Source organism: Andrographis paniculata, unplaced genomic scaffold, assembly GCF_009805555.1.
Source record: "Andrographis paniculata isolate CXL003 unplaced genomic scaffold, ASM980555v1 Contig79END, whole genome shotgun sequence".
NCBI lineage: Eukaryota > Viridiplantae > Streptophyta > Magnoliopsida > Lamiales > Acanthaceae > Andrographis > Andrographis paniculata.
Window position 1 is genome coordinate 2,785,008 of NW_026137616.1, and position 72,089 is coordinate 2,857,096.

General features: G+C 29.8%; 7 protein-coding genes across 13 annotated transcripts in view; 3 read left to right on the forward strand and 4 right to left on the reverse strand.

Moving 5' to 3' along the window:
* The first annotated feature begins 693 nt into the window (after positions 1 to 693).
* Positions 694 to 6,682, forward strand: LOC127240680 (filament-like plant protein 7). 2 transcript variants are annotated; one of them, XM_051259482.1, is made up of 7 exons: positions 694 to 822; positions 1,155 to 1,353; positions 3,004 to 3,148; positions 3,289 to 4,464; positions 4,540 to 5,704; positions 5,779 to 5,836; positions 5,933 to 6,682. In XM_051259482.1, the coding sequence occupies exons 2-7, from the start codon at positions 1,252 to 1,254 to the stop codon at positions 6,413 to 6,415; spliced, it is 3,129 nt and encodes a 1,042-aa protein (XP_051115439.1). In that variant the 5' UTR covers positions 694 to 822; positions 1,155 to 1,251; the 3' UTR covers positions 6,416 to 6,682. The 2 variants fall into 2 exon arrangements, with proteins under 2 accessions (XP_051115439.1, XP_051115438.1); XM_051259481.1 differs by having other exon boundaries at positions 723 to 826.
* Positions 6,683 to 12,333: 5,651 nt separating this feature from the next.
* Positions 12,334 to 17,330, forward strand: LOC127240349 (nicotinate phosphoribosyltransferase 2-like). The gene is made up of 15 exons (XM_051258978.1): positions 12,334 to 12,799; positions 13,204 to 13,351; positions 13,434 to 13,553; positions 13,634 to 13,768; positions 13,864 to 13,925; positions 14,137 to 14,212; positions 14,315 to 14,416; positions 14,513 to 14,629; positions 15,020 to 15,078; positions 15,151 to 15,325; positions 15,481 to 15,615; positions 15,686 to 15,784; positions 16,570 to 16,678; positions 16,770 to 16,882; positions 16,978 to 17,330. Exons 1-15 carry the CDS (start codon positions 12,555 to 12,557, stop codon positions 17,053 to 17,055), a joined length of 1,773 nt encoding a protein of 590 aa, XP_051114935.1. The 5' UTR covers positions 12,334 to 12,554; the 3' UTR covers positions 17,056 to 17,330.
* A 1,721-nt stretch (positions 17,331 to 19,051) lies between these two features.
* Positions 19,052 to 22,875, reverse strand: LOC127240350 (PI-PLC X domain-containing protein At5g67130-like). The gene is made up of 9 exons (XM_051258979.1): positions 22,684 to 22,875; positions 22,496 to 22,576; positions 22,219 to 22,344; positions 21,973 to 22,110; positions 21,259 to 21,357; positions 20,867 to 21,170; positions 20,093 to 20,316; positions 19,927 to 20,013; positions 19,052 to 19,408 (listed from the first exon to the last, which is right to left on the reverse strand). The coding sequence occupies exons 1-9, from the start codon at positions 22,687 to 22,689 to the stop codon at positions 19,229 to 19,231; spliced, it is 1,245 nt and encodes a 414-aa protein (XP_051114936.1). The 5' UTR covers positions 22,690 to 22,875; the 3' UTR covers positions 19,052 to 19,228.
* A 6,171-nt stretch (positions 22,876 to 29,046) lies between these two features.
* LOC127240351 (uncharacterized) lies at positions 29,047 to 31,502 on the reverse strand. Its single transcript, XM_051258981.1, has 5 exons — positions 31,167 to 31,502; positions 30,546 to 30,991; positions 29,669 to 29,984; positions 29,490 to 29,571; positions 29,047 to 29,412 (listed from the first exon to the last, which is right to left on the reverse strand). The coding sequence occupies exons 1-5, from the start codon at positions 31,193 to 31,195 to the stop codon at positions 29,212 to 29,214; spliced, it is 1,074 nt and encodes a 357-aa protein (XP_051114938.1). The 5' UTR covers positions 31,196 to 31,502; the 3' UTR covers positions 29,047 to 29,211.
* Positions 31,503 to 43,247: 11,745 nt separating this feature from the next.
* Positions 43,248 to 44,137, forward strand: LOC127240428 (calmodulin-like protein 30). The gene has a single exon (XM_051259119.1). It carries the CDS (start codon positions 43,331 to 43,333, stop codon positions 43,886 to 43,888), a length of 558 nt encoding a protein of 185 aa, XP_051115076.1. The 5' UTR covers positions 43,248 to 43,330; the 3' UTR covers positions 43,889 to 44,137.
* A 2,464-nt stretch (positions 44,138 to 46,601) lies between these two features.
* LOC127240361 (cyclin-dependent kinase inhibitor 7-like) lies at positions 46,602 to 50,871 on the reverse strand. Of its 4 annotated transcripts, XM_051259003.1 has the most exons (6): positions 50,297 to 50,871; positions 50,120 to 50,184; positions 49,740 to 49,913; positions 49,274 to 49,638; positions 49,103 to 49,188; positions 46,602 to 48,942 (listed from the first exon to the last, which is right to left on the reverse strand). In XM_051259003.1, the coding sequence occupies exons 1-4, from the start codon at positions 50,561 to 50,563 to the stop codon at positions 49,569 to 49,571; spliced, it is 576 nt and encodes a 191-aa protein (XP_051114960.1). In that variant the 5' UTR covers positions 50,564 to 50,871; the 3' UTR covers positions 46,602 to 48,942; positions 49,103 to 49,188; positions 49,274 to 49,568. The 4 variants fall into 4 exon arrangements, with proteins under 4 accessions (XP_051114960.1, XP_051114958.1, XP_051114956.1 ...); XM_051259001.1 differs by lacking the exon at positions 49,103 to 49,188; XM_051258999.1 differs by lacking the exon at positions 49,103 to 49,188 and having other exon boundaries at positions 49,229 to 49,638.
* A 20,025-nt stretch (positions 50,872 to 70,896) lies between these two features.
* Positions 70,897 to 72,089, reverse strand: part of LOC127240761 (uncharacterized) — a 9,180-nt gene continuing 7,987 nt past the window's right edge. For 2 of the 3 annotated variants that reach the window (XM_051259608.1, XM_051259606.1), the window contains 4 exons: positions 71,932 to 72,025; positions 71,592 to 71,774; positions 71,364 to 71,498; positions 70,897 to 71,050 (listed from right to left, as the gene is read on the reverse strand). In XM_051259608.1, coding sequence (XP_051115565.1) covers positions 71,385 to 71,498; positions 71,592 to 71,774; positions 71,932 to 72,025 — 391 coding nt within the window. In that variant the 3' untranslated portion in view covers positions 70,897 to 71,050; positions 71,364 to 71,384. The remainder of the gene's footprint in view (positions 71,051 to 71,363; positions 71,499 to 71,591; positions 71,775 to 71,931; positions 72,026 to 72,089) is intronic. The other variant, XM_051259607.1, reaches the window with a different exon arrangement.

Here is a 72,089-nt window from a genome sequence, read left to right on the forward strand (position 1 = left end):
CTCTCCAAATGGGCAATTTGAAATTTTATGATAGATTAAAAAATAATACTCTCTCTGTTCCACGTACCATGTCGATATTGCCACTTTTATTTTTTGGAAAATGATTACACACTTTTAATATCATTTTAAACTTTTAATTTTTTTAAAAAAATTTTAATTAAACTAAGTTATCTTAATCTTAATTTATAATTATTTATACGATAGAATAATTATTTTACATAATACATTCTTAATTATCTACTAATTACATCATCCTAAAATGTAGTAATATTTTATTCGTTAGTGAAAAGTAATTGTATTTTGATATTTTTGCATTTTAATTTTATATAAAAAGTTATTGTACGTGTAATGGTATATTTATAATTTAAGTAAAAATTAAAAATATTTTAGTATTATTTTTATTAGAAAATGAATACTTTAGAGTGGAATAAACAAAATAGTTAAAAAAAAAATATTTGAGCTGGGATTGGAAGGAATATTATTTTTCTATAAAATAATGAAACAGTAGAAATTCTAAAAACAATTTCAAACAAACACAACCTAAGACCCGCATAGGCATAGGCAGTTTCAAGCTCAAGTACAGTCACGTTCAATCAAAACGGCCCGGGCCGACCCGACCCGGACAACAATTGGATCCCGCTCCCCACTTTACTCTCTCACAGTCTCACTGATCCCGAGACGGAATTGCATATAAAGTCACACTACACAGATTTCACCGTTCCAACGACTGTAATGTATTTGGAAGAGGGAGTACTTGCACTTTGAACTCTGCTCTTCTCCGACCAGTTCTCCGCTTGTTGCGCTCTCTGAGCTCTCAATGAGGTAGGTAATCGAGCTCCATTTCTTCCTTGTATTTTTCAATTATATATTATTGCTTGAGAATCGAGGTAGAAAGGACAATGTAGGCAGCGATTATATTATTTCCGGTTTGTAGTTTCAGATTGCTGAGCTCGTTGTTTGTTCATTTGTATATTTTTAATGTTATTGCATCTAGGAGATCTATTGGCTTGTGAGATTTGTTGACTAGCACGAGTAAAATATCCAGTTTTATGTATGTATGTGAATTGTTTATCATTTCTCTCATTCTAGTCTGGTTGAACGTGAATCTGTGGTTGTTCTGAGATTTCTTTGTTATTTTTTTGTATGTACTGAAGAATGTAGCTGGTATAGATCGACGTTTGATTTTTAAGGCGAAGGCTTGTGAAATCTGATCCAGAGAGGTTGGAATTCTGGAATATATCTCAAAACAGAATGGATCAGAAGTCATGGATTTGGAAAAAGAGATCTACTGAGAAGACCTTAGTAGCTGACAAAGGAAACTATTCGTTTACCAAAAATGAAGAAGTTACTGAGGTTTGGCTAACAGTGGATCTTTTTTTTTCTCTGTCTTTCTTTATTTTATTTTAACTGCCTTATCGTGTCACTTGGGGCTATGGGCCTAAAACTGGTATAATAACTTTTTTTAAATAATGAATTCTGCCTCAGCAATGAATGTGCCATGACTGCTCTGCTCTGTTTTGGCTATTGTTGAGTCACTATGTTAACCATCATGGGCGGAATGCTTTTATTTCAGTCAAGGGGAATGCAGATTTCCCCCAAATGAATGAAAGTCCAGTTGCTTTAATTCCCCTTATCAATCTTCCTTTCCTCCATGTTGAGGAAATTAAATAGTAAATACCAAGGGACCACTGCTATTAATTGACGATAGAGATGTATATTTTGGGTATTCGATTGCGTAAGGAACTAAAATATCATGTGGTAAATCTTGAGGAATTCTTTGTTATTCCGGTGGGCCGTGGTAGCCTTGCTGCTGAGGCACTTCTTCTTGGCAGTTAAAAGCTTTAATATTTTGAGCTTGATCCTGATCATTATGCTGCCAATTACATTTTTCCTTTCTGCTATTGATCAAGAAGTAATTGTCTGTTTCATCGTAGCATTTATTAGTCACTGCTTCATAATGGCATTGGTTAGCGAGCAGTGATGTTGTGAAGATTTATACATTTTGAGGCACTTTTATTTTAGAATTTGGTGATGATTTAAGGCATAGATTCTTTAGAGTTTTCTTGCCTCATTTGGGCACCAGGTGTAAGGGGACCATTTTAAATGCTTCTCTTAAAGCATCTAGCTCCTTCAAGTTGGTGAATTTGGTAACATAGAGATTAATATTGCAGTGTGGGCATATCAGCTTTTGCTGAAAGCAAGATCTATTTGTGATATATATATATATATAATTCAGAATTCCCATTATGATTGCTTTTCATCAATTGATGACATCAATCCTAAATCCTTGGGGTTAGTTAGTTACAGGAGGGTAAGACTGTTAGGACAAGAAAATACAATCATCGAATTTGACCACTAGGTATATTGTTAACAAAATGTCCATTTGTGTGAGGGTTGGACGTGTGACCATGAGGTCATGGGTTCAAACTCCCGATGCCTCAGGTCACCTGCCACACATGGTTTGCCTAGTGTGCACTTTCTTTCGAGTAGTGGCTGCAGGTTCCCACGTCATAAAAACAAAAAGAAAAAACAAAATGTCCAACTGTGGCCAACTCACTCATACCACTATTAGTAAAGTGAATAACTTTATCATATGTACTTGAGCAAAATATCTCTTGCAATTATATTGAATAAAGAATACTATACTTTTTGTCTTGTGAGTAACTTTTTTATTTTTATTTTAGTTCTTTAAATAATTCTATAGGTATAGCCCTTTATAAGCATGTGAATGTCATATAAGATTATTAGAGTGACAATGAATGATGTACAAGACTATCTGCATCTAAAGGACCAAATAGTGAGTGTCACTAAAGTGACTAAAATTATAGTTTTACCTGATCAGTGTTTTTAGCTTCTAATTATTTGCAAAGGTCAGGTACTCATTTCAACTGAAATTATTGTGTTTCTATATTAGTGTAATTTGTTCATTATTGCTGATCACATGCATGTATGCGTGCATGTGCATAACCCGTATCTGCAAAATCTTACTTAATTGGTTTGCAGATTCAGAAACTTCAGAGTGAGAAAGCTGAACTAGAAAGAGAGCTCCAAACACTAGAAGGAAAACTCTCATCGGCCCTCTCTGAGTGTCATGCTAAGGATAGTATTGCAAAGAAGCAGGTGAAAATTGCAGAAGAAGCTATTGCAGGTGACATACAATAGCAATGATATCAAACATATCTTTGTATCAGTTTTCACTGCAAACTCTGATATTCCACCGAAGTTCTCAAATTCTTTCAATTTGACATTTCATTATGATAACATTCTAGTTTCTGTATATGCATGTAGGATGGGAAAAAGCAGAGGCACAAACAAGATCTTTGAAACAAGAACTTGAGAAGGTTTTGCAGCAGAAAGCTTCTTCTGAAGAAAGAATACACCACTTGGATGCAGCGTTGAAGGAATGCATGCAGCAACTACGTTTTGTTCGGGAAGAGCAGGAGAAAAGAGTTCATGGTGCTGTGATCAAGACATCAGAGGCATTTGAGAAAGTGAGGATTGCTTTAGATGACAAGTTAGCCGAGTCGGGAAAAAGGCTTGCCAAATTAAGTGCTGAAAATACACAGCTCATTAAAGCCCTCTCAGGGAAGGACAAGGTGATAGAAGATTTAAGCAATTACAGAACCCGTTTGGAGGTTGATTTTAAAGCCCTTATGTCAAGAGTAGAAGCCACTGAAAAAGAAAACGCTTCTCTGAAATATGAAGTTTGTGTTCTTGAAAAGGAGCTCGACATTCGGAATGAGGAGAGAGAATTCAATCGCCGAACAGCTGAGGTAGCTCAGAAGCAACACCTGGAGAATGTGAGGAAAATTGGAAAGTTGGAATTGGAATGCCAGAGGCTGCGTCTTCTTGTCAGGAACCGGCTGCCTGGCCCTGCCACTTTGGCCAAGATGAAGAGTGAAGTGGAGGTGCTTGGAAAGCATCAAGTAGAAACGAAGAGAATAAAATCAAATCCCTATTCAACCAGTTCTATGGAATCTTGCGTAAAAGTGGTTCATGACCCTCCAACCAAGAGTATCAAAATCCCGGCTCCGAAGACATGCAAACTAGAAGATAAAAACAGGACCCTCAAAGTTGGTCTTAACAAGATATCCAGTGAACCCCAATCTACGTATTTATATTCGTACCCCGGATTATCACAAACTGAAGGGAAGGCTGAAGAATTCCTGAAGGGCCAGAATATTGAAGAACCAGTCAGACATTTACAACACTTGCAGGACCACTCTGTCGTTGCTTCATCTGAAATGTGCAGTGAGGACAAAGCCATCTGTGCTGAGTCCTGGGCTTCTGGTTTGATATCAGAGCTAGAGCATTTTAAAAACGAGAAACAACTGGGAAATTCATCGTACACAAGTATGGGAAATTCTGAGATAAATCTCATGGATGACTTTGCTGAGATGGAAAAGGCTGCAGTAGTCTCTGTCTCTTATCCATCCAGAAGCTCCCATCATTCTTCCGAGATAGGTAACGAAATTTTCAATAATTCAGTTAGATCATCCTATTTGCATTCTTCATCTGTGCCTTGTATGTTGTCTTCAGTTAATGATGGACTATCAGAACCGTCGATCCTGGACCAGGAAATTCCGCCCGAGCATGTAGTAGCCAATAGAATAGCTCCGGGGTGTCTGAGTGACATGGTGAAAATACTTTTAGACCACTCCCAAGTATCGCGGAGAAATCCTCATGAAGTATTAGATGATATGAAACTTGCTTTGGCGCACAATATTGAAGACAAATTTGCATTTTGTGGCAATGGAAATTCTCATCAGGTAGATCCATCCTGCACCGGAAATGGGCTTGCTGCTATTACAATGTCACCAAGCAAGTCGGTAAATTTGGATGCATTGGAAACGAAGAAGAGTGGCCAGAAACTACCTTCAATTGTGAACACATCAATAAACAAAATTATCGAGCTACTCGAAGGATTAAATATAGAATCTCGAGACAATGGAGCCGAAGAATCTTTCTCAGGGAAGGAAGACAGCCCCTTGTCTTACAAGAATTCAGAAAACTCAGCAGGTTACGTTGTTCGAGTGTTTCAGTGGAAAATTGCCGAGCTCTCACCCATTTTGCAGCAACTCATTTCAACTTGCAATAAATTGTTGAACGGAACAGCTGATCTAGAACAGTTTACTCAGCAAGTGGCTTCCAATTTAGAATGGGTAATAAACCACTGCTTTTCCATTCAGGATGTGTCCAGCATGAAGGATGCAATGAGGAGCTATTTCGACTGGGATGAGTCAACGAGTGATGCCGAAGTTGAATGTGGATCTGCACTTCCTTGTCTGAGCAGCTACAACAGGATTTATTCATGCAATGAAGCACTTCACCTTGCTAAAGGCAAATCCTGGAACGATGATCAGGAAAACAATGAATCGTATTTGGTAGATTTAGAAGGGAGGCTTCAATCAGAAATTGCGAAGGGCGAAGGCTTCGAGACTCAACTTCAAGAATATAAAGAAACGGTTGAGAATCTTCGCACAGAGATGGAAACTATGAAGCAAACAAAGGGAGAAAGCGGAAATCTGTCTGAGAAACAAAAAATGATGAAAGAAGACCTCGAGGCCCAGCTTATGGATATCAATAATGAATGGAGAAAGGCATGCCAAACGATTTTATGTTTGGAAGATAAGCTGGAAAATAAGAATAACTTGTGTATGACACTGGAACAAACATGTCGGGAGCTACAGACGAAAATAGAAAGGTAGACTTTCATACTGTTTTCTCATTTCCATGCTCATACCTCCGGATTTTGATTGAAAATTTATGTAATTTCAGCATGACAAACATCGAGGCTCCAGATCACAGAGAGCAATGGGAAACACAGCTCGAAAATGTAAGTTTAAGAATACTCATCTGAAGAAATTAAGTAAAGAAGGGCGAAAAATTGTATGCATGCATCTTGTGATTATTCATCAACATTATCGTGTAGGATTGGGAGATTACTACCGCTTCAGAAAAATTAGCGAAATGCCAAGAAACCATTCTGAATCTTGGGAAGCAGTTGAAAGCACTAGCTTCACCCAGTGATGCGGCTCTTTTTGATAAGGTCTTGTCTAAACCAGACGATTCTGTTGGTACCAGCCCGTCATCGAGTCAGAGAAACACTAGCCAACGATCGTCATTACTGGACAAAATGCTCGCTGAGGACAGCAAAAAAATTACTACTTCTCCTATTTCCAATGCAGATATTAAGAAAACTAACATTTGCACCTCTTCTGCTGTCGCCAATGCAGCAGTCAAGATCTGTGACAAATTCGCGACAACTAATGGAATTAACCGCAAAGGTGAACGCGGAAAGGCGGCTGCTTCCATGGACATTGTCCCTCGCAGGAAAAGACGAGGCTGGAGCATCTTCAGGAGGCTATTCTGGCGACGAAAGAAAGGTAACACTGACAAAACACCATTGTATTAAATTAAGCTGCAATTGATGATGATGATGGTCGATGCATGCTCCTTTGTGTGTCTTAATATCTGTGAATCTATGTGTTCTGCTTTGGTCTATTTAGAGTATATAAAGAGCTAGCATCATCATTCTTTTTTGAGCGTTTTCTGTGAATACAAACTACAACATATGCCCTTAGTTAGCTCTGTCGAATGATGCAAAAATTTTGGGGAATATGACTTTGATGGGCATGGATTAGCTGCTGGTCCATAATGCTGACTTAAACAGATCACGATCAGCATATGCTATACAGGTAATCAATTTATATTTATACATAAATTAGCATATTTATAATACATCATATGTTATACTTCTACTGATCTTTTGATATTAATTATTATATCAAAATATAGTAAAAATTAAGAAAAATTGCAAAAATATTTTTAGTTTCTTATAATACTAATAGAAGAATATTTATAAAAAAAATTATACAAATAGAAATATATTTTTAATGTTAAGTACAATGACACAAGAATAAATGTGACCCTTAGAGGTTAACGGAGGGAGTATTATATTTGAGTATACGTTGTAAATTATGTGTATGACCAGTGGCAGATTTAAGATTTTGAATTTGGTGGGTCGATAAATTATTATAATTAAATTAAAATAAAAATAAATAAATATATCAACAAAAATTTACATCAGAAAAATACGAAATTTGAAATTAACAATCACTTATACATCAAAATAGTTATAAATGTTCACAACGAGATCTTATATTTTGGTATCGGCCGACAATAGCATCTATATTAACTTTCGTAAACACATCTCTTTCTAAAAAAAGTAACAAAAAAATTATTTAATAATTACTCTTCCAAAGTATTTTGTAATTTTTTCTTGATGATAATTATAGTTGAAAATAATCTTTCCAGATTTGCAATTGCTATTTTCCTTATTTTAACAAGTTCCATGGATAGAGCCTTCGTTTAAATTTTTCAAATCTCAAAATATTTCATCATATTAAACATCAATAATAAAATTACCTAATAATGATTCGAAAATTATCAATTTTGCTTCTGATACTTCTGTAAAATATAATTATGCAAGTAGTTGTAATATCTTTTCATTAAAAGAAGAAATTCGATTGGAAAGAAAGAAAAAAATATATATATCAATAATTATTTTAATAGGTCATGACATATATTGATCCAATCAAATTAGCATCATACTGACTTGGTCGGATGAGCACAGCACCGGCGACCGACTTTGATCTCTTCTTTGACACTTTAGTGATGATCTGCATTATGTTATATTGACTTTATGTAATTATAATCAACATAGAAAATAGTACTATATTAAATTTGAGTAGGACATAACAAAAATGGGTACAAAATTTTCATATACCGTATCATCATCACACCTATTTTATATAAATTTCATTATAATTTTGGAAATTATAAATATATCCCATTTTGAAAAGTTTTTGAGAGAATATAATAAATTAGAAGCATACAAACACACTGTTAGCACAATATATATTTCATAGAAAATATCATATTCAAAAGCTATTATATTGGATTGAAAATTTAATGGATGTGTTTGTTTGGGATTTGGATTTTGAGTTGGGATTTGAATAGTAAAAATTTTGAATTTGAATAGTTGTATAATGTGATATAAATAGGTGTTGATGTGATGTTTTGAATGTAAAATTGATTTTTAGCGTAATATAAAAAATAAAAAATAAGTGTTTGATTTGATATTTTTGGAAGAAAAAAATGGGATGAACAGTGGATTTAAAATTCAATCCCCAAACAAACACACAAGTATGCGTCCGACTTTACTAACAAAAATACTAACCAACCAAACAAACACAAAATAAATATTGGATTGATATTTAGGGTATGTTTAGTTATTAACTGATAGTTGTTATCTGATGGTTTAACTAACTGATTATGTTTGTATTAAAGTATTTTGGTAAAACAATAATTTGATATTAGTTATTTATACGTAAAATGATAATTAAGAATATTTTATATTTTATTTTCAAAATATTTAGTTGAGTTTTTTTTGGGAAGATTTTTTTAGAATTTTATTATTAATTTTAAAAATTAGAAAATTTTTATTAAGATATATATTTTTATTATTTTTAAAATATTTTGTAAAGAATTAATGCAAGTTTATCGAAAAATATATATATTTTTTATTAAAAATAGTATAAATATAAAAGAACAATTATCATTAGTATATGTATTTTTATTAGATTAAATTTTAATTAATATATATTTACATTAAATTTATAATTTTAAATAACTATATTCATTTTTAATTAAAATATTATGTGATAAAAATACTATATAAATGAATCAATAGTATTAATATTTTTATTCTAAAAAAAATTATAAATAAGATACTTGACATATAAAAAAATAATTACTTTAAATTTATAAATATGAATTTATAAGTTATTAGTAAAAAATATATTCAAATAATTAATAAATAGTGTAATAAAAAAAAATATATTAATATATGTTGAAATATAAGGAATAAAAATAATTAAAATAAAAAAGCTAATATAAAAATGAGTTTTTTTAGATCCAATAAAGTAATTGAAAACGTTAATTTACTGAACACCATAAATGTATTCTTCCATCTAGCTTTATTGAGCCTAATACACTCAATTTAAAAATCATTTGGGTATAGTTTATTAACGAGTTAAATCAAACAATTTTTCATATTTAACAAATTAAGCTTTCAAATAGAACGAAATGTATAACAATTTTATACGCATATAATTAGGCATATTACAAAAGTATAATCAATAAATGTGCATACATACAATCATCTAAGACTTAATTAAAAATGACAAATTTCACTCTTATCAAAATAACATATCTTGTTTATGGACGCAACATATAAAATTACAAAAAAAAAGTAAGAACACTAACTTAAAAGAATTTGTTTTATTGAAATTTGATATTGATTTAAATTTTATATAAATAGTATTTTGATATAATATTTTATATTTTTTTTATTAAAAATCATAAAAGAATAAATAATATGAATTTTTATTTGAAATTTGTGATTGCCTTATCGATCGATCCAAAGATTTATTTACCCAATATATAAAATTGTGGGTTTTCTTTCTTTTTTTTTTTTTTTTTTTTTTTTTTTTTAATGTTATACAAATGAATTTGCAATGGAGTTAGTTTAAAAGTTTGTTTGACTATAATTTAAAATTGATTTAAAATTAGTTGTTGATTTGATCTTTATTTAATATGATTTTAATATGATATTTTATTAAATAAAATGATACTCCCTCCCTCCGTTCCAAAAGATTTGTCTTTGTTTTTCCATTTTTTTCGTTCCAAAATAATTGTATTGTTTCCTTATTTAATAGCCGTGGTCCCCACTTTATAATAAAAAAAAGGTATTTTAGTCATTTATATTCTATTTTATACCCAATTGAATACTATTATTTCTTAATTCTGATACCAACTTTCAACGAGACACTTCTTTAGGACGGATGAAGTATATTTTTATTGAAAGCGAAATGAATAAAAGAATAACAAACCCTACAAAATTGATGGAAATAGGTACGTGTATGTCAAACCACAATTTATGTTCCTTTGAAGTTTTGCATTCATTTTTATTTATTTATTTTTTTTTTATGCAATATAACTGAATTGTTCCATTTAGCTTAACCACAGAGTTATAGGTATTATATAATTAATAAATAATTAAAAAAATATATTATTTAAAATAATTATGATTTAATATAAATAAGTATAAATTAAGATTAATGACTAAATAGTTTAATTAAAATCAAAAAAATTATAAATTATAAATTTTAAAATTTGATTAAAATGTATAATTATATTTTTAAAAAATAACAAATTATATGAAATTGAGAGAGTATTTTTTCTATAAAAAATTATACTATTATTATTATTAATTTCTTTTATAAATATTTATTAAAAAATTATTATTCGTATAGCTAATCAACGTATATTATATATTATCATAATATATTTATAATATAATATATATTATATTATAACTCAACATATAATATTTTATAATAAAATATATATTGTGTTATGTAAAAATATATAAAATACTTTCTCCGTCCCAACTCCAAGTACTTTTTTACCGTTTTTGTCCGTCACATTCCAAAGTATTTCTTTTTTATTTTAGTAAAAATAATCATACACCAATATCAAAATACCATTGACTTTTACCTAAATTACAAACATACTATTATACATACAATTACTTTTTACTTAAAGTCAAAGGGCAAAAATGTCAAAACATCTCATACACTTCCACTAACTAATAAAATATTACTCCTTCCGTCCCAATACAATAGTTATATTTACCATTTTTTTCCGTCCCAAAACAATATTATCATTTTCATAAATAATCATATCACTATACAACTACCATTACTTTTTCATTATTATTACACAATTGCCACTACTTTTTACATTAATACACTCACAAAGGCAAAAAAAGTCTTTTACTCGTATTTTTTACTCACTACCAATATAATATCAATATTTCTTAAATTTCGTGCCAAAGACAACTCAAACTATAGTTTTGAGACGGGGGAATATTATTCATTAATTTACTGCAAAGCCCCAAAGGGCTCCGGGACGAAGGGAGTATATCTTTACATAATTAAGATATTGACTCGATCAAATCAGTATCAATACTCATTTGAAGGGTAATATAAAAAATAATGGTTTGGTTCCCTTTTAATAATAGGTTGGTATTATGTAAAATTATTTTTTCTAAAATTGAACAAGAATAATTTGAAATGTGATATACGAAAATGGTAAAAAAATATATTTTGAATTGGGACAAAAAGATTATATTTTTATTAATATTTAAATTGTGCCGATAATTACATGTTTTTATTTAACACTTCATGTATTATTTGTATTTATACGTTGTGCTCTAATTGTCCTTGTCCTATGCACTGACATATAAATTATATACTCCTTCCATCTAACCTTTTGTGTCCGATTTAATGTAGATACAATAATTTAAATAAAATATAATTAATCGTAATTAAAAAGTATATTAATAAAAATAATTAATATATTAATAAAACTAAGTACAAATTAAGATAACTAAATAATATAATAAGATTAAAATATTATAAATTATAAAATTTAAAATATAACTAAAGTGTATAATTATATTTTCTAAAATAAAAAAGACAAATAAAATGGAACATATAAAAATAAAAATAGTTGACAAAAACTATGAGATGTAAAAGTATTATTTGTCCTTATATCACGTGTTGTTAGTTTGAATTGTATTTATATTGTGTTAATATTGAATAAACAATATATTTCATAGCCAAATACAATATATATTTTTGATAATATTCATATTTTTTTAATAAAAACATTTACTATTATTATTTTTTTTACATCTAAAGTTAATAAAAAATATTTTATAATACATTCATAATTTCAAATAATTAATAACAAAAATTTTATAATTTTAAAAATTAAAAAAGTACAATTAAAAATTTTAAAAATTAAAATATAAATATTCTTCATTTTTATTTTATATAAACAATGAATATAAATTAATTATTTCACTGAATACTTTAATACCAACGCTTAATAAATTTTTTTAAAAAAAGTACAAATATACAAACCTCACTGGTCCACGCCGCCTCCAAGCGAGTATTTGTAGTTCCATTGGGCTCCCGGGTGCGGAACGCCTGAACCAATTGGAGCAGCACGTCTCGTCCCCGCTCGGCCTGTGGTATCTTACGTGGGATCTCGACTCCAGGGAGTTCCCAAGAATTATCTTGTCCCTCACGTAGTTGGAAGGCCATTAAAATTTCCAAACTGGCATCAAAATTTCCATTTTCCATTATTATTACTACTATTATTATTATTATTATTAATCTTCCACCCCACCCCACCCCACCCACACATATGCATACATTTCATTCCTTAGTCCAGTGAATCTATTGAATGGATTCCCCCTATATATTCTCCTCCCCTCGTTTTTAACGGCTATTACATCCCCGGACCTTCTCGATTCGCAAAATTGCTATTGCTATTGTTATTGTTATTCCAGGAAGGAACGGACGGACGGAGATTTCATCGTTCTTCGGGTATAGAATTTTGGGGGTAAATTTCAGAAAATGGCTGCGCCGGTGACGAACGGGCAGCAGGTTAATTATAAAGGCGGCACGGCGGCGAATGGGCCGCAGGTGAACAAGAAAGGGGCGGGGGCGGGGGCGGGGGCGGGGGCGGGGGCGGGGGCGGGGGCGGCGGTCGGCATCGATGGGCCGACCAATCCCATGGTGACGTCCCTCCTCACGGATCTTTACCAGTTCACCATGGCGTATGCGTACTGGAAAGCCGGGAAGCACAAGGAACGTGCTGTGTAAGATACCTTTTTACGATTTAGAATTTTGTATTTCCGTTCATCAAATTTGGGAACGGTTAACGCTTCTACGCTGTGAATTTTATGTTCTGCTTTATGTTTGAGCTGTAATCGTAATCGATTGTTTTAGAAGTGGAGACAGAGTTTGATTGTCGAAGCTTTTTTCTGAATGGTTATGGAGGAATGTTAGATTTGGTATATGTTCGATTTTTGTCGTTTCTAAGTACTCTTTTAAGAAGACAATAGAATTGTTTGCTAGTGATTCGATCCAACTTTGATCAGCTTAGGTCATATCTGCTTCAAATGATAGGATCAATGCATTATGACTTTTTGTTGGATATGAATTTGTGCTTAATTTAGGGTTGAAGGTCTTTTTTATTTACAATGTTATGTTTGTCTTTCAGATTTGACTTGTATTTTCGGCGAAATCCTTTTGGTGGTGAGTACACTGTTTTCGCCGGGTTGGAAGAGTGTGTAAAGTTGATCGCGAATTTTAGATTTACTGAGGATGATATTGCCTTCATCAAGGCGACTTTGCCTTCCTCGTGCGAGGTAAGTGTCGAATCACTTGTTAAAAGAGAGAGTATTCTTTGAACTGATTGGCTAATTGTGAACAGTTAATGTATATCTCTAGGTTGGCTTTTTTGACTATCTTCGCGGCATAGATTGTTCAGATTTGGAGATACATGCTATTTCTGAGGGATTTGTCGTTTTTCCAAAGATACCATTGATGAGGATCGAGGGCCCTGTAGCCGTGAGCACTTTCTCATTAATTGTCTTACCTTTCTGTGTTAGTTATTACAATACATTACAGAATTTTGTTTGTCGTACAAGGTGGTTCAATTGCTCGAGACCCCGCTTGTTAATCTCATAAACTTTGCATCATTAGTTGCGACAAATGCAGCGCGACATCGGTTTGTTGCTGGGAAATCCAAACTTCTTCTTGAATTTGGGTTGCGAAGGGCACAGGTAGTGTAATATGATTTTCTTTCCCCCATTCCATTTTTTCCATACTAATTGTAAATACACAATATCGAATAATTGTTTGTCTTGTGGTTGTGCAGGGCCCTGACGGGGGCATAGGAGCATCAAAATATTGCTATATGGGTGGATTCGATGCAACAAGGTGATCATAGAAAGAGTTTTATTCCTTACATTCCAATCCATGTATCTTCGAAAAGGCGAAGCAAAAAATATTTGAAGAATTAGAATGGATTGTAGTCAACATACATCTTCTGATCGACATAAAAATCATAGGTGTCTAGAAATATATCCGAAAGATCTCAGTAAGCATTAAACATAAAACCGCTATTCTAATTGCTTGGGGGTGTTTTCAGCAATGTGGCTGCCGGGAAACTATTTGGAATACCGCTTCGGGGGACGCATTCTCATGCCTACGTCAGCTCATTTTTGGTACACACTCTGTTCTAATTTCACTCATTTTCCGCATTTTGTTTGTTCCAAGTTATATGGTTTCATGTAGCGTATACATTACTTAGTCAAATGATTTTTCAGAGCCCTGATGAGATCACGGAGAAGTTGCTGAGAAGCTGTGATGGCTCGCGTGTTTGTGAGGATTTTGTGAGCTTGGTTCGGACCTGGTTGAGAAAGTTAAAAGTGTGATGAACATTGTTCTTTCGATAGCTATATATATATATGTGCTATGGCGCGCATGCTCTAATTCATTTAAGTTTATATTTTGCTCCTCTGCAGTTGTCTCATTCGTTGGGAGGGCTTTTTGGTGAAACAAATCCAAGTGAGTTAGCTGCTTTTGCCTCGTATGCTCTGGCATTTCCATCGAACTTTCTGGCCCTTGTTGATACTTACGACGTAAGTGAAATATTAATCATCTGTTACTGTACTCATGTCTTGGATGAAGACGCTTTACTTCTTCTGAACTTATAATCGAGCGAAATAGCATGTTTGGCTCCATAACAAGATTTGATTTCAATTTAAGTTTGTTCCACTTTTCTTTTTCATTTTCATCCTATCATTTATGTGAGCTTCTCGATTACCATCAATATGGGAATGGATCTTTCCTATACGATAAGATATGATTGTTTTCTTGATAATTATTTCACACTCATTGATTAATGAAGTGACTGACAAGTTTTTGTCCACATATGGATAGTTTAACTTTAAACACAAACATATCATCATGCAAAAAAAATGTTAACGGATAGTCAGTTTTGACGTGGCTTTTATAATTCATACAAACAGGTTATGCGAAGTGGTATTCCTAATTTTTGCGCAGTGGCCCTGGCTCTGAATGAATTTGGGTATGTCCTATAGTTTGATTATTTCATATTTCGACAGACAACCAGTTAACATATATTGGTTTTGTTTTGCAGCTATAAAGCTGGAGGCGTTCGACTGGACTCGGGTGACATTGCATACTTGTCATGCGAGACGCGGAAGTTCTTTCAGGCTGTTGAGAAGGAGTTTAAAGTGCCGGATTTTGGGAAGACAGCCATTACAGCGAGCAACGACCTCAATGAAGAAACTCTGGAAATTTTGAATAAGCAGGTAACTTATACTATCATGTCTATATTACGGCAAAACACTTGCAAAATTTCTTACTGAATCATGATTAACAAAACACTGAACATTGATGAAGCTTGTAAGATGTTTTTAATAAGCTCTCGCAAATAATATATATTTCGTTCTTCCTGATTTGGTAGGGTCATGAAATTGATGCATTTGGAATAGGAACTCATTTGGTCACTTGTTATGCTCAACCCGCCCTTGGTGTTGTCTTCAAATTGGTCGAAATAAATAATCAGCCTCGTATCAAGCTATCTGAAGATGTTTCGAAGGTTCGGATAATCCTCTTGGCATCTCAATGTGGTTTTAATTGGAAGGACATGCATTATGTGTTAGTTTCAGGTTTCCATTCCATGCAAAAAGAGATGTTATCGACTCTACGGGAAGGAAGGCTACCCTCTTGTAGACCTTATGACGGGGGAGAATGAATCGCCCCCTAAGGTATTGTCTAGTTTATAGCTTTTTATATAATTTATTGTTGGGTTGACAAATGATTTAATGTGATTTATTGAAGATGAGGTGATATATTGCACCATTGGTTCCGAATTTAGAATAACCTGTGGAATATTTTCGATTCGTGGATTCGTTCGTTGTATGTTTGCTGTCAAAATTACACCTTTTTAATCCAACCAGAAGTATCGATTTCTATTTTTGTCTTACATCACAATGCTATAATAAAAATTTTCGCATTTTGTGTCGCACAAAGCAGCAACTGTGCTGAAAGCTAGGGGTGGACAAAAAAATCAAACTGAACTGTCGAACGGCTGAATCGAATCAAATTTTTGATTAACCGACCAAATTCGGTTCGAATACAAATACGGCATATTTGATATTTGTTCGATTCGATTCGGTTTTTAGTTTCGGTTTTTTATATTTTTTCGGTTCGGTTAACCGAACCGAATATTTATATAGTTATATTATGATATCTTAAAATTTATATTAACAAGTTATATTCGGTTCGGAATATTTGCAAATATTTTTATTTAATTAGAATTTTAATTAGTTTTTTATTCGGATTCGGTTCGAATTATTTGCAAATATTTTCGGTTAACCGAAAATTTTGATTCAGATACGATTCGCGATTTCGAGTATTTATTTATTTCAGTTCAAATACCAAGTACTTGCCTATTTGCAAATCTCCGAACCGTACCCACCCATACTGAAAACATTTATCACATCTTTTCTACAAACATGCTCTGTTAACTTTCCAGTTGTTTTTTAAACAGGCGGGCCAACGGATATTATGTCGCCATCCGTTCAGCGAGTCCAAAAGAGCTTACGTGATACCACAACGCGTGGAGGAACTTATGAAGTGTTATTGGCCGGGAAGCTCCAGTAATTTACAAGCAATAAATTCAAGTCACAGTTATATGTGTCCAACCCGTTCATTTTTTAATCTTTTTTGTTCGATCTTTTTGTTCTGAAGGAAAACCGAGGGAAGATCTACCGCCCCTTAATCAGATCAGAGAACAATGCATCCAACAACTGGACCAGATGCGAACCGACCACATGAGAAGATTGAACCCCACGCCGTACAAGGTAACATTGTGCCCCTAAAACCGAGCTAATAATCGCTTCTCCTCGACTTGTGAAAAGGCTGAAAATTTTGTTCGAATGTGTTTCTTCCCCGGCAGGTCAGCGTAAGCGCGAAGCTCTACGAATTCATTCATTTCTTGTGGCTGAATGAAGCTCCTGTGGGAGAGTTGCAGTGAAGATAGAATGAAGATGACAGACAATTTAAGATGTGATGATCAGATCAAATGGTACACAGAATCTTCATACAGCAGCAACAACTTCTTTGTAGGTAATATATATATATATATATATTGTATGTGTAGATGATGTTTTAGTGTTGATTTAAAGGAGGGACATTTTCAGTTTCTTGGATTTTATGATCCCTTCTGTTGTAGAGAAATTAATTAATCTGTGGTTCTTTATACTGAATAGGGATTATGTTTATATAAAATTAAATCTAATTTTATCTATTTATTTATTTATTTTGGTCTATCCCAAAACAAATTATTCAGCTAATTATACTGTCTTTCTAACATTACAAATGTTTTTACAATCTATAATATATTATACAAATTTCATTACTTTTATACTACACGATACTAATAAAGTTATTTTAGTTATTTTTATTTTATTTTTACTTATCAATATAATATTAATATATATAATTGCGTACAAAAAATAAATGGATATTTATTTATAGAAGGGATGGAGTATTTTGTTTGGTTTTGCTTTTTTATTTTGTTTAAAATATTATTTTAACTAATGTTATATGTGAAAAGGTTAGTGGTGTTTTACTGAAAATTTTAGAGTTAGTATTTGATATGATGTTTTATGAGAAAAAATGTATATTTGATTTGATGATTTTTGAAAAATAAATAATACTCCCTCCGTTCCAAACACCATGCAACATTTCTTTCTTTTTTTTTTTTTATTCCCAAACATCCTGCAATATTTCCTAAATAGGAAATAATTAATTATATTTAATCGCTACTCCACACTTTATCCCCTCGTATCATCCAAATAAAAAAATAAAATATATATTTCTCTCTTCATCACATCACCTAATTTCTAAATTATTCTACTTAATACTACTCACATAGTAACTCGTGTTAAAAATAAATATTACACCTTGTTTGAATAGGAGCTAGCACCAAATTAAAAGAAAATAGGTAATGTAAACAAAGCATAGATTTTTATTTGAAATAAAAACAAACCAATCATATTTGGGTGAAAAATGTTAGGTATTGTAGCGTGCACTAAATATTTATTAGTACAAAACAAACACTTTTGTTATCATTCTATTAAATACTCCATGTTCCAAATAAGGTGCAATATTTGTTTTTTGCACAAGTTTTTAGATAGGTAGTATTAATTATGATAATTTAAAAATTAAATAATGTGATAGAAAGAGAAATATATATTTTATTTTTTATTTGGATGATGTGAGAGGATAAAGTGTGGCTCATTTAGACCCGAGGGAATACTAAATAATTATTTTTACAACTTTTATAAGTTTAAAACTTTCAAAAGTTATAGATAAACTCAATATAAAAATTTACAAAATTAATAGTTCGCCTAATGTGATTTATTTTATCGAATTTAGTTTGTAAAATATTAAATTTGATCAAAAATTTAATGAGAATGTACACATCAAATAGATTCCCATGCTATAAAAAAATAAAATGCTAAAATAAAATAATGCAAAATTCCACTGACCAGTAAGACAGACCTTTCTACCAAGTTGGTCATATACAGTTGAGACGTCCTTCAAACCATCACATCCTATGAATTTAATCAAAGTCAATGTATATCATATATACTGTATCTTTCTTTTTCTTTTTCTTTTATTTTTATTTTTATTTTTATTTGTTTGTTACTCCATTCATTCCATTTGCTACGTCTATTTTTTTTTTTTTTTTTATTTTTTGTCTATGAATAAAAATATTTTTATAAGGCGACTTTTCTATTTTCTCTAAATTTTATTTCAAAATCTTCTTTAAATAATTTATTTTAAATAATTACATAATTTAATTTTGATTTATTTACATATTAACCCCAAATCTATGTTTTTATAAATTTCAAATACAATATTGATAGTTTTTTTTAAAGAAAATAAAATTATTTAATTTAATTCTAAAGTAATATAATAATAATTAAAAAAAAAAATTGAGTCCAATAAAAAATCCTCCGAAATATTTCTACAAAAACACAAAAATGTTTAATATGATGCTTTATCCGAAACATAAAAAATATAATGTAATGTAATATAATGCAATCCTCCAAAAATGAAACATAACATTCCGAGGTCGGATCATCGCACAAATCACTCATCAAAATACACGAATACGCAATAAAAAAAAAATAATAAAATTATAACTGCAGAATAACCGTCAAAACCGTTAAAATGACAAACCAATGAGTTTGGAGAGGTCTACTAATCGGCGAGCTGCTGTCCGGCCCTTGAGCTACCGCCGTCGTAGATGATCCGGCCGGCGGCGGTGGCGAAAGCGCAGGTGCATTGCACGTATACGACGACGAATTTCCATTTTCCTGCCGGACAAGTTTTCCATAAATACCATCGTTTTACTAAGTTATAACGAGACGATTGTAATAAGAGAATTGGTGATATCAATGAGAGAGGTTTCGAGTTTTGGTCTCGCACTGTATTATTAGGACAAGCCCCAAAAAACATTGTCCTCGGATCAACATATCATATAAAGGTAATTGACATATATTAATATGCGTTGTTATTTGATCAGATCAGCATATCATATAAAGATAATCAATATATATTAATCTCTCCGTCCGCCTTAAGGGTCAAATTTACCTTTTGCGTTATTGTGCTTAATATTAAAAATATCTTTATATTTGTATAATTTTTTGTACCAATATTAGTATTATAAGACACTAGTGGAAATATTTTTGCAATATGTTTTGATATAATAATTAATATTCAAAGATCAACAAACAAAAAATAAATAAAACCCTTAGAGCCGGACGAAGAGAGTAAAAAATAAATGTTTGATTCGATGCTTTTGAAAAGTTAAATGTGTTAAGAGTCGACATACCTTGCAATAGGCGATGCTACGGCAGTTGCACGTCGACTGTCCGTTTGCTTCATCGACAGCTTCGGGGGCGCCCCCTCCGTCGCTCCTCTAGAAACAACACTTGTCTTAATCTCACATAAATCTAAGTACGACGAAGAACATGTCGGAGTTAAGACATCCGCGCTACCTGGTAAAAATCGACTGCAATGAAATTCGGCCAGCGGTTTCCGTCGACTGAATGACAAGTCTTCAACATACTAATCAAACCGCCGGAGTTGTCGACACAAGAATCCGATATATTCGGATTCGTCCGAAAGTAATTCATAAGCACCAAGGATCGCGAAGTTGTGTTCATCGAGGATGACTCAGATCGATTGGGGCAAGAATTGGACACCATCCCACCATTCCCATCTGCAAATCGGACATTTCTATCACTCGGAAAAATAGTGCATTTGATCCAATTATCGATCATCAAAGCCTTCGAGCTTGTTAAAATATTTTACGAAAACTCAAAAATTGCATTATTATTCGTCATCAAAATGAGGACCTATATAGACACTATGAAACAGATTCGATAGGCTCTAATTAAAACAATTTAACCTATGGATAAATCAAATCGTAATCTAAATCTACCAAATCTAAAATAAACCAATCAAAACTAATCTAAACAAATACTTCCTCTGTCCATCTCTAAGGTCACATTTACTTTTGCGTCATTGTACTTAATATTAAAAATATCTTTATATTTGTATATATATATATATATTTTTTTTACAAATATCCTTCTATTAGGTATTTTTGCAATTTTTTCTTAATTTGTATTACATTTTCATATAATAATGAATATTCAAAGATTAACACGTAAATGAGACCCCTATAGCAGGACAAAAGTAATATTAAACTAAATCTAAATATAAAATATCTCAACAGAGCGAGTCGTGGTAATAAAAGAATGACTTACACTGATTCTCCACGACGAAATTCCACTGGTAAGCGATCCCTTCGGACGCCTCTTTAGCCTTTTTAGAAGTAAATACGATCAAGCGTTGGTTTTTTTCGACCATGTCATCGACCGTTGGCCAATCTTCGCCATTTTTGGGCATCCGGGACAGAGGAAACCAGAACTTGTTCAATTTAGAGGCGTTGAACACTCGACTCAGACCGTGGGGCGACGAGACATAATCCTCAATGAAAATGGTGATGATTTCAGACGGATTTTCTTCGAGAAAATCGTGGATTTCTTTCAAGACATTAGTCGCAGGTTGCTGCAAATCAGAAAGTTAGTAGTAGAAAGAACAATATATGATACTTAGAGAAAGAGTCCTCTGCTGCAATTCTAGTCATTGTTCTTACAAAGGCTGTAATATTGAAGCACTTGCCCTCGAAGGAATGACACAACCAAATGTCGTTGTTGAAGTCATACATGTCGAGCATAAGCCCCCGAACGCCGTTCTACAAGACGGAGACATTCGTTATGGAAAATAAAACATGGAACAAACGGTGCAAAAATATTTTATGGAAACTGAAAAATTGTATTACATTGATATCATAATAAGAGACCTATATATAGACAACATAAAACATATTCGATTTTAAATCTATATACTAAATTTAAAACTGAATATCTAAAATATTTCAAAAACGGGACAAAATTTTGTCTCAAGTAGCCTCCGATCGATAATTTCGGCCTTGATCTTGTTCTTCAACAATGGTAGCTAGTTTTTGATGATATAATCTACATTAAATTTCAATTTGCATTTAATTACTACAAAGTTTGATGGAAGATTCGATTCATACTTGAGATGCAAGAAATTAGGGACACCTAGCTAGAAAAATTGAATTACTAATGCTTCGTGATTACTTATTGAATCATTTTACCTAACTAACAATAAGATACTTTAAAGCCAACCAACTGCCCCCACCTAATCATGGTTATTTTTTTCTAAGTACTGACATAACACTACTTACTACTACTGTGATTAAATTGCAGTTTTTCCAGACAAGGGAAAATTAAAACAGTCATACATTTGTTTGTAAAAATCGATCGAATTTAATGTATGTACGTACTTTGAGCTGATCGGAGACGGAATCTTCCTGATTTGTCTGAGTGATGAGCGGCGAACCGGTTCCCGAAGTCCGACCGGTCCGGGCGAAGGAGTTGTGCGTCGTCAGCCATGAATACTTATTGAACGGCAAACCTTTCACCTTTCCCAGAATTAATAAATTAATTAATTCATTCATTTAAATACGCACATAAATACGTGTATATATATATATAAATATACACTCCTAGATCATATTATAAGCGTGTACCGTAGAGGTGGGAATTATCGGCTGTATGCGAGTGCACCGTTGTCTGGTGTTCCCGTTCGCCGGACAAGTCGCGCACGCCAATCCGCCGTCGCAACTGTCGCCGGAATTCGAACACGTTTCGCCAATCTTACATAAGCATGAAGAGACAGTGTAATTAATATAATAAACAATCCAGAGAAAATGGAAAATCAAATGAATCAACAGAAATTACGATTTTCGGACAGGCACGAGCAGGTAAAAAGGATTAATTAATTAATTAATTAATTTAATTAATTACCTGGAGAGAAGAAGAATAAGCAGAAGAGGCGAGGAGGACGGCGGCGATTAAGAACAGCTCAACGTACGGCAAATCGAAACCCTACAGAAGCAGAAAAGGACGAACACTGATTATATTCACGAGGATTGATCAACGAACAGCGAAATCGGATCCAAATCCGACAAAGGTGGAAGAATTTATTCAAGTGCCTGCATCGGAAAACTGTCGGAATAGTAGAGAGAGAGAGAGAGAGGAGAGAGAGAGAGAGAGATGTCTGGGCCCTTTGAAGGTCTCTGTCGGTCTGCGTTTGTGCGTATCGTATCTCAGAGTTAATGAAATCTCGTTTGTTTATTCACTGAGGTTTCGATTTCATCTATGCCTAAATCCAAAATCTTCTTCTGTATTTTGGGGTCTAAATTAATTAGGACAACCCAATTAAATATATATATAAAAAAAAAAGAAAAAAAATATATGTATATATATATTTAGAGAGAGAGAGAGAGAGGGGTAGATATAGAGAGAGAAAGAAAGAAAAGACCAGCAGACTATTTATTTATTTATTTATTTTCAAAAAAAGCGAGCGCGTGCTTTTACTTTTCCCTTTTTAATTTTTTACTACTAACAAAATTGGAATTTGTAGCTCACCATAAATAAGTGTAAATAAAATTTTGATTAGAGGTATGTGTATACCATTTTTTTTCTTCTATTTAGTTATTAATAATAGTTTTAATTCAAAATATTGTCATTTTTATTCATATATAATTTGTAGAAACATGTTAAATTAATAAGTAAAAAAATAATAAAATAACTGTAAAAAATATGCAATCATTTGAGGATGAAGGTAATAATTTTAAAAGCATATCATTGAATTTTATATTCAAAAGTTGTTATATGGTTACTTATACCAATTTTTCTTTTTTTTTTTTTTCAACATCCTATTCAAAATAGTTGGCAATATTTAATTCTTTAAAACTGTTTTTTATTTTTTATTTTTTTGTCTCGTAAGTGTACCATATTGTCATTTTAGTTCCGTAAGTGGAATTTGTCGCAAACTAGTTCTATTAGTGAAATTTTTTTGTTGTTTTAGTCCTCCGGCACAGGAGACGCCTGCATGACTCGTCGGAAGCCACGTGTCTGCCAGGTGTCCTGCCAAGTTAGCGACGCCTGGCGGACAAGTAGATTTTATTTATTTATTTATTTTTAATTTTTTTTCAATTGGACCAAATAAAAAGAATTAAAAAGACAAATAAAATTAAAAAAAATTAAAAAAATAAAATAAAATCCACGTGTCTACCAGGTGTCGCTGACCTGGCGGACACATAGCCTCCGGTGAGCCACACAGGCGTCTCCGGCGCCAGATGACTAAAACAACGAAAATTTTTTACTTACGTGACTAGTTTGTGACAAACTCCAGTTATGAGATTAAAATGATAAGAGGTCAGTTACGGACTAAAAAAAACACTTTACCCTAATTTATATATACACACAATGACTCCAATCTTTTATTGGAGCTATAGGTAGACTTTGGAAATTTATTTCAATGAATAGGAACTTTCATACGATTTTAAAAAAATATTATAATAATAATAATAATAATAATAATAATAATAATAATAATATACTGTTTACGTTTAATATAGTGAAATTTGTTTGGATGAGTTTTGAAAAACAAAGCAACATATTTACCATTATTTTATTTTTTTAATAGATTGTAAATATATATCGTTATTTAAAATACTATATCTTAATCAATATTTTCACTTAATCCCTTCTTACTGTTTAAAATAATAAAAAAAATACTAATTAATTTTTATTAATGTAAGAATAATATTAATTGAAAATTTAGCATTGACTTATAAAATAGTGTTAACGATAAAATTGACCGAATCAATCTATAAACCCACACCAATATTTGAATATTATATGGCATAAATATATAAAAGTCACAATCAATTAATTGAACAATCTCAGGTTTGAATTAAGTTGCCGAGTTGAATTAAAAAACAAACACCTGCATTAATATTGTTTCAATTCATGCATGTTCTTCTGAAAAAATAAATAAATAAATAAATAAAAAATTAAAAATTAAAAATATTTATATTATATTAATATAAATAATGTGCTATTTAGATTATTATTGGTGCTATTTTCCTAAATCGAAACAACAATCGAACCGTTGACAGTGATTGTTATGGTACTGATTTAGAAAAATTACCGTCATGCTAATTTATTCAAACAACATAGCTCAAGACTCTTAAATAGCATATGCAGTGGCCCACCCCAACTCCACTTTTACCCTATTTTATTGAACTTTTTTTTAAAAGAATAATATATATATAATATATAGAAAATATTTAAAATAAATAAAATAATAATAAAAACATCAACGTGTTGATTTATTTTTTTTAATAAGAAAGTGCATTAGTTTTTTTTCCCCAAAATATAATATATCAATAGTTACTAATAAAAAAAATTATTATTATTTTTTTATTATTTGGACTATATTTGAGGTAATAATTAATATTTAATATTAGTATGCAAAAAATAAATATAAACTTATTAAGTACTGAACACATGCTCTGTAAAATAGGAGCATGCGTCTATATTTAAAATGTGTGTTTATTGGACTCTTGATTAATATTTTTGAACTCTTAATTGATGTTTTCTAAATTTTTGAATTTATGTTATTTCAAGAAATCACTACAGTGTTATGTGTTCTATAAAATTATGTCTATGTATTCTTTGTTTTTGTTTTATATTAACGTAAATGATATGCTATTTTAAATTTTTGATTGATGTTTTTAGACATTTACCGATACTATTTGAAAAATTCAGCACATAGAACTAGTACAATTTCTTAACATGAGATTTTTGGGGGTTTTGAAGCTTTAGAAATTGTAAAAAAATAGTATTTGGTTTTGATATTTTATAATAAAAAAATAATATTAAAAAAACACTTGAGTATTATGTTTATAAGCTGATATTGTATTCTTTTACTCTTTTATAGATGTATAGCAAAATTATCAAATTAATTTTATTTATTATTGACAATTAGATATTAATTTTAATCAACATTGTGCTGAAGTTTTAGACATTTAAGTGAAAAGATTGCTATTAATTAAAACTTAAAAATAAATTTGTCACTTTTAGGAAGAAAAAAATAAATTATTAGCAGAAGTAGAGAAAAGTGAACTTAGAACTTTCATTTATTTTAGATGCCTAAATTACATTATACTTACCATTTTAAAACCTAGTTAAAAATTATATGTAGGGGTTAGCAAAATTTCGAAATTCGAAAATCCAATTCGAACCAAACCGAATTTTAAAATTTGGTTCGGATTTTTCGGATTCTCGGATTGGATCGGACGAATTTTTAACAAATTTCGGGTTTTCGGTTTAGATCGAATCGGATCGGTATACTTAAAATCCAAAGCAATCCGAAATTCGAAATATAATATTTTAATATATTTTTTTATTATACATATTTAATATTTTATTAGAAAATATTATATTTTAATATAAAAAACTCAAATTTATTAATTATATTTTAATATATTTAATTTTAATATATTATATATATTTAATATTATAAAATAATAATAAAATATAAAAGAAATTTAAAAATTAAAAAAATAAGAAAAATATTTAGAATTTCGGATTTTTCGGTTTGGTTCGAATTTTTTTAGTTCGAATTTCGGTTATTTCGGTTCGGATTGATATTTTCAAAAATTTTGAATTTTCGGAACCGAAAATCCGAATACTCACCCCTAATTATATGGCTTTGTTTAGACATCAATTTTGATGTTTGAAATTATTCTAACATTTTTAAAAAATGCTACTTTAAATATATTTTCATTTTTTATTAATAGTGTTTTTAACTAAATTATATTTTGCTTCTTACAAGAAAACAAAATAATTAATCATGTTATTATAGTCACATTCGTAAATACAAAACCAATGGATTCCATGTTATAATAAATGAATTAAACTACATTTGTAGACAAAAAAAAAAAAAAAAAAAAAGAAGAATATTTATACTTAAATTTCTGAAAAATAAAATAATTAGATCACAAAAATATAATAATCCCTCCGTCTACTGAAAGGATGTCATTTTTCATTTTTGTCCGTCCCAAAACAAAATTACCATTTCCTAATTTAGTAATTGTACTATCTACCTTACATAATAAATACTTTTCCAATTTACACTATATTATACAAATGTATTACGTTTATATTACACAATACTAATAGGGGTATTTTCGTCTTTTTCACTACAACATTATTATAATACTAATATTAAAAAATCTACGTACAAAAAGTAAACGACAACCTTGCACCAGGACATAGGGAGTATTAATCATAGAAGAGTACAATCATACTCCCTCCGTCCAAGCAAAAAATATACATTTATTTTTGGCGCGAAGTTTAAGAAATAATTGTATCTTAATTATAGTGGGGAGGTAAAAGTAGTGTAATGACATTTTTGTTCTTACTTGTTTGGTATAAAAGTAATGATGTGATGTAAAATAGAGGTATTTATGGAAAAAATGAAATATTTAATGAAATTATTACTTTGTAATAATTGGACGTCCCAAAATAGAAATATGTATTCTTTACAAGGAGAAAGCATTATTTAAAGAGTATAAAAATTACTTTTAAAGAGCACAATAACAATTTAAAAATACAATAATATAATAACAATTTAAAAAACAATAATATAATAACAATTTTTTTAAATAAATTATACTTGATTTCTTACAATGAATCAAAAGAATTAATTATATATACTCCCTTCGTCCCATAACAAAGTATCTATTTTTCCATTTTAGTCCGTCCTATAACAAAGTATCAATTTCCTTTTTTAGTAGTTGTACTATCTATCTAACATTACAAATACCCTTATAACTTACAATATATTACACAAATGTCATTACCTTTATATCACACATACTAACAAAGTTATTTTAGTCATTTCTATTTTATTCCTACTATATCCCAATATAATACTAATATTTCTAAAACTACGTGAAAAATAAATAGATACTTCTTTTTGGAACGAATGGAGTATATTTTTAACTATATTCGTAAATACAAAAAGCATGGATGTAATGTTCTAATAAGTTATGATCAATTGATTAAACCATATTGGTGACAAAAATATTAATACAGAAATTTTTGAAAAATATTTATATTACAATAAAACAATATTAATTATGAAAGAATACAATAATATTATTTGAAAAAAAATATAAATTACTTCAAATGAACACAAATATTAATTTAAAAAAAAACACACACACAATAAAATAACAATAATAAGAATGAAAGTGTACACACCTACATGGAATTAAATGTCCAATTGACAAATCAAGATTTATAATTAACTAATCAAACCATATCGTCTGCTCTTAGTTCGATTTTTCATTGCATGTCATCTAATTTGTGATATACAAATTTATACAAATCCGAGAGTGCAATAAATAATTCTTTGGCCTCAAATCCTCAATTTTTAACTATTTGGTATTCATGCATTCTTCGGAAAAAATACATTTTTTTTTTCATAAAAATCTTATCAAACATTATTTTAATACCAAACTGAAGCCAAATTTTTTACCAAACCAATCAAAATAAACACATGTTGAGTATATCTCACCTTGGAAAATGTGTGGGATCTCCCCTAATATATAAGGTGAAGGGCCACTCCACCTATCACCAATTGATTTTAAGTTGGATGCCCGGATCATTTCTTAACAACACACAATTATAAGAAGGTGATAATGGTAAAATAAAATCAACTCTAGAGAGTAATATTTTAGAGTTTTTTTTTTTTTTTTCTTAAAATGATTATATAATTATCCCTATTTTTTAAAAAAATAAAAAATAAAGAAAATTATATTAAATGAAAATAACCCAATAAATGGGTTAGAAATTACACCAGAATTTAATTAATTATGCTTAAAAAGAAATATCATATTTGGTTGTGCCGTTAAATGAAAATTGTTGTAAAAACAGAACATTGTATTCCCCAATAGATGTATTTTTTATATTGACTATAGAGAATTGATAATATATATGTATGTATAAATAATATTTTATGTTAAATTATTGATCTTTATGAATAAATAAAATATGTAGTATTATATATATTGTACTAATACATTATAGATTATAATTTTTTAGTAATATTCATTAAAAATTATGTCATAAAAAAAAATTAAAAAAAAAAAAAAAATTGAATGAAAGAACTGACACATAATAACAAGAATCCAAGATGTCCCTGGGCCTGTACGAACCGGACCGTGCTTGACCCAAAACGATTTATCAAATAAAATTTTATTTAGTATTTTTTAGAAATATATGGTAAAATTAAAAAAAAAAAATAATATATTTAATGTTAAAATTTTTAATTATCAATAATTTTGTTTCATAATTATATTTATTTAAATTAATATAATTTATTTTTTAATAAAAAAAAATTAAGATTTTAATTGGCCTGGTCCTACACGATTGAAACTGCATCGAACTGACTCTTGAGAGTAAAAAAATAGGTATAAAACTTGTAGCAAAACGAATAGTAAAAAATGAAATAAAAATAATTACATAGCATCCCATTGTAGTATTTCTGTACACAAACTATAAATTGCAATCTCTCCTTGTGACCAAAAAACACAAATATATAAATATGTATATATATATATATATATCAAAGGAAAAAAAATTCAGGATGATACAAGACATTAATTTTTACCGCGATGGACGAAGCAATGGCGAACAGAATACTCGACGTTGGAACAAAACGAAAGTCGCGGGATTCTTGAAGACGAAGAACGGTCTTTTTCAGACAACACATTCCTCATGGTCTCCGCCTTCATCTCCGCAGTTTTGAGCTTGCTCATGATCTTCTTCATCGAGGCCAATCTCTTCTTCTCCAATTTCAGCTAATCAAAAAATTCGAGTTACAAATTATCGAATATTATTCGAAAGATGAGTAGGCGACGACGACAACAAAACCAACCTCGAGTTTCTGAATAGCTTCTTCAGCTTTGCTTTTCTGCAGATTCTCCCAAGCACTTATCTTGGCTTCTTCTTTTTGCAACCTTATTTTATCGAAGAAAATAACATAAAACTTACATTGTATGTCAGAAAAAAAATTTAATGGTTATGAGTGTATATGATTGATGATCAAAGGGATACTTAGATGAAGTTTTTGATGCATTTTGTCGAAATGGCGAATGGATTTTGTCTATGTACTCCAATTTGTTCTCTTCCTCGATGGGCTTTCCGGGATCTTGTTTCTTGGATTGTTCGAGGGCGCCTTTATCGACTTGGACATCCAAGACTTTGTCTCTTACAACATCGGCATCGGTGTGAATTGAGGATACTAAGGTTGAGAAAGATAAACTCTTTTTTAAGCGAGCGCTTCCTTTGTAGCTCATTTTGATCGAAGTAGTTCCATTGTAGTTTGATGCTTCTTCCCCTTCGAAGAACCTATCTTCGATTTTCTCCTCATCTGGTCATTTATTTTAACAATTCTACATTAATAGTTGAAAAAATATCTAAATTGACAGCACATTGTGCGCTAACCATACCATATTATTACAAACAAAATATCATTTATATTAGCAAAATACAAATATAACACATAACTAACGATGTGATATAATCTCACACATCATATGCAACAATTAATTTTAGTCAATAACATATTTTTATCCAATACATGTCTTAAAATATGAAAAAATAACACATGATTTTTTTTATGCAACATGTCCAATGTAAAATAAAAACATGTATTATTTGTATATTTTATCTCATATCACCACCATAATCATTCATATAAATTTTATAGTAAATTTTCTGATCTTGGTGATAACAAAAGTAATATTTTGAGTTCTAGTTGATCCAAAATACTAAAGTATCTTATAAGTTATCATACACATGGACAAATTACAGTTGTAAAATATCGGTGGCGATGAATAAAAAAAATTTCAAGCATGTAAAATTAAAATAAATTACGATAACATTCATTTCTCTGTTTCTCGTATAAATAGTACTAAAAAAAAGTTGGTACCTTTAGAGTTTTTCACAAAAATCTTGCCAACACCACCCGACCCATTGTTTCCGACATCCGAGGAATCCTCGGAAGCTCGGTGCAATTCATCCATGAAACTCCCGGGGTCCCGGCCTTCGAGAACAGGGGTGGATGGAGAGCAGTTTGTTGAGTGCACAACTCCCGAACCACCCAAAGGCCCGCTCTTAGACATCACTTTCCTCCGGGGAAGACCAACCGGAGTCCTGACGGTACGGTCGCCGGAAACCGGGCTAGTGATCCATCTCTCGGCGTCGTCCCATTTGGAAGGTGGAGTCTTTCCATTACTCAAGGGGATCAATGCAGAGTGCCTCCTCACGGTCCAGGACTTCAGATCGTTGTTGATGCATTCTGGAGATCCGGGACTAGTGTGGGCACCAGAATGTAGGCCTGGACCAAACTTCTTGCTCATGGCTTTTACTTGAGGGCTGTATTGATTTGTAGCACATTGTTTCAATAAATTTTTTTAATTTGAATTAATTTGGACATCCAAAAATTATTCAATAAAAAATCAGAAAGATAACAAACAAACAGACAAACAAAAGAATCATATATACATAACTGCAAATCGAAAAAAAAACAGAAAGGGGAAGGAATCAAGACCTCATAAACTCAACCATGGAAGTCCCCATTGATTTCCTGCTCAGACCTTCTTTAGTTCTTCTTCTTCTTCTTCTTAATTCAGGCAAAAAGAAAAGAGGAATACGAGGAAGAAGGAGGCGAATGGAAGGGGAGAAACTGTCTGAATCATGAATGGTGTAAGAAATTAGAAAATGAAAATTTCAGAATACTTTATCCTTAAGGAAACCTCTAATTCATTAAAAGAGCTTGAAAATGGCGAAGAAGAGAGAGAGAGAGAGATAGATAGAGAAAGGAAGTCTGGAATGGAATAGATGGTGTATTTGACGAATTCGTCACCTGAAAATTGCCGCTGCGCAGAGACGACGACTTCAGTTCACATTTTGGATTATTATTATTATTATTATGATTATTACTATGCTTACACAACAAACTAATAATGGCCGGTGGACACGTGTGCGGTTACGATGCCCAAATCGAATCGATTACAGCCGTCGGATTAAGGGCTTGGAGGGAAGGGAGTCATTTTGATTGGTCGATGGTGGATCGGCGCGCTGCACCGGAGTGTAGAGTATTGGTGCTGAGCAGGAAGCTGAGCTGGCAGCTGCCTTGAAGTGGGACCCACGGATTTTATAATTTCGTCTGTGGTGGTAGGATATTGAAATTGGGGGCAAAGTTGTAAATGTACCAAAATATTTCGGGTTTGTTTACCTGTAAAATTTTGGAATTTTAATTTTAAATTAAAATAATTATTTAATTTGATATAAATATATATATATTGATATAATATTTTAAACATAAAATTTAATTTTAATATAATATAATAAATAAAAAATAAAAATAGTAAAACCAAAAATCCAATCTAAATCCACCCTTCAAATGTTTTTTGCGTGCGGTCTAGAGACTCCAGGCTAGAGTAGTCGGGTCCCTCGGCTCGGGTCAGGTTAGATTAGGCCGGTTGGGTTTGGGTCCGATGAAAGTCATGTAGCTCGGCCAGCTTGGAACCTGTAACGCTAGCAAGCTTTAGCCACGTCAGCTACAGTTTTTTATTATTAAATTCAATTGTTTGTTTATTTATTTGAATTTTTAAATAGTAGTAAAAGTTATATTAAAATAATTATTTCACCTGATATGAACAAATATTAATGTAATATTTTAGACGTAAAAAATAATTTTTAATATAAAATAAAAAATTAATTTAATATTATTTTAAAAAATATAAATGGTACGTATGAAAATCTTACAAACAAATGGTGCGTTTACTTGTGAGATTTTGCTCTTAATTTTATTATTCTAATTTTTTTTCTTTAAAAACATCAAATTAAACACTCTATTTTTATTTATTTTATTACACTAAAATATAATTTTACATTCAAAATATCACATCAACACATATTTATATTAAATTAAATAATCATTTCAATTTAAAATTTTACTATTCAAAATCAAAATTCAAAATTAAAATCTCATAAGTAAAATAAATTTAAAAACTAGGGTTTTACTTTTTCTTATATAATTTTATAATTTTTAAAAAGTATGTTCATTTTTATATAAAATATCTACATTATTTTATATAAACAGAAATAATCTTAATGGATATTTTTTAATTAGAATATATTATTTTATATATATATATTGAATCACAACACTATGTCATCTAAAAAAAAAATTCAAATTGTGTTTATTTTAATAATAATAAAAAAACATCATTATTTAATTAATAAAATTTTTAATAAAAATATATTATTTTCTTTCATAAACTATCTTATTAAAATTATTTAAATAAAAATTTAAATTAATATTTTATTTCAAATCAATTTTAAACCACTACCAAATAAATCACATATAAAAAAACACATTCTTTGTATAGGTTCCTTAATAAATACTTCTTCGTCCCACATAAATTGTTTAAATTTTTCATTTCGATCGTCTTGCATAATTTATCATATTTCTGATAAAATAATTATACACTTTATACGGATCTTAAATTTTATAATTTTAGTAAAATTATATATTTCAATTTGTTCATTAAGCATTTTAAATCAACATCAATATTATTCACTATGCATAATTTTCAATAAAAATATACTTCTTCCGTCTTATATCTATATATCCATTTGTTTTTTTACGGAATTTTAGAAATATTAGTATTATATTATGATATAATAAAAATAAAGATAAAATAACTAAACTAACCTTAAAGATAAAAAAACTAAACTAACATTTTCAGTATTGTATGATATAAATGTAATGACATTTGTATAATATATTGTAAATTAGAAGAGTATTTGTAATATTAGGTAGATGATAGATATGAATACTTTATTATAGGGCATACCAAAATGAAAAAATGGATAGATTGTTAAGGGACGGAGATAATATTATTTTTTCTTACAAAATATCATATTAAAATATTATTACAAAAACTCAAAAAATCTTCAATTTTAAATTAATTTTAAACCACAACGAATAAACTTAACCTGTCTACAGGTAAACACAATTTAGATAGAATGGAGACAGTACTATTAAAAAAAAATAAATCTAATTTCATTGTTAATTCTTTTTCTAAAATAGTTTTCTACTTCTTAGAGTAATTTTTAATTGTAAATTTTCATGTATAAAATAAAATAAAATAATTATTATTTAACAATTTTTGTTTTAAGATTTGAATCAAATATAATGTAATATTATATATATACTACATGTGTTACGAAATTTTAATTTTGGTGGAAAATAATGAAATTGTCTTATTAATCATCAAAATAAGAAGTCTATATACATGTACAAAATTGACTTTATAGACTAATCCAATTTATGTATAAGACCAAATCTAAATATAAATTTATTAAATTTAAAACCGAATATCTAAAATATCTCAATATTATAAAAATATAAATATATTGACTTAAAATTTGATAGTTCCAATTCAATTTTATTATCTTTATGTAGGGTGGTAAATCGAGTTGGCTTGATTTTTTTCGTGTCGGGGCCAATCCGACAATATTTTGGGTCGGACAGGAACAATCCGATTTCAAATTGAGTCTGAAAACTTAAGTCCGAGCACGATTCGATTTCACATCGGACCCTATGTTTGAGCGTTTTATTTTTTCTCAATTCTAAAATAGTAAGAGTGAAAATTGAAGCCATAATTTTATATTTACAACACACAAACTAAATTATTAGATTATATTTTTATTTTTAACATAAACTTACTAGTTAATATATTTATAAAATTATTTTTTAAAAATATATTTAATTTAAAAATTGTGCCGGACCAAGCAATGGCCCTATTCATACTCATGCTAGGCCAAGCATATTTTTTAGACCGAAGCACGATTTTTTTTTTTGGGTATTGAATTCGAATAAAATTTCAGATCGTGCCTATTTTTCCAATTTTATTTTAAGGGATAAATATTTTTTAGGTGTATATTTTTTGTTATCTAAGAAAACAAATTTTTTTCACTAACTCAATGTACTTTGTTTTTTAAATAAATTAAAAAAAATAATATTTTATTACTTAATAAAAGAATGTAAGATGAATTTTAACATTTTTATAAGATACAAATAAAATGAATATTTTTTTAAAAAAAAAACGTAAAGATCTTATAATATTTACATATGGTTATTTTCACTATAATTTAAAAATAATATTTTTTAATGAAACAAACGAAAATAATAAAAAAAGTACATTAAGTTGAGATTGAAAGAATATAAAATTTACCTTATCTCCAATATATAGCAGTTGAAAAACTTATTTGATATTGAAATATTATTATATGTATTGATATGACACCTAATACTAACATAAATTAATTACATAACAATTTTTTAATATAAAATAGTAACATAATTTAATTTTTAAATAAAAATATTATATATTTGATAAATAAAAAAATTATATCTACATTTTGTGACATCGACTAGTCCATGCCGACACCAATTGTAGCGTGCCAACATATGTGGCAATATTCCAATTGCATATAACATTTTGAACTATTGCGGATTAAATGCAAGACTTATGCATACTTTAGTTAAATAATAAAACTATTACATATTCGACTAATAAAATATTTATCCTTATTTTTAATTTGGAGTGTCTTCAAACCTCTGTAAATTTTCTTTAATTATATACTCTCTCCGTCCCATAACAGGTATTCATTTATTTTTTGCGCGTTGATATTTGAATATTAATTATTATATTAAATTGTATTACAAATAAAAAGAAAATAACAAAAATATTTCTATTGGTGTCTTATAATATTAATATAATGACATTTGTATAAAAAAATTATACAAATATAAGGATATTTTCAATGTTAAATACAATAACGCAAAAGACAAATGAATACTTTGTTATGGGACGAATGAAGTATTTTTTTTCCCAATTTACTCCCATGTATACTTTTAAAAAAGTTCTAAACAAAAAAATAAGAGTAAAAATAGTTGAAAAGATTATTCTTTTCGAGCCAAACAAGTTGTAAATTAATTTGCGAATTTTGAGATATGAAGAAATTAAAACTACAAATCTAATAACACTGAGATCAGGTTTCATAATTGAAATCAAATCCGAGCGTTACGTATATGCGATTTTCTTGAAGCGAATTCGATTTGCCACCGATCACCGCTCAAAATATAATAAATTAAACGGAATAACGGACCATGCGAACCAATTTAGAAAACTTTTGAATAGAAAATTTTAAAGGAATTTTGAAGAGAGATGAATTTTTTGAGAATTGATCTTGGCTTTGTTCAAAAATAAGGGAGAAAGAAATTTATATATATTTTTATATACTTTCATATTTTGGTATTAATTTGTATTAATTAAATAAAAATATAACAAATTAATCCCCATCAATTTGCTACACGTTGCAACTATCAATCTATAATTTATAGGGCGTCAATTTATGTTTTTGGGTCGTGTTCGTGTCGGGTTGAGCCATGAAGATAATAAAAAAACTGTCAATCCGAACTCGAAATTTGACCTGAAACTCTAAACCCGAACACGACACGAATTCTTTTAGGTCGGTTCAGGTTGACCTGAATTAGTTTCAGGTCACCCGAAACTCGAACAAACCCGATACGAAACAGACCCAAAAATTAAAAAAAAAATTAAATTAGCCTAAAAAATATCATTTTTATTTTAATTTTTATATTATTTTATATTTAAAATAATATAAATATTATAAATTAAAATAATAATAATAAATATTTCAGGTCAACCCGAAATTCAAAACCTAACCTGATTTTAATATTTCAGGTTATCAGGTCAACCCGAAACACGACCCGAACACGACACGAATTTTATTCGTTTCAGGTTCGGATCGACCCGATTTTATTCAAACCCGAATACCCAAACCCGAACCTGAAAAATTTCAGGTCGAACAGGTTCGATTTTTCAGGTCGGGATTATTTTGACACCCCTAATAATTTAGAATCTGTTTCAAATGCTGGTTTGGGGGGAAAACAATGTACAAACACAGTGCACAGTGTTGCAACTATCAACCTATAATTTTTTTTTTTAAATATTATATTTATTTAATAATTATAGAGTAAAAAATTATATACAATATATGTCATTTTGTAAAGAATAAATTTTTCTATAATACGAATAAAAAAAATTAAATATATATATTGGGTATAATATAATTTGATAATCAAATCATACAATATTAATTTTATCAATTAAATTTAATACATATTTATATTACTTTATTCATTATCCATCAAATCAATACATATCAAAACTCCCCAAATCCCAACCAAATCCAAACACAAAAGAAACAATAAAATTCAAATTCATCCCAAAATTCAAATAAAAACTAAACCCAAACTCAAATCCCCCGAACCCGTCTAAAAAACACACCCTTAATTTTTGCAAGTAAAATTATATTAATCAAATAAATACAAAATTTAAAATTAATTGGATTTAAGCTATTGGATTTAACCTAGGAGCCTCCAAAATCCAAGGCCCAACACCCAAATATTGATATTTAATATATATAAAACCAAGTAAAGCCCAAATTAAACTAGGCCCAATCAATTCAATCTCCAATTCAATTCAATTTTTTTTTTAATTTTTATTTATTATTTTTTTTACTCTTAATGCGTAAACAAATAGTGCCTCCGTTTCAGATACCGTGTCTGCTACACTCGGTATTTTAGAAGAGGTGTAATTAGTAGATAATTAAGAATGTATTAGTGAAAATAATTATCCTATAATATAAATATTTATAAATTAAGATTAAGATAACTAATTAGTTTAATTAAAATTAAAAAAAAAAATTTAAAAATTTAAAATGAGATTAAAGTGTTTAATCATTTTTCAAAAAAGAAAAGTGACATGGTACGTGGAACGGACAGAAACGGCAACGTGGACATAGTATCGGGACGGAGGGAGTATAAGAAATGATGATATTTTATACATCTGTAATCCTTTTTCTCTTTTACTTTTTTTTTTCTCTTTCACCAATTCTAACAAAAACATATCATTACATATACAAAATTTATAGGTTACAAAATATACCATTATCTAATTGCTTCCTGCCATAATTCTATATGTTTGTTTGGGAGATTGAATTTTAAAGACACTATTTATTTTATTTTTTATTTTTTTATATTATATTAAAAATCAATTTTACATTCAAAATACCACATCAACACTTATTTATATCACATCATACAATTACTCAAATTCAAAATATTTACTATTCAAATCTCAACTCAAAATTCAAACCCCAAGCAAAAAATCCCTGTAAAGCAAGGTTTTTCAGAGTGAAATAAACCAAATTTGCAAATAAGTCGTTTATTATATGTAGGGAGGCCAACCAATTCATATACCCATTGTCCTCGTTAATTGTGCGTTTGACAATTAGCTGATAGCTTTTAGCTGTTAGCTGATTCAATTAGCGGTTTGTATTAAAGTGTTTGGTAAAACAACTGTTTGACATTAGCTGTTTATACATAAAATGATTATTAAGGACATTGATATGTTATTTTTTAAAATATTTAATTTTGTTCATTTTAGTTTGAAATTTGTGAGAATTTTTGTTATTAATTATTGAAAATTATAAAAATATTATAAAATATTTATTTTTATTTTTATTATTTAGATTTGAAAAAATTAATTTTATTAAAAAATAATAATTTTTTTCTTGAAATTATGTAAAGTATAAAATAATAAATCTTTCGTATATATAATTTTATTATGTTAATTATTGTTTTAATATATATATAAATAAATTAATAACCTTTATTTTTCTTGTTGGATTTAGTTTTAAAAATTTATATATTTTACAAATAAAATAATTTATATTTAATAATTAATATAGTAATTATTTTAAATTTACAAAAATAAACTATTAAAAATAATTAATAAATATTGCTATAGAAATATAATTATATGTATAAAATAAATAATTAAGTTTTAAGCGTAAATAAGGAATAACCAAAATTAAAATGAAAAAGCTCTTTCAAAACGCTAGGTAGATGAGCTTTTCAGAAATTAGTTTTTTGGGTCCAAAAAGCTATTTCAAAAAGCTAATTTACCAAACATCTAAATTAACTTTTTGACAGGTCAAACAATTAAAAGTTGTTCAATAAGCTAAAAGCTCTTCAAAAAGCTGTTTCTCGAACACTCTCTAAATTTATTTATTTATTTATTTTTTACTAATGAGATTTCATAGGTGAATGAAGTGTATTAAGAGATTATGACAAATTTATTATTTATCATTTATATATAAAATAGTTCAATGTTTATAATTTACATAAATCTGTGTGTTTAAGAATTTGGTTTTGGATTTTGATTTTGATTAATATATTTTTGAACTGAAATAGTTGTTTGATGTAATATAAATATATATTGATGTGATGTTTTAAATGTAAAAATTAATTTTAGTATAATAAAATAAATGAAAAATAAGTATTTAATTTGATGTTTTGAAAAAAAATAAAATAGTAAAACCATATTTAAAAACTTACAAGTAAACACACCTGTCACAACCACGACAATCAAATCATATGAAATATATATATATTGATAACGTGAGAGTCTATAACTAGGGATGACAATAGATCCGAATACACCATACTCGGACCCGACCTATATATTTGGGATCAGGTCAAATTATACGGGTATCGGGTCCGGGTCCGGGTCCGGGTCCGGGTCGGGTATGTGTGTACCCTTATCGGGTCCAATGGTGGACTCTACCCGGACTCGGACCCGATTATATATTACTAATATATTAATTATATATATAATTAATTTTTCATAATATAAATTATATTAGAAATATATTTTTAATTTTATTTATTTATTATTTTATTATAATATTTTTGAATAAAATATATAAATTTAATATATGTCAGGTTCGGGTCCAATTTTAAGTTAAATTTAAAGAATTAAAAAAAAAGAATTCGGATCTGTCGGGTCGATCGGGTCTTGTTGGGTATATTCGGGTCGGGTCCGGGTATAATTGGGTCCAATTCGGGTCTCTGGTCTAACCATGTGTATTCGGGTCGGATCTCGAGTCCGGCTGAACCTGACGCATTGTCATTCCTATCCATAGCTGCTATCCTTAGGATACGCTCTGCATAAATTTTCGATCAAACTTAATAGCCTGCAAACTAATTCGACAAGATAAATTACACTTAAGTGAATCGTGTGTGACAAATAAAACTTGAAGACATCGGAATTTGAACCTGAATTCATGTAAGAATATATATATTTGATTGTAGGGGAAGAAATATGTGTTTGTTTATCCAATATATATATATATATATTTTTGAATGTATTATTCTCTATAAATATTATAAAAAAATATAGTATATGAATAATATCTATATTAAAAACAAGTAATAATTCATTATAAAATATTATTTTTTATATTATTCACATATTTTTTTTCATGCCTTATATAATAAGATGTATTATATAAATAAATAGTATTTTAAAAGTTTTGGGCCTTATTTTGGATTAGGCTTCCATTTATTATTTTAACGCAATGAATAGTATATGAATATTTATTGATTAAGATACTATCGAAAACAAAGTTAAAAGTATTTTATTACTCCCTTAGTTCCCAATAAATTCTTCATGTTACTGAAGATATACGAATTTAGATAAAAATAATTATATATTAAAATTAATTTATATATTAAGGATGTGTTTAGTTAGTGGAATAAAATTATACACTTCCGTCCCATAACAAAGTATTATAACATTACAAATACCCTTACAACTTACAATATATTACACAAATGTCATTACCTTTATATCACACATACTGATAAGATTATTTTAGTCATTTCTATTTTATTCTTACTATATCCTAATATAATACTAATATTTCTAAAACTACGTACAAAAAACAAATGAATATCTAGTTATGGGACCGAGGGAGTAATACTTAGTATTATTTTTAATTTTTGATGAATTATATCATTTCAAATATATAAATTCGGAATTAATTAGTGACGTATCTATACTTTGTGTGTTTGTTTGGAGGTTTGGATTTTGGATTGGGATTTGAATAGTAAAAATTTTGAATTTGAATAGTTGTACGATGTGATATAAATAGGTATTGATGTGATGTTTTGAATGTAAAATTGATTTTTAGTATTATATAAAAAATGAAAAATAGGTGTTTGATTTGATGTTTTTGGGGGAAAAAAATTGGATGAATAATTAGATTTAAATCCAATCCTCCAAACAAACACACCCATGAATAGATTAATATTCTTTCTATAAATATTAATACATCTACATAATTGAAAGAATCTGTGTATTTTTACAGTTTGATTTTTATTTTTCTTTTTCCAAAAATATTTTAGATGCAATATTTTATAAGATGAAATAATAATTTTTATTGCTAGTTATTATGAATTGTAAAAATATTTTAAGAATTGTAATTATGACATTGGGTTAAATAGTTTTTATTATTTTTTAAATATTATGTGAGATTAATAATATGTTTGTATGAAATATATTTTTTTAATTAAAAATAATGTAAAATACAAATGAATAAAACCTATTACTATATATCTATTAAATTAAAGAAACATTTAAAGAAGACGAAAGAATCTTATCACAATTTATCTTCTTCTACTCATTCGAAGGGTGTGTTTGTTTTGGGGTTTGGATTTTTACTTTGAGATTTGAATATTAAAAATTTTGAATTAAAATAATTGTATAATATAATATAAATAAGTATTAATTTGATGCGTTGAATGTAAAATTAATTTTTAGTATAATATATATATATATAAAATTAATGTAATATTTTTAAGAATTTTTTTTTTTGATAAATAGTAAATTCACAAAGTCCTCCAAAAAGAACACAAAAGTTGGCACAATTAAAAGTATCATCAACTTGCATTTGACAGTGACTTAAAAGAATCAGAACAACGCGTACGTGCATGCATGCTGATCCAATCACGCGGCGCGAGTCGATATATTCATCGATGCGACTCGTTTGGTATATATGTATGTATATATATATATTAACAAATCCTAAATACTCCATTTCGTTCCATATCTATATATCTATTTACTTTTTACACGGAGTTTTAAAAATATTAGTATTATATTGGGATAAAGTAAAAATAAAGGTAAAAAAACTAAATAAATCCTATTAGTATTGTATGATATAAAGGTAATGACATTTGTGTAATATATTGTAAATTAAAAGGGTATTTGTAATGTTAAGTAGATAGTACAATTACGAAAAAAAGGAAATGAATACTTTGTTATGAGACGGACCAAAATGAAAAAATGGATAGATTGTTAAATGACGAAGGGAGTATTAGGGTGTTGACCGAGTTAAATTTGAATATTTGATCCAATTAACTTATATAATAGAAATAAACAATGCATCTTTATATATAATATGGCATAACGTTGTGCTATAAAAACATATGGGGTATAATTTATACTTTTACTGTCCCAACTTAACGTATTTTTTTTATATATTTATTTTTGTACCATTTGGTATGCTGTGATATATATATATATTTAGTATTTTCAATCTTATTGTGTTGAAATTAATAATTTATTGTATTTTATATATAAAATTATATTATGTATTGTCATAACATGTATTGTATATTGTATTTTTACATACTTTGAAATATATGTTATTGCCTTATTATATATGTGCTCATTGAAATAAGTCAATCACCTAACACATAAATTGAACCAAGAATAAAAAATTCTCTTGATAAGAAATCACATATTTATAAAAGGCTCCACATTGTCTAAATAGTATAAAGCCGTATAAATCTAGGTACCATAATATTAAGATTTGCATATACTCTATCCGTCTCATAATTAGATATTCATTTGCTTTTTGCACGTAGTTTTAGAAATATTAGTATTATATTTGGATGTAGTAGGAATAAAGTAGAAATGACTAAAATAACCTTATTAGTATGTGTGATATAAAGGTAATGACATTTGTGTAATATATTGTAAGTTGTAAGGGTATTTGCAATGTTAGGTAGATAGTACACTTACTAAAAAAATGGATATTTTGTAATGAGACAGACTAAAATAAAAAAAATGAATAATTTGTTATGAGAGGAAATGAGTATATATATATATATATATCGCTTGGAAGATGCATTTTTGGCTCGTATGGGATTCCATTTTTGAAAATTGGAATAAGATCTTTAGACATGTTCGATTGTTGTCATTGTCTATCTATATAAAAATAGTCACCTTAATTTAGTTTACTAATATATATATGCGCGTAAATATTTCTTCAATCTAAAAAGTTAATTAAATTAAAAAGCATCTTTTCAATACCGCGTTAGTAGCTTTACACCCCATGATGATAATTGATAACCAATTGTAATATTTTGAAATTTCGGATTTTTTTAGAAACTTTAAAAAGTTTTTTTTTAAAAAAAAGTATTTAATATGATATAAATATGTATTGAATGCATTATATAAACAAAAATAGATTTTTTAAATTAATATTTTATCTTAAAAAATAACTATTCAATGTAATTCTTTAACATAAAAAATTTATTAATGAATAATACAAAAACAAAATCGAAACATAAGTAAACCAAGCCCTAATTTTCACTACCTATATATATACACATCAAGAACTCAAACATATATACATTCACAACACATCTTCTCATTTCTTACAAGCAAACAATTAATCAAATATCTCAAAAACCAAACCATGTCGAAAACAAGCTTTCTTAGCTTCCATGGGATGACACCAAAGAAGTCGTCATCCTCCTCCTCCTCTTTCAAACCATCATCTCCTCTCCCCGAAAACCAACTCCAAAGCGTCGAAACCTATCATCCCACGACCGAAGAAATCAAGAAAATCTTCAACAAATTCGACATCGATGGAGATGGAAAGATTTCATTGGGAGAATACAAAGAAGCCCTAAAAGTCCTCGACTCGGCCGCGGCCAAAGTTGATCATGAAGCCGTGCAAGAAGCATTTGGCGCGGTGGATGTGGACGGGGATGGGTTCATAGACTTGGGGGAGTTTAGTGTGGCGTATAGCGGCGATGGAGGGGTTACAAGGAGGGAGATCCAATCGGCGTTTAGGGTTTTTGACACAGACGGAAATGGAAAAATAAGCGCGGAGGAGTTGATGGGGGTGTTGAGAAGGATGGGGGAGGGGTGTAGCTTGGAAGTGTGTAGGAAGATGATCAAAGGGGTGGATAAAGATGGGGATGATTTGATTGATATTCATGAGTTCATCACTATGATGAACCTTGTTTGATTTTATATATATGATCAAGAATTAATATTTTGTTATGCTTGTTTTTTTTTTTTTTTTTTTTTTTAATTTTATTATTATTTTCTTGGCTTTGATTTCTTGGAACAATTAAGGGATATATATATATATATATATATATGTATGTGTGTGTGTGTGATTTTGTTTGATGTGTTTCATGCTTTTATCATGGAAGTGTTAATTGTTTGGTGATTTCTCTTTCTCTTTGGAGATTAAAAATGATGGGATTTGTTTGATGTCTATAATATATATATATATATTTAAATATTTTTAAAATAATAATTTCAATATAAATAAATAAAAAATAAATATTTATTTATATTAGTATAAATTAATTTTATAAAAGAAATTAATTTTTTTGAATGAATATAAATATATTTGTTTATTTAAGAGATACAAATATAAAATTGTAAGTGAATTTTATATGATTTAATATTTAGAAAATCATTTTTTATTTTTTTTATATTATAATAAAATATAAATTACATTAGAAACATTAAATCAATATTTATTTATATCATATAAAATAATTAGTCAACAATTCAATTTTTATTATAAAAAACTCAAACCTAAAAATCAAATTCACAAACAAGAACAATTGATCAAAAGATTATTGGAACAACTTAATCATACACTATATTTATTTTATTCATATATATATTTTGAAAATATTTCGATATCTTAATTATTTTTATATTAATTTAAAATTAAATGTACTTAATTTAAAATTTTAAATTGACAATATAATTTATATAACATTTTAAATTAAAATATATTTTATCTTAATATACATATATATTGTCATATTAGTAGTTGCATGCTAATATCAATATATTCTTAAGTTTTACATATATAAATTAAAATTAGATTATAGCACTTAATCAAATTCTTGATGTATATGCAGGACTTGTTAATTTGCAAAGATAGATTTTTTAATATATTCTCTATTAATTTATATTAATCAATAAAATATTACTCCAAAGACGTCTAATACTATTGTCATATTTTTTTTTAAACACAAATTTTACTTTTTTACTCTTCATTTATTTATTACCTAAAAAATCGTGCAAATATACTTTAGGACAATTATAAATGGAACGAGGGAGTAATATTTTTTAATTTACAATAAAAAAAATAATATACATTTAAGTAGGACAAATAATATATTAGATGCAATATTTATTAGATAAAGAAATTAACTAATAATAATAAAATTGAAAAGTGCGAAAATATTAATTCCATATGTTATGTAAATTATTTTTACATGGCAACACTGTAAAATTAAAATAAATAACTTTACATTAATTTTGTTGATACTTTAAAAAAGAGTTTACTTTCTTTGAATTTATTATTGGGATCTCAAGATTCCATTTATTATAATACATACATAATCCTGTGTCAGAGATCTTTGGTAATTATTCAAATTACTCTACCTTTTCTTTTATATATTTTAAAAATAATAATAATATAAATTCATAACATACACTGGTTTGCATTATTGGATTTTTTTTTTTTATAAAGACAAAATAGTTATTAAATTAACTAGTGTTTTATGTGAAACAAAAAAATTGATATATAGAATACTTTTATATAATTTAATATAAAAAATAAAAAAAATTGAGAAAAATTACAAACATAATGGAATTCGATCACTCATTTTCATATATATATATATATATATATACATAGCATTCACATGCCACTATATTTTTTAATTGGTGATTCAAATTAAAGCTATTTCTGGGCACCTTTATTGTTGATGACATTATACTTTCAATAATAATAATAATAAATAGGGTATACTGGTTTTTTTAGTCCCGTAACTGGACCCCTTATCATTTTAGTCTCGTAAGTGGAGCATGTCGCAAACTAGTCCCATAAGTGAAAAATTTTCGTTGTTTTAGTCCTCCGGCGCCAGAGACGCTCGCGTGGCTCGCCGGAGGTGACGTGTCTGCCAGGTGTCGCTGACGGGCGGACACATGGATTTTTATTTTTATTTTTTTCATTTTTTATTATTTTTTAAAAAATTTATTTTTAATTTATTTTTAATTTTATTTGTATTTTTTTATTTTTTTATTTGGTCCAATTAAAAAAAAAAAAAGAAAAAGTAAATCCACGTGTCCGCAGCGACACCTGGCGGACACGTCACCTCCGGCGAGCCACGCAGGCGTCTCTGGATCCGGAGGACTAAAACAACGAAAAACTTTCACTTAAGGAACTAGTTTGCGACAGACTTCACTTACGGACTAAAACGATAAAAAGGTCATTTCCTGACTAAAAAAACAGTTTACCCTAATTAATAATAATAATAATAATAATAATAATATTAAATTATTATTATTATTATTATTATTATTACTATAATTTGAAAGATTGTGTAATTTTTGTAAATGTTTAACAAATAAGATAGTGGTATAGTGGAAAATTTAATTAAAAGAAAAGTATATTTAATTATTACATGAACGAGGGACCGAGTTACTAAATTATGAATAAGGATCGTTGATTAATTAATGAATATTAATTTGAAGTTGTAGAAAGTAATAAGAAATTTAACTACTGACACCAAACACAACATTCTTTTGAGCCAACTTGGTTTATGCCAATAAAAGTTAAATCGTGGTGTTACTTAATAATTTATTTATTTTTTTAACAAAATAAATAAATACACTTGCAAAACATATTTCTACTTTTAAGGCCCTTTTTTTTTTTTTTTTTTTTTTTAATTTCATGGGATTGGTGAAATTTACTTAACATGATATGAAGCTTCCTTTTTACATATATATAATATGTAGGCATGTGCAAAGATCAATAATGATACAAGTTATAATATTAAACTATTTACATATAACGACACAGATTCGTAATACTCCCCGTTCCATTGAAAGATTGTCATTTTTTACTTTCGTCCGTCCCAAAACAAAGTTATCATTTTCTATTTAATAATTGTACTATCTACTTAACACAATAAATACTATTCCAATTTACACTATATTATACAAATGCCATTATTTTTATATTATATTAATAGGAGCATTTTTATTTTTTTTATTATAATTTATTATAATACTAATATTTAAAAATCTACGTGCAAAAAGGTAAACAAACAACTTTGGAATGATACATATTATATTACACAGCCTCGTACCCCGCAATTGCTGACAACAATTTATATGCAATAAATAATATGCTTTCTATTATTATTATTATTATTATTATTATTATTATTATTATCACAATAGTGCGTGAGACCTGAATTTAAAGAGTTAAATATGGCATCAATTTTCATTGTATTTTAGCAAGTAAAAAATAGACACTGCATTAATTACTAATGAAAATTCGATAATAAAAAGAAATAAAGAGGGTGAAGATATAAATATGGAAAGTATTATGATGCTGAATTTGAAAAATCAGCATTTATATCAGCACATGTAAAATACAGAAATAATACATATCTTTATTACATACATTATATATTTTTGTAATAAAGATATTTGTTGTTTATTTATAATTATGTGTGTTGTATAAGAACATATTATGTGTTAAAATTAATAGATGTATGTGTTGTGTGAGAACATATTATGTGCTATTAATTCATGTGATATATTTATATTAAAGCACACGGTGTATTGTTTAGCACATTGCTGAATTTTACATTCAGCCTGCCGCCTATAAATATATATTATACATACATATTATATACTCTCTCCATCCTATAATTAGGTATCCGTTTGTTTTTTTCACAGATTTTTAAAAATATTAGTATTATATTGGAATTTAGTAGGAATAAAGTAGAAATTACTAAAATAACTAAAATAATTAGTATTGTGTGATATAAAGGTAATAATATTTGTGTAATATATTGTAAGTTGTGAGGTTATTTGTAATGTTAGATAGAAAGTACAGTTATTTAAAAAAAAAAAAAAGAAAATTGATACTTTATTATGAAACAGACTAAAATAAAAAAATGAATAATTTGTTATAAGACATGAGGAAATATATATGGATACGTAGGGGAGTATGTATGGATATGTAAGTATGTGTAATCAAGTAATAATATGATATATATATATATATATATATATATGGAATCTTGGTAGACTAGTTAAGGTGTGGTGCAGCATGTGCTTCAGCTTCACCTTTAGGAGTGAGTTGGCCACTCTTTTCTCTAACACCATATCTTCCTAATCCTATTCCCTATACCTACCTGCTATCTATATATGTGTATATGCTAATCATCATTATCACTCACTCTCACACACATGTGATCCCCAAACAAACGTTCCTTTCCAAATCCCAAAAATCCCATATTTTATTATTATTATTATCATGTATCTCTGCCTTTTTATCCACTCAGTAACTCCATAAAATAAAGATTTCAAGAACATAATACTAATAATAAATGTCACTTTCTAATTTGCTGCAAAGGAATCTGGATTAGTTGGAGAGAAAGTCGTATTTACACTACAACCCCATGTAGAGGCAAAAGAGAGTAGGCCACTAAGAGGAAAGAAACTTTTGGACCACCCCTCCCCACCTTTTCCTGTTCCCCCTTTCATTTCTCTCAACAAAATTAAATAATTTTAAATCAAAAAAATAAAATAAAAAGGAGGCATCATTCACTAACTCCCAAATCAGCAAATTCCATCCTCCTTTTGTCAACAAATGCATGCAATGCAATAGCAATTAATGTGGTGAATGAAAGAACACAGATATCATATCTGTGACTTCAAGTACCAGCCAATGCAGGTAAGTGGGTGTTAAATTTAAGAGAAAAGACCCCAAACAAAAAAAAAACCCAAAAAAAAAAAAGGGAAATTAATCAGATCAGAGAGACTTACACGAACTCATCACTATGATGATATATATATCCCACAGCCAGCCACATGGGGTCACCATAGATCAGCTTTAATTCCCAATCTCCAGCACGTGTCCGTAGCTTCCACGGCAAGGACTGATTGATCTGGAGGAGTGGTGGCTGTTGTTGTTCTTGTTCTTGTACTGTTCCACTGTTTGCCCACCTTCTGCTTTCCCCACTGTCACTGAAAGGCACATTTTTATAATAAATAAACAATAAAGTACTTGTACTACTCCTGAGGTAAATTAGTGGAAAGGGAAAGAGGGTAAAATTAAATGCAGGGGAAGCCATGGGAATACTGTGAAATGGCAAGAAAATGGTATACGATAGTTACAGTTACTTACTGCTTAGATAGAAAGAAACTATATATATATATGATTGGCAATGACACAAGCATATCAGAGAATAATGCTGCAGCACAGAATATTGACTGCAAATCATGATAAATAAGTAAAATCAAGAAAGCATACTAGAAAGGGTAGTAGGATCATTAAGAAATGAGCTTTTATTATTACTGCTTGGTTCTTCAATCCTTTGTTGGATAGTTCTTCTTCTCTGCAGTCACACTAAGTGGAAGAATCAGCATACAGAAATAGATAGAAACAGCGAGCTGTACATCTTAGGCTAAAGCAAGGACTAAACCTAGAGTGGAAATTTCAAGAAATAAATGGAGCTTGAGGTTTGAATCAGTGGAACAGGCCACGTGAAAAATCTACTTGATACTGGTGAGCTTCCAGTAAGAAACAATAATTAGGTAGCTAGGGATTGCTGATTTGTTAGCGCTTTGCTTTCTTCTTCATTGTGACTGCTCTACTTTAATATCTGAACCCACTCGAAGCGTCCCTCCAATGGCTGATCCTTCACTATGTCGTAGTTATACCTACATTATGAGAAATTGCAATTCAGGATAGCTGAATTTTGATATTTACTCGTTGAGTAAATTTAAATCAATCGATGATGCTTGAAAGAAGTTAAAATTACTTGTCGATGAATTGTTTCTTAAGGTTCGCTTCAGCCACGGTGAAGAATTCTTCGAGTTCAGCTTCGGATGGAAATCTCTCAATTCGACGGTGAGATTTGGGCTCGCATGGTCCAGCCGTTGACTCCAACTCGCCTGAATCAGCTTGAACTTCGCTAGACGGCGTCGTCTCTCTTCTGAAAGTATGATAAACCTTTACAATAATGCGTTGTGCAGGAAATATATAATTTAATGGTGGTGTTGAAGTAATTTGAGAAAACAACAAAAGTGGTGCTGTGTGGAAAATTTTACTATTCCATTTGCTGGTGATTGATTCCAAATTGTGATTTGAAGAGATGTGTCGGCGATGAACTAACCACATTATTCATTTAGAATACTTTACCTCTTTCTGCAATCCAAGGATTCGCCGGCCGATGTTGCGCGGAACTTCGGAATCATCTCGGCGTCCTGAAAGGAATTATAGATACGAACACCTTATCAATTCCGCCATGTGCGACCTCCATGAAAGTTAAATAACAAGGAAATGATAAAATTCTCTTTAAAACTGCCGATTCCATACCTCCAGATCTAGAAAGTTTAAGCTCCTCTTGGAAAGTCCACTCGATCCGTTACTCGAACTACAAGATGCCATAACGTGGTCGGAACTAACGCTCTCGCACGTCGAGTCTCCAGAATTTGTCGGCGAAGCTGAATTCCCCGTCGAAACCACGTCTAAACGTCGCCGCGTCTTGATCTGAAAAGAGGATGTGTCCGTCTGCAATTCTCCTAATAACCTAATTTTTCTCTTCCTCCCCACCGCTGCCGCCGTCTCCCCCGCATCTTCCATAACCGCTCCCTCTCCTAGCTAAATCCCTCGCACTTCGCCAAACACCTTCTCACAATAATAATAATTTCCACGATCCTTAACGTATCCCTACAACCTCTCTCTTCTTACCCCATCTCCGCAACGAAAAAACCCTTTTACACCTCCAAAGTAGTGCAATTTCGCATAATTCTCACTTGTGCACGCACGAGTACCATGCCATGGCGGAGGATCGCGGAATCACCTTCTTCCTGCCGCACTTTTTTCCAATTAAACAAGCTTTATAGAGAGAGAGAAAGCGTGGTGGTGGCAACGATGATGAATTGATGATGATGATGATGGAGATGCTTATGGGCATAGAATTCCGTTCAACAGTTCAGATTGGGTTTCCACTTTCTTATTTTTGGCGTGACTCTCACCTCCGTTAACGGTGACGGAATTCCGGGAGGCTTCCGTTACACAGATCTACAGCGCAGACGCTAACTTTCCGTCGAAGCCGACGGCTGCCCAATCCACTCGCGACACGTGTGACTGCTCTCAACTGATTTCATTTTCTAGTGCGTCGCCCACCGCTTCAATTTTCTAATTAATTGATTGCTTTATTTCCGTTACACTTCTTTTTTCTTTTTTTTTTTTATATAGAAATAAATATTTATTATTCTCACCATCCTAGATAAGATGGATTTATTAGTGTAAATACGTAGAATATAATTAGTAAATAATTAAAAAATATACAGTAAAAATAATTATAAATTAAAAATTTAATAATTAAATAGTTTAATTTAAATTAAAAAATTTAATTAAATTTTAAGATATGATTGAAATGTATAATTAATTTTTTTAAAAAAAGATAAATTATATGAGACAAAAAAAAAATAAAAAAATAGGAACAAATTATGTAGAGATGAGAGAGTATAATATTTTAAATAAAAGTTACTTTTATATGAAATTTTTAATAGAATGTTATTGAATAAAAATAAGGAGAAATACATGAGTAAATAAACTAACAAAATGGTATAACCGTCTAGTCTAACATTGTTTTAAATTCAAAATGAAGCATTTAAATATTGTTGATGCTGTTTTCGATCAACAATAAAAAGTAAAATCCGAAATAAATTCGAATTTAGCTGCAATAATATATGGAATCGAAGATTTTTAAATATCGTATGAAATATAAGAAAAATAAAAGCAAACTTATACTGAAAAGAAAATAAAGATGATCTCCAAAGCGAATTTTTACTGAAATTGATGCTGATTGAAGATCTTTTTCCGAATGCGAACTGCTTGTTATATGTTTTCTAAATCAGTTATCGGATCGTGTGCGCAGTCGGTTGTAACTGACGGAAAATCCCCTCGTGGTTGCAACCGTTTGAAGAACCGTCTTCGGTTTGATATTTCGTGCTACTGACTGACCAGCCAACCAGACGAGGAGACTGATCAACCGACCAATCAAGCGACTGATCGACTGACCCATCAAGCAACTGATCGACCAACCCATCAAGCGACTGATCGACCGACCCGTTTCTTCAATGGGCGTCCGAAGGCCTACTTTCTTTTTGGGTTCATGTGTGAGCCTAAATGTTAGAATCCAGTTATAGGTCACATAAAATCCTAAAATATTTTAATATATAACAAATGTAATTGAAATATTCCTCGGCGTGTTTGACTATTTCAAATTCAAATTATTAATATTTTAAGGGTGTGTTTGTTTGGGGATTTGGATTTTGGATTGGGATTTGAATAGTAAAAATTTTGAATTTAAATAGTTGTATGATGTGATATAAATAGGCGTGTTGATGTGATGTTTTGAATGTAAAATTGATTTTTAGTATTATATAAAAAATAAAAAATAGGTGTTTGATTTGATTTTTTAGGGAGAAAAATAGGATGAATAATGGAAATCCAAACAAATCCCTCAAACAAACACACTCTAAGTTTCAATAAATATATGAGTATAATATCAAATAAAATAAATATATAAATAATTTTTTTTTATAAAATATCATATAAAAAAAAATTTCAAACAAAGATTCAAATAAAAACCTCAATTTCAAATAAAACCAAACAAACTCATTGATTTGTTCAATTTAAATTATTTTTTAATTTAAATAATTATTATATGGGGAGTTATGGGCTGTGTACTTATATATAATTTGATTTAAATTTTTTTGCAATTGCATTTTTTGTAAAATATACAATTTTTTTTTTTCAAAAACAGATATAGTAACATTACTGTTGATTTTTATTATTAATTATTATATCAAAATGTAGCATAAATTAATTTTTTTTTTTTATAAAAGTACGTCAATCAGTGTCTTATAATACTAATAGAATAACACTTGTATAAAAAATTATACAAATATAATAATATTTTTAATATTAAATATAATGACATAAAATATAGATGTAATCTTAGAGATATACGGATAAAGTATTAAAAGAAAATAGTACTACAATATTAGATACGCTCTTCATTCATCAAATTTAAGAACATTTTATTTATAATTTACAAAAGAAAAATGTCATTAAATTTTATGAATGGAATATTAATTTTAAGGTTAACAATGTTTTAAATTTCCAAAATACATGTATTTAGAAAAATCCAGAATATAATAGGACCACAAATTAATATTCTCTCCTTCCTACATAATTTGTCTTTATTTTCTATTTTTATTCGTCCCACGTAATTTGTCATTTTCTATTTTTGAAAATATAATTATGCATTTTAATCATATTTTAAATTTTAAATTTTATAATTTTCTCAATTTTAATTAAATATTTTCTTATCTTAATTTAAATTTATAATTATTTTTACTAATACACTTTTTAATTATCTACTAATTATATTTTACTTAAATTCTTGTATTTACAATAATAAGCCCAAAATATTTAAGACTGAGGAAGTAACAAAAGTTACGTATTGTGGGTGTATGCGCGTGGGTGTGTAAATATATATGACATAGTTACTCTGCCAACATGCATAATAACCATAAAACAAAAAGGTATTAGGTTTGGTCGGGGGTTTACCCAGTGCGTACTTTCTGGTAGCGGCTGCAGATTTTCACATCATAAAAAAAAAAAAATAAATAAATAAATAAAACAAAAAGGTGCATTATAAGAATTAGCTGAAGAGTTTTTACATTATATATATATATAATTACTTAATTTAAATTGATATAATATATAATATACAATTTGTTTGTTAAGTCTTTTGATTAATTTTATATATATATATATGGATGAGGTATAGAGATAGATTAATATCATATAATAAAATAATTATACAATTATAATATATTTTTAATTTTTACTTACATTATAAATATATAATGTAAAAATATCAAAAGATAGTAAAAATATCAAAAAATTTTATATATTCTCATTATCCAATAAAATAATATTTCATCCGTCCGCCTCTAAGGTCACATTTATCTTTTATATTATTTTATTTAATATTAAAAATATTCTTATATTTGTATAATTTTTTTTGTATAAATGTTTTTCTTATTAGTATTATAAGACACTAATGGAAATATATTTTTTTCTTAATTTGTACTATGTTTTGATATAATAATTAATATTAAAAAATTCAACACGTAAAAAGTAAATGAAACTTTAGAGTCGTACGAAGGTAATATTATTTTTTAATTTATTATAAAATTAAAAAAAAAATATGTGCATTTTTTGGACTGGGCTATTTAATTTTAAAATATATATACATTTAGGGTGTGTTTGTTTGGGGGTTTGAATTTTGAGTTGGGATTTGAATAGTAAAAATTTTGAATTTGAATAGTTCTATGATGTGATATAAATAGGTGTTGATGTGATGTTTTGAATGTAAAATTGATTTTTAGTATAATATAAAAAATAAAAAATATGTGTTTGATTTAATATTTTTGGAAGAAAAAATAGGATAAACACTGAAAATTTAATTCAATCCCCCACACGATTGCACTTTAATATCTCCCATATAAATAAACAAATAATTTAATAAATAGATGGAATTCGCACATGCAAATTGTAAGAATATATAAATGAACTAAAATAAAATCTAATTTGTTTTGTAATTCGATTTTTATATTAAAAAAAAAAGTCATAATTATGGAATTAAATAATGATGGGCACGGAAAACAACAAGAGAAATAGTGTAATTATATAGTAACATGACATGACATGACATGACGTTGGGCAACCCCTACCACCCAACCCTCTATATTGCTACTACACTAAAGCCTAATTCCTAACCAATGCATGCAATGCAATCTTATTTATTCCTATGTTCGTTTCAATTAATTTGCTTAATTTAATTGGATACAGAATTTTAGATTTTATATAATTACTAAATAATTAAAAAATATATTAATAAAAATAATTAAATAATTTAATTAAAATAAAAAATTATAAATTTTAAAATGCAATTAAAATGTATAATTATATACTCCCTCCGTCCCGGTGTAAGGTTGCAATTTACTTTTTGCACATAGATTTTTTAATATTAGTATTATAATGAGTTGTAGTGAAAAAGGCGAAAATACCCCTATTAGTATTGTGTAATATAAAAGTAATGACATTTGTGTAATATAGTGTAAGTTGGAAGGATATTTATTATGTTAGGTATGTAGTACAATTACTAAATTAAGAAATGGTTACCTTGTTATGGGACGGACGAAAATGAAAAATGACAACCTTTCGATAGGACGGAGGGAGTATTTTTGTTTTTTTTTTTAAAAATAATTTATGTGTAATGGATAGATATGCAAATAATGGATAAATTAAGTGAGACGAAGGAAATAAAGTACTATTATTATTATTTTTTTAATTTTTAAAAAAAGCTTATGTGTCCGGCGAAGATGATCGGAGGAATCACCGATGATGTTCCAGAGCAGCCATTGTCTGACTTTTCCGTTCGCGGTCGCCAGTTGCCGTCGGAGATGAAGATTCAGGCAGCCGTTGGTTCACCAGAGAAGACGAACAGCAGGTCCGGCGTAGATTGTCGGAACCCGAAGCTGTTCAATTATGTCTTGTGTATGTCGAAGTCTGTCATCGTTCATCGTCAATTTATTTTGTCCTTACGACTAGAAATTGAAACGGGCAAAGAAAAATAATTTAGAGGGCAAAAAAAAAAAAGTTGCCTCTACACCAAACTTTCTCTAAAGTCTCGAGGCCAAGAGAAAAGCAATTCAAATTGGACCCATTGCTTATAGGTCCGGCAATGGGTCGAGTCGTATCGGGTTAATATTTTAAACGGGTTAAATTCCTCCACTTTAATTCCATTCTTTTATTATTGTGCTGGATTCATGTTGATTCGTATACATGATATTTTTGTAGAATTATCGTGTTATGTTAGTTTTTATCAGCTCTAATGTAATGTGTACAGTGAATTAATTTAGATTATTTAAAATTGAATATAGTTTAAATTAATACGTTGATTAATTATCAAATTAGAATTATTTTACATATATAAAAAATATTAATTAATATTAATATATTATAATCGGGTTGTCGGGTCGGGTTCGAATTGAGAGTCTCAACCCTAACCCGACTCGTTTATTATCGTGTCGGGTTCATATAGCTCGAACCGAACCTAAATTAAGAAAAAATATATTAAAAAAGAATTAAAATTCTAATTAAATAAAAAAAATAAATTTATTCGATTAATCGAAAATTTTATTTTAAAAAAAATAATATATAATTTTTTTTAAAAATAATATGTAATTTTTATACTCCCTCCGTCCCATAACAAAATATCCATTTTTTCATTTTAGTCCGTCCCATAACAAAGTATTCATTTCTTTTTTTAGTAACTGTACTATCCACTTAACATTACAAATACCCTTACATCTTACAATATATTAAACAAATGTCATTACCTTTATATCACACATACTAATGAGGTTATTTTAGTCATTTCTAATTTATTTATATTATATCTCAATATAATACGAATGTTTCCAAAACTATGTGCAAAAAACAAATGGATACCTATTTCTGGAACGAAAAGAGTATAAAATATAAATTATAATATAAAAAAAAATTTGAAATTTATAGTTTAAGTAAAATTACTCTATGCATTTTGGCTTTTGCAACATTTTAGCTGTAGCAATTGCAAAAATAAAATAATGAATTAAAAATAGTCTTAAAAATGAAACTATAATAATTTTTTACAATAAAAACGAAAAAAAATGATATTTTCAATTAAAAAAAAAACAATAAAAAATCATTATTGTAAAGGAACGTAACTTTAAATAAAAATAAGTAATTAAATTGAAGTCCAATCGTAGTTATGGGGTGAGGGATCGGAGGGAGGGGTAAGTATGTATCTATATATATTGAAAAAGGGATCTTTTTGCTTCTTGTCTTATCATTGCATGCACCAAAGTTGTCCAAAGTGAAAATTTCACTCTAATAATAACAATAATATTCGTTCGGTCCCATAACAAAGTATTTATTTTTTTATTTTAGTCCGTCTCATAACAGAATATCAAATTTTTTTGTAGTAACTGTACTATCTACTTAATATTACAAATACTCTTACAAGTTATAATATATTGCACAAATATCATTACTTTTATATCACACATACTAATAATATTATTTTAGTCATTTTTACTTTATTCCTACTACATTAAAATATAATACTAATATTTTTAAAATAATATAAAAAAAAAATTTAAATTATTAGAAGAGAAAAAGAGAAAGTAATAATAATAATAATAATAATATATAAAGTGATTAAAGTGAAATTCTGAAAAAAAGATTGGGAATCTTGAAATATGATAAAGGAATTGAGGGTTTTCCAGAAACAGCAGCTTTTGTAGGCATGGATTTCATTTCATTTTCACAAATTATAATCTAATTTCTTTTTTATTGTTATTTAAATTTATTAATGTTTCGTTTTTTTAATAATAATAAAAAAAACCACTTTTCTATTATTTTTACCTTGAAAAAAAAAATTCTTATTTTTATTAATTTATTTTTTAAAATTAATATCTAATCAACTGAACATATTTTTTTATGAAGAGAGAGAGAGAGAGGGAGAGTACTCTTTTTGTCATGCTAATACATATATATTTTACCACTTTCGGCCATTCTATAACAATATATATATATATCCTAAAATATACATATGCCTTAAAATTTTATGTCTACATAAAATTACATTAATACCCTTTATTCAATAATTTATTTTTTTTCTCACTCTTTTCCTAAAAGCTATATTAATATAATTATTTATTTTGGTATAAATATTTTATTCAACATTATTAACTTTATTAATTCTATTATATAACAATATTAAATTTATTTTAAGTAGAATTTATTTTATTATTATAGTACAATAAAAATTAATGATAGAGACTTTTTTTTATTATTTTTATTTTTATAAATTTTTTTTATTATGTGAAAAGTTAATCTTTGTTTTATTCGATAAGTCTTTTTCGGTCATTAACTTTTTTATTAACTATTATTGAAATAATGCAAAATAAAAGTAATTAATATATATGATCGTTCACTCTTATTTATTTATTTTACTCCTTCGTGACCGTATTATTAAACTAATAATCAATTAACATAGTAAAAGAATAAAATACTTCACTATTTGTGTAAAAAATACTACTAATATATTTTGGAATGCAATTGTACGAATAATGGATATAAGCTCTGTACTTTCTGAAATTAATTTATACTTCCTCCGTCGTATTTATCATATCTACCTTTCTATTTTTATTTGTTCCACTTATTTTATAATTATTTTTTTGAAAAAAATTATATATTTTAATTTATTTTTTTTATTTTAATTAGATTAATTAGTTATTTAATTTTAATTTATAATTATTTATATTATACCATAATTATTTTTACTAATATTTTTTTAATTAATTACTAATAATTAGTATTGATATTACTTACACTTGATAGACATAGTATTGTTTGATTGGTTTTGATGCCTCACGAATGTTGCCTTTGGGCCTTTGCTACTGAGAATACCTTGGTTTGTTTGTATGATATGTTTTGTTTGACTTGAACTATATAGCATGTATTAGGAGAACTACGTGTGGCTTGATCCCGTTTGGGTACGTAGGCAGCCCACTTTGGGTACAGCCATTCGATTGAGTGTACCATTTTCCCAACATATATCACTTCGTCGATCAAAAGTTTCCTTCGAGCGGATGCAGATGGTCTTTCGACTTTCCATTTCAGGTAGCAAGTTTCACTCTCTTACTTGTTTTTTGTTACACTTAGTGTTGATATTACTTACACTTGATAGACTTAGTATTTTTTTGTTGGTGTTGATACCTCAGGAATGTTGCCTTGGGCCTTTGCTACTTAGACTACCGTGACTTGTCTGGTATGTTTTGTTTGACTTGGACTGTATAACATGTATTACGAGAACTACGTATGGCTTGATCCCGTTTGGGTACGTAGGCAGCCCGCTTCGGGTACAGCCATTCGATTGAGCGTACCCTTCTTCCAAGATATATCACTTCGTCGATCAAAAGTCTCCTTCGAGAGGATGCAGATGGTCTCCCGACTTTCCATTTCAAGTAGCAGGTTTCACCCTATTACTTGTTTTTTGTGACACTTAGTGTTGATATTACTTACACTTGATAGACTTAGTATTGTTTGGTTGGTGTTGATGCCTCAGAAATGTTGCCTTAGGCCTTTGCTACTTAGACTACCTTGGCTTGTCTGGTATGTTTTGTTTGACTTGGACTGTATAGTCTATATTATGAGAACTACGTATGGCTTGATCCTGTTTGGGTACGTAGACAGCCCACTTTGGGTGCAGCCATTCGACTGAGCGTACCTTTCTCCCAACATATATCACTTCGTCGATCAAAAGTCTCCTTCGAGCGGATGTAGATAGTCTCCCGACTTTCCATTTCAGGTAACAGATTTCACCCTCTTACTTTTTTTTTTGTGACACTTAGTGTTGATATTACTTACACTTGATAGACTTAGTATTTTTTGGTTGGTGTTGATGCCTCAGGAATGTTGCCTTGGGCCTTTGCTACTTAGACTATCTTGGCTTGTCTGGTATGTTTTGTTTGACTTGGACTGTATAGCCTGTATTAGGAGAACTACGTATGGCTTGATCCCGTTTGGGTACGTAGGCAGCCCACTTTGGGTGCAGCCATTCGATTGAGCGTACCCTTCTCCCAACATATATCACTTCGTCGATCAAAAGTCTCCTTCTAGCGGATGCAGATGGTCTCCCGATTTTCCATTTCAGGTAGAAGGTTACACTCTCTTATTTGTTTTTTGTGACTCTTAGTGTTGATATTACTTACACTTGATAGCCTTAGTATTTTTTGGTTGGTGTTGATGCCACTGGAATGTTGCCTTGTGCCTTTGCTACTTAGACTACCTTGGCTTGTATGGTATGTTTTGTTTGACTTGGACTGTATAGCCTGTATGAGGAGAACTACGTATGGCTTGATCCCGTTTGGGTACGTAGGCAGCCCGCTTTGGGTGCAGCCATTCGATTGAGCGTACCCTTCTCCAAAGATATATCACTTCGTCGATCAAAAGTCTCATTCGAGAGGATGCTGATGGTCTCCCGACTTTCCATTTCAGGTAGCAGGTTTCACCCCCTTACTTGTTTTATTTGTGACACATAGTGTAGATATTACATACACTTGATAGACTTTGTATTTTTTGGTTGGCGTTGATGCCTCAGGAATGTTGCCTTGGGCCTTTGCTACTTAGACTACCTTGGCTTGTCTGGTATGTTTTGTTTGACTTGGACTGTATAGCCTGTATGAGGAGAACTACGTATGGCTTGATCCCGTTTGGGTACGTAGGCAGCCCGCTTCGGGTACAGCCATTCGATTGAGCGTACCCTTCTTCCAAGATATATCACTTCGTCGATCAAAAGTCTCCTTCGAGAGGATGCAGATGGTCTCCCGACTTTCCATTTCAAGTAGCAGGTTTCACCCTATTACTTGTTTTTTGTGACACTTAGTGTTGATATTACTTACACTTGATAGACTTAGTATTGTTTGGTTGGTGTTAATGCCTCAGGATTGTTGCCTTGGGCCTTTGCTACTTAGACTACCTTGGCTTGTCTGGTATGTTTTGTTTGACTTGAACTGTATAGCTTGTATTAGGAGAACTACGTATGGCTTGATCCTGTTTGGGTACGTAGGCAACCCACTTTGGGTGCAGCCATTCGATTGAGCGTACCCTTTTTCCCAACATATATCACTTCGTCTATCAAAAGTCTCTTTCGATAAGATGCTAATGGTCTCCCGATTTTCCATTTCAGGTAGCAGGTTTCACTCTCTTACTTGTTTTTTGTGACACTTAGTGTTGATATTACTTACACTTGATAGACTTAGTATTTTTTGGTTGGTGTTGATGCCTAAGGAATGTTGTCTTGGGCTTTTGCTACTTAGACTATCTTGGCTTGTCTGGTATGTTTTGTTTGACTTAGACTGTATGGCCTTTATTAGGAGAACTACGTATGGCTTGATCCTGTTTGGGTACGTAGGCAGCCCACTTTGGGTGCAGCCACTCAATAGAGCGTACCCTTCTCCCAACATATATTACTTCATCGGTTAAAATTCTCCTTCGAACGGATGCAGTTGGTTTCCCGACTTTCCATTTCAGGTAGAAAGTTTCACCCTCTTACTTGTTTTTTATGACACTTAGTGTAGATATTACTTACACTTGATAGACTTTGTATTTTTTGGTTGGTGTTGATGCCTCAGGAATGTTGCCTTGGGCCTTTGCTACTTAGACTACCTTGGCTTGTCTGGTATGTTTTGTTTGACTTGGACTGTATAGCCTGTATGAGGAGAACTACGTATGGCTTGATCCCGTTTGGGTACGTAGGCAGCCCACTTTGGGTGCAGCCATTCGATTGAGCGTACCCTTCCCCAAAGATATATCACTTCGTCGATCAAAAGTCTCATTCGAGAGGATGTTGAGGGTCTCCCGACTTTCCATTTCAGGTAGCAGGTTTCACCCTCTTACTTGTTTTTTTTGTGACACATAGTGTAGATATTACTTACACTTGATAGACTTAGTATTTTTTTGTTGGTGTTGATGCCTCAGGAATGTTGCCTTGGGCCTTTGCTACTTAGACTACATTGGCTTGTCTGGTATGTTTTGTTTGACTTGGACTGTATAGCCTGTATTAGGAGAACTACGTATGGCTTGATCCCGTTTGGGTACGTAGGCAGCCCACTTTGGGTGCAGCCATTCGATTGAGCGTACCCTTCTCCCAACATATATCACTTCGTCGATCAAAAGTCTCCTTCTAGCGGATGCAGATGGTCTCCCGATTTTCCATTTCAGGTAGAAGGTTACACTCTCTTATTTGTTTTTTGTGACTCTTAGTGTTGATATTACTTACACTTGATAGCCTTAGTATTTTTTGGTTGGTGTTGATGCCACTGGAATGTTGCCTTGTGCCTTTGCTACTTAGACTACCTTGGCTTGTATGGTATGTTTTGTTTGACTTGGACTGTATAGCCTGTATGAGGAGAACTACGTATGGCTTGATCCCGTTTGGGTACGTAGGCAGCCCGCTTTGGGTGCAGCCATTCGATTGAGCGTACCCTTCTCCAAAGATATATCACTTCGTCGATCAAAACTCTCATTCGAGAGGATGCTGATGGTCTCCCGACTTTCCATTTCAGGTAGCAGGTTTCACCCCCTTACTTGTTTTATTTGTGACACATAGTGTAGATATTACATACACTTGATAGACTTTGTATTTTTTGGTTGGCGTTGATGCCTCAGGAATGTTGCCTTGAACCTTTGCTACTTAGACTACCTTGGCTTGTCTGGTATGTTTTGTTTGACTTGGACTGTATAGCCTGTATGAGGAGAACTACGTATGGCTTGATCCCGTTTGGGTACGTAGGCAGCCCGCTTTGGGTGCAGCCATTCGATTGAGCGTACCCTTCTCCCAACATATATCACTTCGTCGATCAAAAGTCTCCTTCTAGCGGATGCAGATGGTCTCCCGATTTTCCATTTCAGGTAGAAGGTTACACTCTCTTACTTGTTTTTTGTGACACTTAGTGTTGATATTACTTACACTTGATAGCCTTAGTATTTTTAGGTTGGTGTTGCTGCCACTGGAATGTTGCCTTGTGCCTTTGCTACTTAGACTACCTTGGCTTGTATGGTATGTTTTGTTTGACTTGGACTGTATAGCCTGTATGAGGAGAACTACGTATGGCTTGATCCCGTTTGGGTACGTAGGCAGCCCGCTTTGGGTGCAGCCATTCGATTAAGCGTACCCTTCTCCAAAGATATATCACTTCGTCGATCAAAAGTCTCATTCGAGAGGATGCTGATGGTCTCCCGACTTTCCATTTCAGGTAGCAGGTTTCACCCCCTTACTTGTTTTATTTGTGACACATAGTGTAGATATTACTTACACTTGATATTCTTTGTATTTTTTGGTTGGCGTTGATGCCTCAGGAATGTTGCCTTGGGCTTTTGCTACTTAGACTACCTTGGCTTGTCTGGTATGTTTTGTTTGACTTGGACTGTATAGCCTGTATGAGGAGAACTACGTATGGCTTGATCCCGTTTGGGTACGTAGGCAGCCCGCTTTGGGTGCAGCCATTCGATTGAGCGTACCCTTCTCCAAAGATATATCAATTCGTCGATCAAAAGTCTCATTCGAGAGGATGTTGATGGTCTCCCGACTTTCCATTTTAGGTAGCAGGTTTCACCCCCTTACTTGTTTTATTTGTGACACATAGTGTAGATATTACTTACACTTGATAGACTTTGTATTTTTTGGTTGGTGTTGATGCCTCAGGAATGTTGCCTTGGGCCTTTGCTACTTAAACTACCTTGGCTTGTCTGGTATGTTTTGTTTGACTTGGACTGTATATCCTGTATGAGGAGAACTACGTATGGCTTGATCCCGTTTGGGTACGTAGGCAGCCCACTTTGGGTGCAGCCATTCGATTGAGCGTACCCTTCTCCCAACATATATCACTTCGTCGATCAAAAGTCTCCTTCTAGCGGATGCAGATGGTCTCCCGATTTTCCATTTCAGGTAGAAGGTTACACTCTCTTACTTGTTTTTTGTGACACTTAGTGTTGATATTACTTACACTTGATAGCCTTAGTATTTTTTGGTTGGTGTTGATGCCACTGGAATGTTGCCTTGTGCTTTTGCTACTTAGACTACCTTGGCTTGTCTGGTATGTTTTGTTTGACTTGGACTGTATAGCCTGTATTAGGAGAACTACGTATGGCTTGATCCCGTTTGGGTACGTAGGCAGCCCACTTTGGGTGCAGCCATTCGATTGAGCGTACCCTTCTCCCAACATATATCACTTCGTCGATCAAAAGTCTCCTTCTAGCGGATGCAGATGGTCTCCCGATTTTCCATTTCAGGTAGCAGGTTTCACCCCCTTACTTGTTTTATTTGTGACACATAGAGTTGATATTACTTACACTTGATAGACTTTGTATTTTTTGGTTGGCGTTGATGCCTCAGGAATGTTGCCTTGGGCCTTTGCTACTTAGACTACCTTGGCTTGTCTGGTATGTTTTGTTTGACTTGGACTGTATAGCCTGTATGAGGAGAACTACGTATGGCTTGATCCCGTTTGGGTACGTAGGCAGCCCGCTTTGGGTGCAGCCATTCGATTGAGCGTACCCTTCTCCAAAGATATATCACTTCGTCGATCAAAAGTCTCATTCGAGAGGATGCTGATGGTCTCCCGACTTTCCATTTCAGGTAGCAGGTTTCACCCCCTTACTTGTTTTATTTGTGACACATAGTGTAGATATTACTTACACTTGATAGACTTTGTATTTTTTGGTTGGTGTTGATGCCTCAGGAATGTTGCCTTGGGCCTTTGCTACTTAGACTACCTTGGCTTGTCTGGTATGTTTTGTTTGACTTGGACTGTATAGCTTGTATGAGGAGAACTACGTATGGCTTGATCCCGTTTGGGTACGTAGGCAGCCCACTTTGGGTGCAGCCATTCGATTGAGCGTACCTTTCTCCCAACATATATCACTTTGTCGATCAAAAGTCTCCTTCAAACGGATGCAGATGGTCTCCCGACTTTCCATTTCAGGTAGTAGGTTTCACCCTCTTGCTTGTTTTTGTGACACTTAGTGTTGATATTACTTACACTTGATAGACTTATTATTTTTTGGTTGGTGTTGATGCCTTAGGAATGTTGCCTTGGGCCTTTGCTACTTAGACTACCTTGGCTTGTCTGGTATGTTTTGTTTGACTTGGACTGTATAGCCTGTATTAGGAGAACTACGTATGGCTTGATCCCGTTTGGGTACGTAGGCAGCCCACTTTGGGTGCAGCCATTTGATTTAGCGGACGCTTCTCTCGACATATATCACTTCGTCGATCAAAAGTCTTCTTCTAGCGGATGCAGATGGTTTCCCGACTTTCCATTTTAGGTAGCAGACTTCACCCTCTTACTTGTTTTTTGTGACACGTAGTGTTGATATTAGTTAGTACCGCTTGATTTGTGTTGATACCTCAGGAATGTTGCCTTTGTTCTTTTCTACTTAGACTACCTTGGTTTGTCTGGTGTGTTTATTTGACTTGGACTATAAAGCCTATATTAGGAGAACTCCGTATGGATTGATCCATTTTGGTACATAGGCAGCCAGCTTTTTGTGCATTCATTCATTTGAACGGGCGCTTTTTCTGACATATATCACTTCGTCGATCAAAAGTCTTTTTCGAACGGATGCAGATGGTCTCCCGACTTTTCATATCAAGTAGCAGGCTTCACCCTCTTACTTGTTTTTTGTGACACTTAGTGTTGATATTACTTAGACTTGATTGACTTAGTATTGCGTGATTGGTGTTGATGCCTCAGTCATGTTGCCTTTTGCTTTTGCTACTTAGACTACCTTGGCTTGTCTGGTCTGTTTTGTTTGACTTGGACTGTATAGCCTGTATGAGGAGAACTACGTATGGCTTGATCCCGTTTGGGTACGTAGGCAGCCCACTTTGGGTGCAGTCATTCGATTGAGCGGACCCTTCTCCCGACATATATCACTTCGTCGATCAAAAGTTTTTTTTGAGCGGATGCAGGTGATCTCCCGACTTTTAATTTCAGGTAGCACACTTTACCCCTTTACCTGTTTTTTGTGACAATTAGTATTGATATTACTTACACTTGATAGACTTAGTGTAATGCCCTGATTTTGGAGTGTATAAGATAATATTATTATAAAAAATAAATATTTTTATAATATTTTGGGATCAATAAATTAATATTCTGAAATAAATTTTATTCCTATTTTATGTATTAATTATAATTAAAAAGACTGTTATACGGATAAATATCGATAAGAATAAATATAAAATATAATATAATAATAATAAGAAGAAAGATAATGTTGGAGTTGGTGGTGATAATGTTAATAATAATAATAATAATAATAATAATAATAATAATAATAATAATAGTAATAGTAATATAATAATAATATAAATAGATATATATATATAGTAAATAAACAAACTTACTCTTACTTCGAACCGAAGCGGAAGAACGCGAAGGAGAAAGAAGGAAGAAGAAGAAAACGAAAGAAAGAAAAAGATTTAGCCGTCTGATTTTGATTCCGATTTTGATATTGTATTTCTTGTTATACATAGAATTTAATTTAAGGGTAAACTGTTTTTTTAGTTTCGTAACTGGACTCCCTTATCATTTTACTATCGTAAGTTGAGTCTATCGCAAATTAGTCCCATAAGTGGAAAATTTTCGTTGCTTTAGTCCTCCGCCGCCGGAGATGTCCGCGTGGCTTGCTGGAGGTGACGTGTCCGCCAGGTGTCCCGTCAGGTCAACGACACCAGGCGAACACGTAGATTTATTTTTTTTTTCATTTTTTTTTAATTTTTTTTAAAAATTGGACTAAATTAAAAAAATACAAATAAAATTTAAAATAAATTTAAAATAAGTTTTTTAAAAATTTAAAAAAATGAAAAAATAAAAATAAAAAATCCACGTGTTCGCCAGGTTAGCACCTAGCTGACACGTCACTTCCGGTGAGCCACGCGGGCGTCTCCGGCGCCGGCGGACTAAAACAACAAAAAATTTTCTCTTATAAGACTAGTATATATATATATGCATTTGTTTTTGTAATTGTAGATTTTATATTCAATACAAATATTTCTATGATTTTCTTACATATTTATTATTGTATCGTTACATCACTTATATATAGATAATAAAAAGTAAAAAACAATATAATTTTTACACTATATTTAACCATTTATTACAATTAAAATATTTTTATTTTTTAAATTTTGTGCAAAAAATAATTGTATATAGATCTCTAGAAGAAGTATATAAATATAATAGGTTAAATTAATTTTAATTTCATAATTAATAGGAAAAAATAAATCAAACAAAAAATTTGTTGAAATTGTTAGCATATTCAAACAGAAATGAATAAGAAGTGTATTAAATCATACTCCTCCGTCCGTCTCAAACACCGTGCAACATTTTCTTTTTGATATGTTCTAAACACTTTGCAATATTTTCAAAATAGAAAATAATTAATTATACCTTATCTCTACCCTACACTTTATCCCCTCGCATCGTTCAAATTAAAAAAATAAAATATAAATTTTTCTCTCCATCCCATCACCTAATTTCTAAATTATTATACTTAATACTACCCACCTAAAAACCTGTGCCAAAAATAAATATTGCACCTTATTTGAAACGGAGTGAGTATAAAACATTGATGTTTTGCATGCAAATTAAAATTTCAATATGATGCTAAAGGTATTCTAGATATTGATAGAGTACATACTATATAAATTTGATAGTATAAATATAATATATTAACGGATAGCCGATAATTATAAATTAATAAGTTTAATCTACTGAGGTTTTCGGTATAGTATCGATATAAATTTTCGAAAAGTTAGGTATTTCGTTATGATACTGTACTGATATTATTTTTATTAAATAATTTAATTATTAATATAAATAATAATTATTAATTGTTTTTTAAATCATAACAAAAAAGTATGTAGACTAATAAAAATTTATTGATTTTTTTTTATAATATTTTTGTGGTGGAGAATGGTGATATTTATTAATTTTTTTAAATATTTTGAAATTTAAAATTATATTTTTGGTATAATCGGTATATACCAGTATTGTACCAAAATCAAAATTTTCGAAATAAGCAGTATATGCTGGTATCGAACGAAATTAAAATTTTCGGTATCGAAATTTTCGGTACGGTACCAATATGTATTTTCGTCATAGCGATAAATTCAGTACGATATCGGTATCGATCGATATTTTCGGTACGGTATAATATGCCATCCCTACATGAGATACATGAAAACAGTATACCATAAAATATAGACTTTCAATTTATGATTTCAGTTAACACAACATTTGTTGGTATCTAGACTATGTTCATTTACAGTGTATATTGAACTCCCTTTGTTCTAAACAAGGTGCAATATTTGTTTTTGGCACGGATTTTTAGGTGGGTAATATTAAGTAGGATAATTTAGAAATTAGGTGATGTGATGAAGAGAGAAATATATATTTTATTATTTTATTTGGATGATGTGAGAAGATAAAGTGTGGTGTAGAGATTAAGTATAATTAATTATTTCTTATTTTAGAAATATTGTATAGTATTTGGGACATACCAAAAAAAATATTACAGAATATTTGAGACGGAGGGAGTACAATAATAAACGTGATACAATGCATGCAATGCAATCATCACACAACAAAAATCTCCATGCAACAAATTAAATTAATTTAAATTAAATTCAAGATTGGTACGGAGGCTGGTCACGGTCAAAACGTCTATTAGTATCAAGATTTTGTTTTTTTTTTCTTTTCTCCTAATATTTTATTATACTATTTTCAATTGAAAATATATGCTCATTTCCTCTTAGAATTATAGTTTGGTTATGTTTGACACGAGATTTAAAGAATATTGATATAGTATTGATAGTGAATAAAAAATACTGAGTCAAAAACTTTTTTGCCCTTTAAGTATATTAGTGTAAAAAGTAATGGCAATTGTGTAATAATAATGAAAAAGTAAAGGTAATTTTATAGTGATATGATTATTTATGAAAATGAGACTATTGTTTTAGGACGGACAAAAATAGTAAACATGACTATTATATGGGGACAGAGGGAGTATTATCTTTGTTTGGCTCTGAGAGTCTTATTTACTTTTAACGTGTTATATTTAAATATTAAATATTATATAAAAATATAGTATAAATCAAGGGAAAATGACAAAATATTTCTATTAGTAGAGCCGTCAAAATGGGTTGAGTCCGTCGGGTTGGCCCGCCACGCTTTACTTTTAAGGAGGGTTGGGTTGTGATTCTTTAACCCCCGTTAACATGCGGGCCTAAATGGGCCAACCCGCATGAGCCGCGGGTTGAGGGTGGGTTAACCCGCAATGGGGCAGGTTAGCCCACGGGTCAAGTAAATATAATAATTAGTACTCACTCGTCTAACTAAATGTATTCTTTTACCATTTTTTACTGTCATAATAAAAAAATTATAATAAAACTAATCAAATATTAATATAAGAATATATTTTATTTTTTTTATAAATTACAAACATACCATTATAAATAAGTTAATACGAATAAAATAAAATTTATATTATCATTAGATTAAATAAATTATAAATATTGTCTACACGTTATTTTTCTTCTCTACCTATGTTATTCATAACATTGTTATTTGTTTTGATTTTTATCATTTGTTTTGTTCGTCTTTCATTTTATTATTTTATAATTTTACAAATTCATAAAATTAATTATAATTTATTTTTAAAATGAAGTATTTCTTATTATTAATTTTTGTAAATACACCAATTAATAATATTTAGAATTGAGAATTTTTATATTTGTTATTTATTTTAAAAATATTTATTATTTAAATTCTATAATTAAACTATTTTTAGTTATTTTTAAATATTAATCACGAAAATATTAATAATATTAATATTCTTTTAATATTTTTAAAAAGTCAGTGGGCTAGCCCGTTAGCTTGCCACCCGTCGGTGGGTTGGGTTGGACTGATAAAATTTTGATCCGCGCCGCCACGGGTTGGCCCGTAAACAACCTGCTTATTTGCAGGTTATCGTGGGTTGTGGGCCAATTCGCCCCACTAACCTGTTTTAACAGGTCTATCTATTAGTATATTATATTATTATAATGATATTTGTGCAAAAAATTATACAGATATAAAAATATTTTTAATATTAAATACACTAATACAAAAGGTAAATGAGATGGGAGTATTATACTCTCGATCCGTCCCACTTACCTTATCCACCTTTCTATTTCGGTTTGTTCCAAATATTCTATCACTTTCTATTTTTGGAAAAGAATCATACGTTTTAATCTCATTTTAAATTTTTTAATTTATAATTTTTTTAAAATTTTAATTAGACTAATTAGTTATCTTAATCTTAATCTAAAAATATTTTTATTATACCATAATTATTTTTACTAATACATTTTTAATTATTTACTAATTATACTTCTCCTAAATTTTCTTATCTACAATAAAGAGAACACGATAGCCGGGACGAAAAAGTATTTTATTTTGAAATATATATATATATATATATAAACTCCTAAAAAAGTATACTCTTTTTGTATTGTCAAAATGTATATATTTTGTTATTTTTATTTGTCCCGTAATAAAGTATATATATAATTTTTAGTAAATTTTACTACATTTCATATTATAAATATTTTCAAATGTATGTTTATTTATAATTAACACGGCAAATTATAACATAAAAGACAAACAAAATTTACACACACAAATAAATATATATAAATCATTAACTACAATTAAATACTATCATATGCTCTCCGGCAATGTTTATATTTTACTTAATATATTTATTTTCTTAGTAATTATAGTTTCAATACACTAATAGAATATATTAATATTTTATCTAAAATTGTCAATATATTGCTATCTTACTTTACAATTTTATCAATTATAATTGGAATGATATTTAATAGTTACTAAATTTTCATTTTTATAAATTCCAAAAGACTTTCAAACACACAACTACATAATTTTTTTACTATGATTTAGATTAGTAAATTTGATTAAAAAGTATATTATATTTTTGTCTGTCAATTAATATTATAAAAAATATAATATATATATGCATATATTACACAAAACATATACTATTCTATCCTCAAAATAATTACGTATATACATATACACCCACATAATATAAATAATATATATTCTATTTTCTTTAAAAAATTCAAATTAAAATAAAATATTATATTTTTATAATATTATCGATACAATTTTTCATATTTCACAAAAAAAAAAAATAAAAGAAAAAAGCCTCAAACTAACAAATACATTCTTATCAATTTTAACCATCGATATGGAATGAAATTAAGAATAAACTATTTGCAAACATTCAAGTTAGTCAAAATCTTATAGACGGAAGTGGTGATTATAACAGCCAATCCTGGTCATGTACGCCTCAGGTCACCTGCCACAAATAATTAACTTAGTGTAACTTGCCTGTCGAGCCCATTGTCATAAAAAATAAATAAATAAATAAAAAAGAGAAATTAATTAACGGTCAAATTAATTAACAAAACATTAAAAAAAAATCAAACTTGAAAACTTCAATTAGACTACTAAAAACTATCTGACCGTACCCAGCCAGCCAATGAAATCGGAAACTGTCCTTGCCCATTCAAATATTTCTAAATATTTACAAAAATAGCAACCCCTACATAAAATTAGGAAGTTTGTTTAACAAATAATAATATTAATGGAATAGCAAGAGTGAGTATCACCTTTGATTTGAATAAGTTATGTCACCTATTGTCTTCGTCGTCCTCCTCCTCCACTCTGTAATAAAGGACAAGGTCATCGGCTTTCTTCCATATGTACGCCCTAACAGTTGCTAAGCTCATCTCCGGACTTAACACCTGCAACAACCAAAATCACCATATTAATCTTCCTTACATTCAATTCAATTTAATTCAATTGTACTATAAAATATTTAGATAGAATGGATATACATGGTTTTTGCAAAAAATCTCTACATTGTGCTTCAATCTTTGCGAAAGTTTCTGTCCCGAATCATCACGGGCTACTACTTCAGAACCATTACCGGCTACTGGAGGAGGAATCTGAGCTTCGACGGCTGTTGGACCCTTATTATGCGAATTCTTAACCATCTTTTGTGTCACATAACTAATGACCTAAGAGGTTCAATGCAAACACATGAGCAAAAAATACATATTTTTTTAAATGATGCTAGAATAGACTCATTTTAAGCAATTTAAATGTCAGTACAATATATATATATATATATATATATAGAAGCAATTTATGTTCTCAGTTATGAGCAATTCTTACTTTATATATTGTCAAAATATGAGGAGCACTGAGTTTCCCTTGAGTGAGAACCTCAACAGTAGAACCTTCGCATGGATGCAAATAGAAACAACATCTGCAATAGAGGAATAGTTATTAGCAATGATTTAAATTAAGAAGAATTTGAAAATGTAAATAAT

Bases quoted from the DNA above. Each gene is read 5' to 3' on its own strand.
- LOC127240680 (XM_051259482.1), top strand. From the start codon at position 1,252: ATGGATCAGAAGTCATGGATTTGGAAAAAGAGATCTACTGAGAAGACC. The intron at 3,149-3,288 runs GTGACATACAAT...ATATGCATGTAG, and splicing joins TGCAGAAGAAGCTATTGCAG to GATGGGAAAAAGCAGAGGCA. The intron at 5,837-5,932 runs GTAAGTTTAAGA...ATTATCGTGTAG, and splicing joins GGGAAACACAGCTCGAAAAT to GATTGGGAGATTACTACCGC.
- LOC127240361 (XM_051259001.1), bottom strand. From the start codon at position 50,563: ATGGAAGATGCGGGGGAGACGGCGGCAGCGGTGGGGAGGAAGAGAAAA. The intron at 50,185-50,296 runs GTATGGAATCGG...AATTCCTTTCAG, and splicing joins TAAACTTTCTAGATCTGGAG to GACGCCGAGATGATTCCGAA. The intron at 49,639-49,739 runs GTAATTTTAACT...CTCATAATGTAG, and splicing joins AAGAAACAATTCATCGACAA to GTATAACTACGACATAGTGA.
- LOC127240350 (XM_051258979.1), bottom strand. The intron at 22,111-22,218 runs GTACACGCTTAT...ATTCTGGGAAAG, and splicing joins CGATAATTCCCACCTCTACG to GTGAAAGGTTTGCCGTTCAA. The intron at 21,358-21,972 runs GTACGTACATAC...TCCGTCTTGTAG, and splicing joins CCGTCTCCGATCAGCTCAAA to AACGGCGTTCGGGGGCTTAT.
- LOC127240351 (XM_051258981.1), bottom strand. From the start codon at position 31,195: ATGGGGACTTCCATGGTTGAGTTTATGAG. The intron at 29,985-30,545 runs GTACCAACTTTT...ATAAATGACCAG, and splicing joins TTTTGTGAAAAACTCTAAAG to ATGAGGAGAAAATCGAAGAT. The intron at 29,572-29,668 runs GTATCCCTTTGA...CGATAAAATAAG, and splicing joins GCATCAAAAACTTCATCTAA to GTTGCAAAAAGAAGAAGCCA.
- LOC127240349 (XM_051258978.1), top strand. From the start codon at position 12,555: ATGGCTGCGCCGGTGACGAACGGGCAGCAGGTTAATTATAAAGGCGGC. The intron at 14,417-14,512 runs GTGTGATGAACA...GCTCCTCTGCAG, and splicing joins CCTGGTTGAGAAAGTTAAAA to TTGTCTCATTCGTTGGGAGG. The intron at 15,616-15,685 runs GTTCGGATAATC...TGTTAGTTTCAG, and splicing joins TATCTGAAGATGTTTCGAAG to GTTTCCATTCCATGCAAAAA.
- LOC127240428 (XM_051259119.1), top strand. From the start codon at position 43,331: ATGTCGAAAACAAGCTTTCTTAGCTTCCATGGGATGACACCAAAGAAG.